The sequence below is a fragment of the Cololabis saira genome, chromosome 5 (genome assembly GCF_033807715.1).
Source record: "Cololabis saira isolate AMF1-May2022 chromosome 5, fColSai1.1, whole genome shotgun sequence".
NCBI classification, from domain to species: Eukaryota; Metazoa; Chordata; class Actinopteri; order Beloniformes; family Belonidae; genus Cololabis; species Cololabis saira.
The window spans coordinates 27467669-27528616 of record NC_084591.1 but is presented as its reverse complement, the minus strand read 5'-3'; the positions used below and the strand labels follow the sequence as shown (position 1 = coordinate 27528616).

Sequence of the window (60948 nt, the reverse complement as noted above, 5' to 3'; positions counted from 1 at the left end):
GAGTATAATTACAGTAAATAATAATAATAATAATAATAATAATAATAATAATAATAATAATAATAATAATAATAATAATAATAATAATGTTATTTAGCAGTGTGAGTACAGTGTGTGAGTATTTATAAATACGGGTTAAATGATTAGTGAATGGGGGTAGGATTAAATAAGTTTATAGTTCTTCCTACTCTTTTTTCCACATGTGGAATGAATTTTGTTTTGTTGTTGACTTTTTTGTTTTGTTGTTTTGTTTTCCTAAACTTCTCTTGAAGTGTTGTTTTTTACATGTACAAAAATAAAATAAATCAAAAATATGTTGTGTTGAAGGAAAAAACAAACAAAAACGACCCCGCGACCCGGAAACTGTCTCCAGGCGGATGCTCCTCCCTTTGTCCCTCCGTGCAGCAGCAGCAGCAGACACACACACACACGGCCATGGGGAAGAAGAGCCGCCTCGCCGGCGGAGCCGCGGCCCGCAGGACCATCCTGCAGCTGTCCCCGCCCGGGACGCGCAGCGGCCACGCCGGGGAGCGGGACGACGCGCCGTCCGGATCCGACGGTAGTCATAGAAACGCAGCAGCCTAGCCTAGCCGAGGCCCGGTGTTCCGCCGATCCCTGCTACCCGCCGAGAAATGCTCCTTTCAGGTTCTACGCATGCGTGCAGACGATTGCCACGCCCATCATTTCTTGCTCGACGTAAAATTGATTAATATGGGATGTTGAGTAATTGATCCTTTAGAAATACATTACCCATGACATGAATTGCATTACACTTTGTGAACATTATACGATAAAGAGGAAAAAAAAACAATTCTATCGCTTTATTTGATATTAATTCAGTCATTAGCCTTTATTTAGCCAGGCAGGTCATTAAGAACACATTCTAAAATTGTAGCTCTACAGAGGTAGAAAACCATTGGGGAGCATTTTTCGACAAAGCAGCAGAAATCGACAGAACACCGGCTTGATGCTCGGTGGTTGAGCCGTGAAAAACAGGGCCCGACCTCTTAAAAACATTAAATAAATACATTAATTACTAAATTAACGGGTTATTTAAGAGCAGAGGGAGTTTTCCCGTGGTTCCCTACACTCACTCACTCATTACCGGCTATTCTTAACCTGTCGAAACGGTTCATTTCAAATAGTCGGCCGTTAAGCCTGAATTATGGTCCGCGTTAAAACGACGGCGTAGGCTATGCGGCGTCGCGCACCGTACGCCGTAACCTCTGCGTTGGTGTAACGTGGAACCATAAATGAGCCTTTAGCTGTCGGCTAAAGGTGGTTATGGTGGTTATTGTTGGCCTGCCCGAAGTGCTTCATGTCAAAACACTACAGTCTAAACCTTAAATGACCTCCATCACCGATAAAGATATCTTTGATAGATGTTTTTTTTTTGTTTTTTTTTATATTTGTGTTTTTTGTTTCGTTTTTTAGGAGAAACATAAAGCCTGATTTATGGTCCGCGTTAAATCGACGCAGAGCCATAAATCAGCCTTAACTGCGCAGGTGAATAGCGGGTCGGGGTTGAGGCGACACAAAGGCTCATTAAAAACCCTAACATTTAAACTAGGTTTAAACGTACGGAGGAGTATTATATTAGTATTATTAGGGCCATGCAGGAGAAAACATATTTGAGAGGGGAAGATTTCTTTTTTATTGTGCACTTCGAGGAAAAAAAAGTCTAAATTTCGAGATTAATGTTGAAATACAATTTCAAGAATAAAGTCGAAATTTCGCCTTTTTTCTCAACATTTCGACTTTTTTCTCGAAGTACATAATGAAAAAAAAATCTTCCTCCTCTAAAATATTATTTTTATTTTTCTCCTACCTGGCCCTAATACTTTTCTGTAAAAACGTGCAACAATTTTCCACAATACAAATTTTCTAATTAATTTAGTCGATAAAATTTGAACGGCCTCGTGTTTTGAAAACCGTCAGACTAGGGCTGGGCGATATGGCAAAAAAAGTGATCACGATTTTTTTTCCCATATTGAACGATCTCGATTTTTAATCACGATTTTTTTAAATCAGAAGATCCCCCCCTCCCTTCTGGAATAAAATAGAAAGAAACCAGAGATTAGTTTTTTTTTTATTAACAAATAAAGCAAATAGCATGTTTTAACAAGAATCCAGAATGCTACCAGTGGTACCAACCGAAAAAACTAGGGATGCACCAAAATGAAAATTTGAGGCCGAAACTGAAGCGGAATAAAATTTAAAGACTTGGCTGAATACTGAGTACTGAATAGCCTACGGAATGCGGTTGTTCACAGTTTTTCATTTATTTTGCCATTTTTTTCACAATTGCATAGATAAAATTGCAATGACATTATTAAAAACAAAAACAGTAAACTAATATGATTTGAGCCACTGTCAAGCAGCTGGCGATGCGGTTGCTTAAATTGACCAACAGGTGGCTCTCTAACATCACTGTTTGTGTACTGTGCGTGACTCTGACGCTGGTTAGTAATTAAGGAGTTAAAACTCACTCGCCACTTACGGGACTCAGTAGCCAGCAGAAACGGCAGTTTTATTACATTTATTAACTGTAGTACCGCTGTTATGAGAGGTTATTTCTCACAGTATTAGCCTAAAGGGACTTAAGGCTGATTTATGGTCCCGCGTTACAACAACGCAGAGCCTACGGCGTCATCATGCTGAGCTCTGCTTGTTGCCTCCGCGCTCCGACACATTCACTCCGCTGAGCGCGCACACACGCACGCACGCACACACACACCCATGTCGGGGCCGCGGAGTTTCTGAAGTCGGCGGTGATCAGAGTAATTTGTGGTACAAGCAGAGCGAATCACAACTTTAATGAGTGCGGTTCGAATACACAATACATCCATCACGAAGGGCATTTTGTGAATCCATCACACCCTCCTCCTGTACGCTCGGAAGAAGTTGTCCGGCGAAATAAATAAATAAATAACCGCTAACCGTGAGTCCCGGTCGGCTCGAAGCTAAGCTAACGCTAGCCTGCGGTTGTTGTCTTGTAGTTTTATTCTCTCTGGTCACGCTTGCTCCCACCAGTGCAGGGGAGGCAGATGTGACTACTTTACTGCCTATGGTCATGCAACTTGCCGCGACATGTCATGCATGATCAATTAATGCAGACAGCGCGGTGCCAGGAAAGCGGGTTGTGATTGGTTGTCGTGCACTTTGCTGCAGCATGTTTTGCACGTGATCGAGAAAGTAGACCCACAGCTGATCACCGTGATCGAGCTTAATTTGATCGCGATCACAAATCGAGATCGTATAATCGCCCAGCCCTACGTCAGACACCTGATAACAGTGTGGTGCTTATTTATTTCAGTTTCATATTCTGTTAAAATCAGGCTTGGAAAGTCTGTTTGCGTTGGTCCAAGTACTAAACACTTTGATTTACAGAGTTATAAACCCTGTCAAAAGCTGTGCAACACTCCTTTAAAGCACCAACTAAATGGCTCAGATTTTTTAAGATGTATTTTAGTATTTTTACCTACCTTTTATTGGCATATGCTGACATTTTATGACATCTCGTGGTCCAACTCCCTCATCAACACATAAAGGTTTCGGGAACTGTTCTAGGCACTATTTCAGCACCGTTCATTTGTTTGTTTATTTCAGACCCTGAAAATAGTTATAATAGTGATATTCTCTCAGCTGGGTGTGAACCTGCCCAGTTGGGTGATTTCAATTGTTTCAATGTCTTTTGAAGGCAATTTTAATGTCATTGATTATGATAGATTACAGAAAGAAGTGCTGTATTTTAATGTTAAACCCCTTTTCTTTTTTAACTGCTTCTATGTAGATGAACAGGATGGTGATGGACACGCATTGATAAAGCGCACAGACATGAAGCCACCACCAGTAAAGGCCACTGGTGAGTTAAGCGTGTCTTACAAAATTTTCTTTCTAGTGTAGTGATTTCCTTTGCTTGAATAAAGCGGCTCTATTTTCCTATGTAGAGGGTTTGTCCTTGCTTGGAGCCTACGAGGACAGCGATGACGAAGATGCTGAAGACTCTTGTGGTTTAGCCTCAAATTCTCAACCCAACCAGTCGACTGACATCGATAGTACACTGGCTAATTTTATGGCTGTGAGTATATTTGTAATACTAATGTGGTTGTTTAAGTCTGTATATGTGATTTACATGTTTATATTTCAGTAACTGTATATGTATTATTTGTCATTTTAACTTTTTTAATTGAATTCTCCAAGGCTCGAATCACAGCACATGAACTTCAGTTTCTCTTTATTTTTCTTGAAGGTATTTCACCTTCCATCTGAAAATTTTTCTCAGTTCAAACACTTCAATATGAAGTTTTCAGGATCTCAGGTGAAATGTCAAAAAAAAAAAAAAAACTGAAGTCAAGTTGCTGTGTTTTGGGCCTTTCGGACGTTACCATCATCTGAATGACTGAGGCCACACCAATTCAATTTTATTTTATTTATATATTTATTTATAGCATTTATGAACTGAGCGGGATTTGCTGTCTCAGTTCTGTGATTGAAATTAGAATCAAGGAGGTCTCGGGTTTTGTGTGGCTTCCAGAAATATAACTCAAATATGCACCGTTACCTAATCAAAACAACAGAACATTATGAGTGACAGATGAGGAATTGTATGAAATAATCTGAGGTCAATATGTCAGTGGGAACTCAAAGGAAACGGTATATCTTTTATCTTGACCTTGGACTCGTAAAGGGGCATGACGATTTTAACTTTTTGACAGATTTATTCAGTCTTTTTCAAACTTGGATATTGTTTTTCATCACAAAAGTGAGTTTTCTAAAACCCAGAAGAAAATAAACCTTTTATTTTTTACTGAAAACCTGTCTTTAATCAATATAAGTTCATGTTATTATACTTTGTGCTCTAGGAAATCGATGCAATCACAACTCAGCCAAGTACAGAGGATGCAGAAATTAATGCCCCTCCTAATCCCACGCCACCTAAACCTGAAGCTCAGACACAGCCGACTGCTGCCACTGACTTTGAGTACAACACTCAGGATTCACTTGCTGGAGGTAGATATTTTTTGCTGTTTAAAGATATACCTAATGCTTTAAATTGATTTTTTCTTTTCTTCTTCTTCTTGGAGCAAAAGTATTAAAACATTAATTTCTTTTCAGGAAAAAACAACGTTAAGTATTGACTGCTAGATTACTGCTAAATAACTTTTGAATTAGGTTAATTAAATGTGTAGCACAGTGGAATCATTTTTGTCTGCATTTAAACTTTATTGATAACCTCTCTTAAAAATAGATGTTGTGATGAAGATGTCATGGAAAGTCTGCTAAAACATCTCGAATTGTTTGTATTTCTATTACAGTGGGTGTAGAAATGGGAGACTGGCAAGAAGTATGGGATGAAAACTCTGGATGTTATTACTACTGGAACACAGTGAGCAATGAGGTTTCTTGGGAGCTGCCACACTACTTGGCTGATCAGGTGCAAAGCCTCACACAGTATACCAACAGGTAGGACAAATCAATTCTGCGTATTATGACATGTTGGTGAATAATAGTTCTGTCTTAAAAGCGTAATTAATATCACATTCATATTTTTGATTCGGTTACTTCTAATGCAGAAATTCTGTTATCATTGATGTTTTGTATTATATTCTTTCTAGTACTAGTACTAATACTAGTGTCAGTGTCAATGGCAACGGCAATGGCAACGTCACAGCCCAGGCAGGTTTTTACCCAGAGGAAAATCCTGCCCCTGCTGCAGCGCCACCAGTAGCAGCAGTAGCAAAAGAGGCCAAAACAAAGGTAAGTTCCATTAAGTTTCACGTCAGCGTGAGTCATCTTGTTTCTGTGTTGTTTAGGGGTGTAACGATACTCTAATCTCACGATACGGTACGATACACGATATTGAGGTCACGATAACGATACGATACGATATTATAGCTGTATTTTTTAACAACCTTGATAGAGGAACATATGACTGGAAAAAATTGTCTTTTATTTGAAAGACACAAAATACAAAACAATGCTGTGCATTTGCCCTAATGTTACAGTTTGTAATGCTTTATAACTGTTTAAGTTTTAAAGAGAAAGCCAGGCCAACCATTTTCCACAAACTGAACTAAAAGTAAATGTCAGGTTTGCATTATGATCTTCAGTTTCATACAAGTACAAATATTTAGCCACAAACTGAATAGTTTCTCTCATGTATGATTTGACTTTTTTATTTTCCAGAAATTGAACAACTAAAATTGAATAAATAAATACAAGTAAATAAATACATACAATTTTACATCATAAAAAAGATTGATTCATGCTCACCTTATAAGTGTAAGAGGAGATTTATTTTTGTTAAGAAGGTTATTTTGTTAATTCAGGGTTCATTATTTTATAAATATATTCTTTATATTCTGTAAATCAGGGACTATAATTACAGTAGTCAGTTTATCAGTTGTTGGTATGTTTTAGATTGGGCGGAGTGATACAGCACTAGGTGTTGTGTTGATATTCTGAAATCCTACGCTGTTGAGCGGACATTGAAGTACACGCAAACTCACGCAGAAGTTTTCCCGTGTTTATCCTACTCACGACCCGAAAAAGGTTTAATTTATTAAGGTAAGGCTTAACTCTACACCAGACTTAAATAAGTAAAGGTTCAGAGCTCAAAACAGGACCGCAAAACGGGACTACTTTCTTCTGAGCGGAGTAAGATTTCGGTCCGCGCGGCTGCGGTCGGATGCGCGTTTCTAGTCAACACAATAGATTAATATTAATAACCCAATATCGCGATACAGTTTATCACCTCCACGACACGTATCGTGACGTTTTTGTATCGCGAAATTTCGTGGCACGATATATTGTTACACCCCTAGTGTTGTTAAATAAAAATGTTAATGTATGTATTTAATATTTTTGGGTACTTTGTTTGCCTAACAGGAGGTAATGGAGAGTGTTGTAGGCCTTACAAATGAAGAAGAAGAGAGTCGGGGTGTGGCTGCGTCCCTCCTCGCTCCGCTCATCCCCTCTGAAGTGAAAGAGGCTGAGGAAAAGTGGCGAAAAAGACTGCTGAAGGATTTAGATGAAACTGAGAACAGTTTAGATTCTGATGGAGAAGGTGTCCAGCCTCCTGGATCTCCCGCCACACCACTTGTGGACTCAGACTTAGGCCTCAATACCCAGAAGGATCTTTGCAACAAGAAGCAGTCAGGAGAAAATGCAGACGCTGATGAGGAGACAGAGGAGGATACGATGGAGCTGGAACTCGCTCTGGAGAGAAAGAAGGTGAGGATTTAATGCTGTTAAGTCGGAAACCTTGATCATTAGCAGGAATTACTTTGAGTGGATTTTAATCCCTTTTCAGACATGCTCTTTTTTTGATTAGTATGACTACACATGAATGTGTCAGCTTTATGTTCAGATGGGATCCCTTCAACTGGTATATTGTTTAACATCTTCCTAACAAAAGCCTCCAGTATTGGGGCAGATAACAAACGGATCACTCAAGGTCATATAAAGCAGTAGACGACATGCAGCATGGCAGACAAACAGAAAACATCTCAGCTTTAGCCCGATAAAGACTGAGCCTAAACAAGACAGTCCAACACCCCGTTGTGCCACAGAAAACCCGCATTAGCCACCACCTGCTGCATGGCTACAAACACTGGCCTGTTATACAACAGACTGCAACAGTGTAAGGATCACCACTCTGCAGAAAAAACGCGCTCAGCCAGCTGTCAAAGAGCAAAACATTTTTAAAATAAATCACTTCCTACAGCCCAATTTTGAATTCAGTCTTACCTTTCTTGTTCTGCCATCATAAATCATTTTTCAGTGAAAAACCCCATGTAATCCCAAGTCATTGTGACAAATCCAAATCATTTCTGACCTTAGAGCGCTCCCGTTAACAGCAAAACTTCAAAGAACTCCATATTACAAGATAAGTCGTGTAGTCCAAATAGCAAAACGTCTGACGCTGAAGATCTTGAAATGAGAAAGTGCTTTTGTGAAATCCTTGAGAAACATCAACGTAAAAGTACTGTATATCGATATAACAGAATGTTTCCAATGTGTTGCAGTTGCTGTGTCTCAAAAGGATTTAGTGCCGCTGTTTAAACATTTCTGGGAAGTTTGGTCCGAGTGAGCGTGCTGTAACCAAATTTTGACATCTGATTCTTAGGCAGAGCTCAGGGCCCTGGAAGAGGGTGATGGAAGTGCAGGTGGTTCCAGTCCATGTTCTGAGGCCAGCCAAGAAGCCACAGGATCTCGTGGTCTCCTAGTGAAGAAGAACCGGTGGAAGGCTGTCTTCCCATCTGCTGCCAGCCCTGACTGTAACAGTGGAGGCTCAGACCAGCAGGACAGCACAGACATTAGTGAGTTCAGATATTTACACATGCTTGATAGGAGTGGTTGGAATGATAGTCGTGTTCAGTGTGATACATTTCTGCAGCATTAAATGCCATTCTTGTCCTGTAGGTCTACCTAAAGACATAGAAGGTGTTGTGGAAGGAGAAAACAAGGACTCAAACAGTTCTGATGACAATTTGGTTACCAAACCTGCTGTCAAAGAGGAGGTGGAGACACCTGAGCTGAAGGTGAGCTCATCATATGTCCGTCTTACTGACTGCACTACAAAGGCAAAAGAAAATAAATAAATAAATAAATAAATACAACGTAATTAATAAATCCCTCCCAATACAAATTTTTTTAATCCACTTCCATGTTTTGATTGTGGCATATGTTGCCATGGCATTGCTCCTATTATTAGATTGGTCAGTGTCACATTTATCTCTGTGAAGAGCTGACCTCACCGATAAATGGTTTTCTTATATCTACATATCATTTCACTCTCAAAATGTTTTTTCTCACGTTGTGCATGTGGGAAATGCTGTTATTTCCACCATTAAACATTGCTTGGAGTTCTCCTGGTCAATTTAATCAGTTCGATTTTACCAGGCGTTTTAGGAAGAAATGTCAAAGAATCATTCATTGTTTTTTATTCTTTGACATTTCTTCTTTAAAGATTCCTTGAGCAGGGCGTTTAAGGAATGAGGAACTGATGAAATGGTGAAGGTGAAATGACTTGTTAGCTGAAACAGTATGACCACTGCAGTCATTTTCCAATAGGAGGCTCTTGTCTATTTATTCCAAGTGGTGAGCTTTTTGGCCAGGTGGTTTTCAGTAATTGTTACAATGTTTTAACACATCTTTTCTCTTCATGCTGAATAATTAAGTTTCAGATTGGAGAACTGGCTAACACCGTCACCAGCAAGATGGAATTCCTGGGAATAAACAAGAAGACGATTTCAAACTTTCATTTGCTTCTGCTGCAAACTGAGGTGGGAAAAGGTTAATTTTCTACTTCTCAGTTGCAGTTGTCCTTGTACAACTTCTAAAATATTTAACATTTCATTTTTCTTCCAACAATTTTGTGCTGCCTTACAGTGGTACTTAATATTTAAATGCGTATAATAATCCATCATAAATTGTCACCCTGGAAATTTAATTATTCTTTCCTCGTATCCATCTATCTTTCACCTCTTCTGTCTCTTTATCCTTCTTCTCTTTTTGGAATTCATCTAATCTCTCCTTTTTCATTTTGCTTTTTCTTTTTATAGACACGGATTGCTGACTGGAGGGAGGGTGCACTGAATGGGGTCTATCTTCGTCGCCGGCTGCAGGAAGCTGCCGAACACATAAAATATTACGAACTTAACGCCACCCCTAAAGGCTGGTCCTGCCACTGGGACAGGTACGCGTTCCTTACCTTTCACTACTATAACCTCCCTCGCCCCCCCAATAAATCTTTCGGTGTGACTACAACCCCACCTCAGTGCCGGGGGTACAGACTTTATAACATGACTTGGGGAGAACCTTAACCTGTCCGAGCGGATCTAAATACTTACCAGAAACAGACTCTTCAGGTTTCTGTGATGCAGTCCTTGCACATAAAAATAAGGGAGTTTTCACTGTGAGCCAGCCTGCTTCCTGTAAACATACGAGCAACAAAAGGACTCCATGTCCCTGTAACTGACTCTCGCGACCCTTGTTCTAAGGGCATATGTAGACTTGAGCACGGGTTGATTATGAGGGAAATTTGGGATGAGTTGTATGCTAGGAGGGTTGGTTTGGAGGGAAAGCTTTGCACTTTTCAGGACTACAACTCCCAGAATGCAAAGCAGACAGAGCGATGTCATGGAAGCAACGAGTGTCGCCCATCAAATAAAAGGTGAAGATGGAGCAATGCCCGGAATCCAGCAGGTCAGACCAAATCTTATATTATATGTCTTCTGTTTTTACTTTTTTCTTTCTTTCTTTCTTTCTTTCTGATGTTAAGTGAATTGATTGCGTGATGTATTCTGAACTGTGATTATTGATGATGATGCCGATGGTGTTTCCTCCATGGTGTCTTCCTGTTTCTTGGAGGAAATGGTTGTCTAAAACAGAACAAATGTGACAACCATGATGTGAGCTGCTGAAAGGTACTTTCAGGACCTAGAGATGATTTGTTTTGCGTTATTTATTCTTGAGAGCAAGGTGGGTTCCCTATCCACACCCATAACCACACTAATTAGGCCTTCGTTCTGGATAGCTGAAACTGCTGTCCATACCAACATTTTTACTCCTTATTGTGGACATTACATCAAGTCTCTTGCCCCACAGTCCCAGGGTGTCATGCTACTACGCAAGTCAAAGACAATGGTTGAGACTGTTGCTTTCTATCTCTGTTGTCCCACAGAGAGCACAGGCGGTATTTCTATGTGAGGGACCGGACTGGTGCCTCCCAGTGGGAATTTCCAACCGAGGAGGACAAGGAGGAAGAACTTCCAAAGGAACCAGGTACCGAGACACAAACTCCGAGTCAAGGGGATGCCAAGACGACATCGGGATCAACTGGTGAAGTTACAGGTCAGTTGGTGACTGCTAAGACCTTTGACCATAATTTAGGAAAAAATAATACAGGCAACCCAAGAACCACAAAACATCACGTGAGGGGGTCTGAACTGAAGAGAAGTAGTGATGAGAAGAGTTTACCAATCAATATGGCTCTCAGAAAAACAAGGAGAGCGGGGGGTTGTATACAAAAGGGGTGGTATACTTTCTTTAAAAGAAAAAACAAAGAGTTGGCAGATTTAGTTGTGGCTGTAAGTGGAAGTATGAAGCTGATCTGACCACAAGAGGCGCTGGGTCACAAGTAAAGCAGGAACACAGTATATATCAATGGAAAGGATGTGCGTTTAAAAAAAATTCCAAGACAAATTAATTGAGAAATCTCAGTCAAATGCCACGGATTGACATTCCCAAAGCATTTGTGTGGTTGTTGACTGTTTTCTTAATGGTCATCTAACAAGCTATTGAGATTCAGGGACCCCGATGGTTGACATTTGTACGTAGTCATGTTCATGGCAGTCTTCATAACTCCGCTACGCAGCCGCAACAAAACAAAATCCACCAACTCCTGTACAAGTAAATAATCACATTCACTGTAAAATATCCACTAACTCTCTCCTTGTTTTTGATCGGTGAACTCGTCTTTAACTCTTCTTCACTTCAATTTTTGAGGCGAGACCGAAATTACTCAGGTCTGCTAACCCATTGTGTCGCCCCCTCATGTGATGTTCTCACATCACATGTATGTGCGTATCTTTTTGAAGGTATGAATTTTGCAATGCTGCATTTATTACACTGTGTCCTCATTCCCCCCCTGTTTTGTGTGTTTTTTTTTTTTTTTTATTATTTCCCTTTTTTTCTTTAAAAATATATACAGAATCTTCTGCACGTAGTCCTGCTGTGCCACCACAACCTCCTCAGCCCGGTGCGTCCTCCTTCTGGTCTCCATCCCAACCACCACTTCCTGATAGCCCCCCTCCACCTCCCCCACCGCCCCCAGGGTCACCTCCTCCACCTCCTCCCCCTCCTGACAGCGATGGGGAGATCATGGAGGTGGAGATGGAGATGGATGATGATAATGACGACGAGCCTCCAGCCCCTGGAACAGAGGAAGACGGCAGTGGGAGGCCTCCTTTACCTCCTGGCTCCATGGGAATAAAGGTAGGTGTGAGTGTGTGAGACTGAATTTGTATACATTTTACTTCTTCTATATATGCAATGCTACACAGTCAAGTTTATTTTTTTCAACAGCTTATGGAGTCGAGCCCTTTGGGGAGGGGTCAAAAGCGTAAAGCTGGTCAAGTCCATAAAAACATCACTATTGGCAGCAGTCCCATTCTTTACACCCAAGCAGCTGCTACGTCAGGTAAAAACACTACAGTTTCTACATCTAAGGGGAGTCTGTTTTTCCTAAATTAAATTATTTATGAATTGTGGGCTTTATATCATAATACTTTCACAACGAGTAGTCATCTTGACAAGAAATTTTGTATTGATTTAAATATATTTCTTATTGCTCAAATTGATACTACTCTATATAATTTAGAGAAAAACAGACATTTACAAAACAACCATTGTAATGCTTTTTTTGGCTTATGAGCTGGGGTTGTTATTACAGTGGGACAAGAATGTAATGAAGATCACAACACTGAAAAATACCACAATGCCCACATACTTTCAGAATTAAGCCTGATTTAAGGTTCTGCGTTAAACCAACGCAGAGCCTACGCCGTTGCCGTGACGCCGTCGTGAACCCTTCGGACTTCTCAGTCACTCCATTTCGCCACGGTGCAGTACCCCCCCCAGAGCGCTAGTTGATACTTTGTTTATCTTCCGGCTTTTCCGGTCACAGTGAATCAAAGAGAAAAGGACAACGATTGTGCAAAAAACCAAAACAATAAAAAAAAAAAAATCACACACACACACGAAGAAAAGAGAGCTGAAAGTTAACTACTGCTTCCCACACCGGAACCGGAAATGCGTTGCTACCAAGCAAACCAATCACAGCACTCTCGGTCTGCGTTGGGTCTGCTTCGCCTCGACGCGTAGTTAAATTTTTTTGGGAGGTGCACGTCAGGCTACAGTGTAGGCTACGGAGCCTCCCGCGTAGCCGCGTATCCTCTGCGTTGATTTAACGCAGAACTGTAATTCAGCCTTTACTTCCATAATCTCAGACACGCTTGCCATTCTCTGTTCTTTCACTGTCTTCACTTGTTTTTATTATACCGACCTGTGACCTGCTATCACCGCATTGCTCACTATTCTTTACACATGTGTGTTCATATGAACCAATGCTATTATTTGAGCTGTTTCCACTATTCGAAAAGCTCACAATAAATAAAGAATTAATACATGCACAGGACGGCTGTTGATGTGAGCAAGCGACGAAGTTCTTAGCAGGTTATTAAGAGATTGTTAAAAAGTACAAAATAACCATTTCTATGGTGCTCTGAGACTCCGGTGTTGGTTTTTCCTCGTAAATCGTCTTGTGATCATATAATAGTCATTGTCAGGTTTCTGAAAAAGTTATGGCAACTGGCTCACAGAGTTTTTAAAAAGATAACACGGTTGGGACGGAAACATATTTACATTACTTTGTTTTCAGCTACAGAATCAAGAGAGGGTAGTTGTAGCTACTTTGCTAAAACAGTCTGTAGAGTTTTAATGCATTTTATATTTTAGCTTCCTTTTTAGTGGAGTTCCTCTGGGAACCAGAAAGCGGTAGGTGAACACCCAAATGTAATCAGAGTAATACTGGCAGCTTTCTCATCATTAGTGGACATTGGTTGGTCTATAGTTGTTTTCGTACTGTTTCATTTTAGCACGGTTCACGATAGACATCTCAAATTATGACTGAAGAAGTGGTGAGGATGATGCAGTGATTTATTGTCTCTCTCTTGCAATGTGGATGAAAATTTTAACGTGATGACATGAATTAAAATCATTTGCGACATTAAAATAATTAAAATGTACAAGTTTTCTCTTTGTTTGCAGCACCTCTAATGCCAGCCACTGCCTACTGGGGCATGCCAGCGGTCCTCGCCCCTCTCATCCCCTGTGAACCCCCTGCACCGCCGGCCCCGGCCCTGCCTCCCCAACCACCGCTGCCACCATCTCAGCCCCCCCCGGAGCCACCGCTACCAAAACCCCCACTTGTAGATAAGACCAAGAAACCAAAAAAAGACAAGGTTGGTGCTGCATCTATTTGTCCTTTGTGTTTTTTTTATTTGCATTTTATTTATTTATTTTTGGACCACACAGATAAGCTATTTTCCATAACCCACTACTTAAAGAAAACAATATTCCCTTTTTATCACAAGATAACACAATTCATCAGGTTGCTAAGAATAACAGGGAGTTTTTATAACTGCTAAAACCAAACTAACAAGAATATTATAGAAACATGGGCTCAATAAAACAGGCTTCACTATCGGTCCATTCGCTTCTTTTGGTGCGTAATGTTTCGATCTACTGATTTAGGTAGACAATGTTTTATCAAGGTTTGCAAATTCGCTTTTGTTGTAACAGCTTCCAATGGTATATTCAAAATTTTGTCAGGAATAAAGAGCTTTAATTTGCGTTAATCACGTTATAAGTTGATGAAATGGACAGAACTTTTTGCAGAGTTCTATTTATTTATTTATTTTCAATAATACATTGGAAGGTTTTAGCATGATTGGCTCAATTAGGTGAAGGGTTAGCTTGAAAAATCGGTGTAAAGGGACATGGTTACGATAAGTTGCATTTGAAACTATAATGGACATAAATGTTGTTTTTTTGGGGTTTTTTTTTTTTTTAAAGCTTTGAGAATTACCATGACTTGCATGACTGACCAGGAATCTTCACCAACAATGCGAGAAACCCAAATCTATGCTCAAAAACAAAACAAGAACCCAAAGTTATTTTTAATACTATTCCAAGTCGTTTCATGAAAATACATGAAAGTATTTTTTTCCACTTCATTCTTTTCTCCCCCATTTCTGTAGTCAAAGAAAAGTAAGACCAAAATGCCGTCACTGGTAAAGAAGTGGCAGAGCATTCAGAAAGAGTTGGATGAAGAGGAAAAAAGCAGCTCCAGTGATGAAGACAGGGATCAGCTCAACAAGAAGAACATCGAGGACTGGAGGCAACAGCAGCTCGTGACGTATGTGCTGTTTTTTTTTTTCATCTTAACACATTTTTGCTCCTGAGTCCTCTGTTATCGCTCCTATTTACTAATTGTTACTTTTGTTTTATTTTACAGAGGAAAAGCTTCAAAGAATGCCAACTTTGAGGCCCTTCCTACAGACTGGCGTGATCGCCTCAAGAAACGAAAGATGATGAATAGCACGTAACATTTAGTCTTGGTCAGACACTACCCAGACAGTCCTGTAAATCCACTCTTTACAAGGTTGTCTTTTCCCAGTTATAAAGTTTGTTTAATGATTTGTGTTTTTTTGTTTTTTCTTTTTTTGTTAAACCAGTTTTTTTTTTATTGATGGAGTCATTTAGAGAATACATGGCAGTTATTTTATATTGAGGGGTTTGAATGTCCTCTTCCCAGTTTTTATATACCAATTGTAAATGTGCCAAACGTCTGAGTTAATCCGTTTGTCAGCATTTCACTATTTTGTACATATCCATTGTAGATATCCACCTCATATTGTTTGACAGGATTGTCTATTTTATGGAGCATTTTTACAACTGTGTACATAAAATAAAAGGATGGGACATTTTTTGGAAGGGAATGTTATTGAACTTGTATATTTTGTAAAAAGTTATTAAAAATCTTTTTCCAGAGTCATTGATGTTTTATTATATATGTATTATGTTTTTTATAATTTTTTTTGTTATTGTGGTAATCTTGAATGTTAAACAGTCTCCATGACAACCACAGTTGTGGCACTAGATTGTATGGCAAGTCTAGGCTCTCGGGATCTGCGCATGTTGACCTCTGTGTTTCAACTCCCAAGAAAAACTTCTCAACGTTTAATGATTTTAAACATGACATGTAAGTTACAGATAAAGGCTGTCGTGTATTTGGTGTTGCCATAGATGTGGGAAATTAAAGTGAAGTTCAATTTTAACCAGACGACAGCCAGTTGCAGCGTAGGTGTGCTACAAAGTTTATTTCAACTTCAAGTGAAGCACGAGTTTCCTTGTGTTTTGCCCATTTTTTTTTTTTTCCTCTTGCTCCCTCCTGAGTCATTATGTCTTTTCAATGACTTTTGGACATGTTGAAATTTCATGTTCTGTAGCTCTGCAAGACCCTACCTGCACGCACACTCCTCTGGTCAGATGTCGAGTTTAATTGTTCCGAAACAAGTATCTCTCTCACACCTGTACTTCAACCATCACGAAATAGAAACAGGAATGCAAACAGTGTTAATGAGTTATTGATTTGACGAGTACTGCGATTTAATTAAAGATTTGAGGCTTGAAATCCAATTTCATCCAACAATAGGTGACTACTGTGGTAGATGGGTGTGTTTTAAGTTCAAAGTCAGACTAATATCAAGGAAACCTGGAAGAAAAAGGTGCAAAAAGAAATAAAATAACTCAAATTTAAATTAGTATAAGACATTGATTAGTGCTGTAAGACACCTGTCAGAATCAGAAATATATTAATAAATCTTCAATCAAAATTAAGTGAGAAGTGCATTAAGGGGAAAGGTTGAGGATGCAAGATCCAGGGCCAGATGGATAGAAGAAGGAGAGATAAACACTTAAGTAGTGTTGCACTTGCTGCACAACTGAGCCTTTGATATAAATGATGTTGAGATGACACCTCGGATCTATGGCAACAGGAGAAGGAGAGATCATGCTGAAAGGAGTTGGGAGCGCTCTGGAGATGACCGAGAAGAAAGAGGAGACTGTCTAAAAAGGTGGCATCAGTTCAAAGATGACATTTAGATTTCTAAAAATCAAGATTTTGCACATTTATCATGGTCGTGGATCAAGCTGAAGATGCTGAGCTGCAGACACATCGAGGTGGAGGGGAGTTGGCGCTCCCTGCAGGCTGCACAACAACACGACACCTGTACCAGTCTTGTAAAAGTTATCGCCCACTCTTTTAATCCTGACATTTTAAAATGCAACGTCATGTGATCAGTCAGGAGTTTTAATATTAGGTTAATACAACCTCAGATGAACAACAGTGTATAACTTTTTCACTGTTATATTACTTATTTAAAGGTATAGTCTGTGATCGTATTCAAAAACATTTATCGTTATACTGGGTGAAATGGTCCTTCCATCCTGAGAGTAGCCAGTGAATAATGTGTTCAGAAAAAGGAAAGAAAAAAATCCGACCTCTCTGACAGCTTTAATCCTGTAAAAACTCCAATCTGTTTTTTGCGCACCGAATGGCACGGATTGGTCAGAGGACCAGATGCTTGGTAGGGGGGAAAGAACCCTTCAGATGCCTTCATTTTAAGTCCCGCCCACGCCCCCCTCCATCCCATGCGCGCACTCGTCACGTCTCTCTGCTTCCAGCTGCTTCCAGCCCCCGTGTCCGCTTCCCACGGGTCCTCCTCGACTCAGAGTGTCCCAGTGTGACTGTTTGATGAGGAAACATTGTGCTCTGTTTGTTGGAAACAGATGTTGGTTTGTCTTGATTTTTCTCTCTAGACAGAAGTGGTAGTGCAACACCTTGATAAAATCCTGGCAGTGCCTGAAAGCAACAGTTAATTACTGAGGTCATCCTGCCAGCGGTGCACTACCATGTACCAAAACTGACATGAAACAAATACATCTACACCAAAAACATAGGTCATCAGTGTGAAAAGACTTGACTTAGGATGATATTGTATTGTTAAACAGAATTACAGATCAAACGTTCATTTTAGCTTATTTTGTTATAATGTCTTTTTTTAGGTTATGATAAAATGGTTGCGGACCGACAGCGGCACCCAGAGCCGGTATCAAGCAGAATCTGTGCTCCTAGAGGCCATTCAATCGTAATGATGAATCATCATTCATGCTTTACAATCATTATGCTTCCTTTGTTTCATTGCCATTCTGCATCGAGACGACTTATGTATGTTCTGACCGCTTTTGCATGCAATAGCTTAATTATATCTACTGAAATCTGGATCATCTCTCAAGTCTTATTCTTGGTAAAGACACTCAGTTTCTGTCCAGTTATTCATAGTTGGAAAGAACACATTTAAAAGCTTTAATAGGTTTTTCCACAACAATGTAATTCACAAGTTAGAGAAGAGGAACATTCACCATTATGGACAGAAAAAGGTTGTCAGGTTTGACATGAATTAATCAAGGACCTGTGATGCCAGCAGTTTGTTCCACTTTGAAAAGTCAGGAAGTGTGCTTCAGCTGTATGAATGCAAAACCTTTCAATTCAACCACTAAATTAACAATGAAACACTTTTATCTTTGTTCTTCTGAAAAAATGTTGACAATTTTGTAAAGTGGCATTTTTTGACAACTTGTCCCTGGGCTGGCTGTCGTAGAGATCAGTCATATAAAACATCTGTCTGGAGATGTTTTACTCAAAATCACTCAAATTCATCAGGATAACTTTGAAGGTGATTCTTGGACTTAAGGAAAACTTAAGGAAACTGCAAGAAATCCTCTACTTTCAAAAAATATAGCCGTCATCAAATTGTAGCCAAGTGATTAAGAAAATTATTTTAAAGTTCAACAATGAAATCAGGTAGATTCTTGACCTAAAGATCAGACGGATGACGTAGAAATGCATCTGTAGAAATACTCATACTTGTTAGTGATTACATAGATCACTGTAATTATTACTGAAGTTTTGCTCCTACAGAAACTGAACTGTGAATTATATTGGAAATATTGATTCAAATGTACAATTAAAGTACCAGTGGTCAGGATTTATAGGAGTAAATTAATCTCAGAAACGTTATATATTATTTCCATATAAATATACTGTTAAAGAGGATTAAATTATGAAGCAAAAATGCAGAAAACGCATTTGAATAAAGTTACTTAACTACTTTATAGCACCACTCCTTTCCCTTCCTTCTATAACCAGTAGATTTAAGCTGCATCAAGTCACAAGCCACCACTCTTCACAAACATGTGTTACATGTGTGTAAAATGATGTTTATCTCCTCGAGTGGAGAGAGAGGGAGAGATATGCAGCGTGTGTGTGTGTGTGTGTGTGTGTGTGTGTGTGTGTGTGTGTGTGTGTGTGTGTGTGTGTGTGTGTGTGTGTGTGTGTGTGTGTGTGTGTGTGTGTGTGTGTGTGTGTGTTGTAGGGGGGTACGGCCACAGTGCAGTCTCAACACTCAGATGTCAGTGTCATGTTTAGCAGCGCCGTGGCAGAGGAGGTGTTACAAAAGGGTAAGGTATTGCATTTCTTTAGTTTGACTGATCAGACTGAAAGTTATTGATACTTTGCTTAAATATTAAGTGTTTATGTTTCTGGAGAAGATTGAGGGATGGAGGCCCACCGTGAGAAAGAAGGCATTTCAAATGAATTTTATACGAGAAACAAAACTTCTTCTCAAGTTCTGTTAATGTCTTCAGTTCTCTGATGTAGAAACCCTGGAACACCAGTAAATGTGGTGTCTGATGTCGCCATCCTTCATTTAGATACTCGTGTGTCTGGATTAAGCACAAATTAACTATTTAGGCTTCAATAATATGATTTCTGGCTGTCACAGAAGCCTGTAACTTCTCTGAGCCTTTTGAAGTTTTAATGATTAGATCTTGCATATTTGTCAAAAGATGACTAACATCATCTAAGATTTTATTATATTATAAAATGTGAACGTGGCACTATAACAGTGTATGACATGTGATGGATTGCTACAGTTTAACTGCGTTAACCACGCAGTTTTTTTAAATCGTTTTAAGCCACAGATGACATGCATTTCAATTTCTTAAACTACAAATGAAAAAAAGATTTTGTAGACTATATTTTGATAAATTCTCATGTAACTTCTGTGGTTTGTGAAAAAAGCCAGACATGCTATACAATCCGTGTCTTTTCACTAGGTAACTGTGGCTATTTAGCAGTTGGCCATCTTCTGGGAATTTTGAAATATATGCCGTTTAAGGCAGACAACGCAGCCTCAGTGCTGTTAATGGGAAAGAGGCTTGAGGAATGATAATGTGGGCAATCCGTGCCATCAGGTGACTCTGAAACTGCTACAACGGTGCTTTCTGAAACCATGTGTGCACATTTTTTGGGGGGGCGAAAATGGACACAAATGGACATACATACACACACACACACTTTAAAACTGATTGAACATTGCATTCAAAAGAAGTGTGGAAAGATGATTCTTTGCTACTGTATTGTGTTATCTCTTCTTCAGGGAGCTACAGCCATTATTTTATTTTATAAATGATGATGGTTTTAGTCTCTGTTTTGTGTGTGTGTGTGTGTGAGAGAGAGAGAGTGTGTGCAGACCCTGAGAAAGAATATGTGAAGAGCAGTTTCCATGATCCTGAATGTGAAATCCTTTTTCTCTACTTCACGCTTTATATACATTTTAATCTGCTCAAAAGCTCACAGTGTAATTCTCACTTTTTTCCCCCATAATTCATCAAGTATGTGTGTTGTGTCTGTGCTGCCTTGAGACCAGTCCAACACCCGGGGTCTTGATGAAGAGCCACGCTGTTGTAATGTGTGCAGAATATGGTTTGGCATCATCTTGTTTATCTAAGCTTCAATGAAAAAAAAATCCAGATGGTGAAATGCATTTGTCTGATATCTGTATGTAGTGTTTATTGTTAATGATGCCTTTGCAGATGTTTTTGACCCGTGCATAGGTAACAAGCTGGACATCCCCTATTTTCTTTAGCATGACCTGAACATAGTTGCCATAATTAGAAGAAAGCCTTTCAAAGGTTTTTGCTGGAGGTTTTTCTTGCCCTTTTCACCAGTTTTTCCCACTATTGCCTCAAGCTTGCTCACGATGGTCGGTTTTAATAAATCAGATATTCAAAACAATCTGTTGGGTCTCTTAGTAAGGCTGTTTTTCAAAATGAATTAGCATAAAATTTTGGATTTAACTGGATTATGAATTGAATTGTGCATGAATCACAATGAATTGTACTGAGTTGATTCAGAGCGAGTAACTTTGTAGCTTTTGAGTGCTTTGAAATGACTTTGTCGTAAATTGGCGCTATACAAGTAAAGTGAATTGGATCGAGTACTTGAAGAAGCTATAAAACCTTCCCCATTTAAACTGATAAAAGAATTAGTCAATTTAGTATTCTATTTTTAAATATCTTTTTACTGACTTGTTGCTGTTTTATTTTTGCCTCTTTTTAGGTTCATTATTGGTGATCAATAGTTTAAGATCCGGAGCAGTGGCAGCATCATCCTACTGAACCAAGTTTTTACATCATGGTTATTCCTAAATCAGCAGATGATCCCTCTTCCCAAAATGACTGTTTGGGAACATGCAGTTGCCAACAGCACAGTTCAAACCTGTTCTCTGAGTTTTCTGAAAGAGTAAGACATCTTAGCTTCAATGGAAATATATCACTGGTCGACACCGGTCCCCAGTACGAGTCTCAGGAGTACGATGAGATGGACCCTCTGCTCCCCAATGAGCTCTACGGTGGGTCCGGTACGTCCACGAGAGCAAAGCATTCACAAGGAGGACCTGCAGAGTCAGCGTGCTCCATGGTGCTGCAGGTCCTGGTGCCATTTCTGCTGGCAGGGCTTGGAACGGTCTCAGCTGGGATGCTGCTCGATGTAGTTCAGGTAAGAGACAGATGAAAACAGATCTATCAAGTCTTCTAAGGATAAACACGTGTATGACAAGTCCTGAAAGATTATGTCACAAGATCAGAAAAATGACAATTGTAATCTAGACAGAAAGTAAGTATCTGACATCATTTTGAAACATGAGGAAATCTGTTCATTTGAGTCATGTTGTTGCTGAGGATGTGGTTGACCAGCCTGCAAAATAGAAACTGTGGAGTTAAGTTTCTTCTTGTGGTGTTGGCAGCCTCTATAATTCGTTCACCACGGTGTGTTGTTGTGGCAGAGCTGGGATGTGTTCCAGGAAGTCACGGAGATCTTCATCCTGGTCCCTGCAGTTTTAGGCATGAAGGGAAACTTGGAAATGACGTTGGCTTCGAGACTCTGCACAGCCGTAAGCACAAGAAAGTTGTTTGATAACACACTCTTGTGAACACGTGTACAAGCAATCACTTATCAAGATAAAATTTACAACTATTCATTTGCAATATTTTACTAGAACAGCACAAATTATTGACATTTGTACAAGACACTGTACTTTAAGAGTTCAGAGAAATAACATTTAAAAAAGGACATTAGGATAACAGCCTAATAGTAATGCTACAACTGACCGATTGACAAGTCCTTTCTCAGAATTACATTTTGCTCTCCTCTGTCATCGGTGGGAAAGTCCTCACTGATTTGTGAAGACCACAACAGCTGGCCATCCAGGACAAACGAGAGTCAGTTGAAAAGATTGTGCTTTTGAGGAATTAAGAAAAGCATAGAGGGAAAACCCCTCTACACCTTTATTATTGTAGATATTTGTTTAAATGGCTGCATTTAGGTTTGGCACACAATTCTAAAAAGTGTATGAAAGTATCTGGACAAACCCTCTATGATGTAACCCAGATCTTACGATCAATAGCCATGCAAGTCATTTGTCATTTTTGAAGCTCTGGTAGTTTTCCATCTTGAAAAGGCCGGATTGGTTAGGTTATAAGGGGGAAAATGGATCGAAAAAACAATCCTGAAGCCGGATGGAGCTCATCCACTCCATTATCACAAGCAAGCTTTTAGTAAGCACCGGTTAAGATGACTGTTGACATGGTTGACAAATCTACCGATGAAGGCACAAGCCATTGTTTTTCAGGCTGTGAGTACTTCTGCTGTAAAGTTGAGGATGTTGCAGATCCAGCCCCTAGTGGTCTTTCAAGGATCTGCACCTCTGCCCTGGCTCCAAAACGGGAAACCAGGGGTTGTCCCTTGGTTGTTAATCAGTGACTTGGCAGTTGTTTTCCAAAATCTTTCTTATTTAGAACAATAAAGACTAGGTTTAGTTAATTGAAGAAAATAATTACAAAAGAATATAAATTACAAAAGAAAGAAAGAAAGAAAGAAAGAAAGAAAATGACCTGTGTTGAGGCATTTTGCTCTTCTTTTCTAAGCTAAATACATTTGTGCAATTCATAAAAACAAAACAAAAAACAACTTAAATCATATCTTTGAGTTTAAATATTTTTTATGTGATGTTGTCAGGTGAATGCAGGAAAAATGGAACCTGCAAGAGAAAAGTGGATGCTGATTGTTGGAAACCTGGCACTTAAGCAGGTATGGTGTTTTTCTTTTCTTTTCTTTTGAGGGAAATAAACATAAGATTAAACTGCATTTGATTTTCCAATAATGTCTTATAATTGTGATGATAATAAGCAATATTAGGATTTATTATTATTATTATTATTTATGTTTTACAGCTACAAGCTACAGTTCTGGGTCTGTTGGCGTCTCTCATGGCGATTCTGCTGGGTTGGATGGCAGAAGGAAAAATGCCCTTAAATCACATAGTGCTGCTGTGTTCAACCAGTGTTTCCACTGCCTTTCTGGCATCTCTCTTGCAGGGTAAAATACAATATAAACTCTGCCTCGTCCATAATGCTGCATGACCTCTTCTACCTCAGCTTCAGAATTGCTCCTTTTTTTCCGAATGTTGTCACTTGCCACAGTCTCTGGAATTATTTGGAAAATGTTTTTTTTTCTTGAAGAGGTGATATGAACTGAATGACTTTTAAATCGCCTTTCCGATTCATTTTTCATGGCATTTTGTATTTTTGTTGTAGAATATCTTCTGATCTAACCAAATTTTAAAGAGATAAACTATTTTAATAGCCTATTCCCATATAAACATGTTAAAATCGTGGCTGTGTGCACAGACAGGACCTTTTGACCTTGATTTAGCCTATTTTTCGGTTGAACATTGAATATATTCTTCAAAATTGAAACACAGATTTACTCACTTGAAGAGTTTTGCAGATTTCTCTCCACATTTTTGTTTAACTGGAAGTTACATTTTTCAATGACTTTACAATGACATGAACACCCACACTTCATCTTGTCCTAAACTATCTGCAGGTATTATTATGGTGGGAGTGATAATTGGCTCCAAGCGGGTGGGGATGAACCCTGACAACGTGGCCACACCCATGGCAGCCGGCTTGGGTGATCTCATCACTCTCGCCTTGTTGGCCTGCTTCAGTCAGTGGTTCTACTCCTTTATGGGTGAGATAAATTAGGACATTAACATGATTTAAATGAGAACGAAGCAGTGCATTTTAATTCCTGGCCAGCAGATGGCGCTTGAGGACCTTCATCAATATCCAGAAACTCTGACAAAATCAGTTTATTATGATGTCCAAATAAGAAAAAGGAAGGTATGCATAATCAGCTTTTCTTTTGACAGACTTCTATCCCTATGTGTTGTACCTGGTCAATCTATTCTATTTATGCTTGATACCTGCCTGGGTGGCCGTCTCCTCCAAGCACCCAGCCAGTCACATCCTGCTCCGTTCAGGCTGGGAACCGATCATTACTGCGATGGTCATCAGCAGGTACTCGTCTCAGTCTTGTCTCTGGCTTGCATTCAGTAAACAACATCTTTTTCATATATATCTGTATGAAGATGCAATAATTTATATAATTTATACATAATAACCATGGGAGGAGTTACATTTTTAAACTCCCAAGGTTTACAGTTTAGAAAATAACACACTCTTTACCAGTTTCATTCATTCATTCATTCATTCATTCATTCATTCATTCATTCATTCATTCATTCATTCATTCATTCATTTTAATATAAAATTCATATTAGATTCAGTAATTAATATACACATGTGTTTTGGGATCAGTGATTTGTGGATTAATGCGTTCGTGATGTCTCTCAGTATAGGAGGACTCATTCTGGACAAGACCTTGTCAGATCCCAACATGGCAGGAATCATACTGTTTGCTCCAGTCATAAATGGTAAGTTATCGACACTACTTTTGTAAATCCAACTCAGCGGAGTAATCTTTAGTCATAAAGTCCCTCTCATTTTAGTTATCATCAAGTATGTCTAAATTTGTATTGGCCTGAATAATTTCATAGCGTTTTTAAATACAGGAACATGATCAAGGAAAAAACATAGAATGAAATAAACAAAAGATCTTCAGTATTTAGATGAGGCTAAAGGACCCCCCACTCCCCTTTTTTCGTTTGCTAATCTTCCAGCCATCCCGACTCCCTGGGTTTATATAGGTGCTAACAGAACCCTTGCTGTGATCTTCTGAGCCTTTGATGATAGTCATACCCTTATTTTGTTATCACATCAATAGCCAGCCCCTGGCATGTGGCCTCCAGCTAAATGCCCTCTATGTTTTAACATAGAGAACACACACAACTGTATTTTTTGAATGGTAGCTTATGGTGCTTTTCCACTAGCACCTACTCAGCCCGACTCTCCTCGGGATGGCTAGTCTCGCCTCCACCCGCTTTGTCCTCGTTTGTTTTTCCACACCCAGGTGAGAAGTGGGCGGGTTGGGGTGAAGCTGCTGTGACGTACTTGATTGCGCAACCCCTTTGTTTGTGTCGGCGCAGATGAGAAATCAGCTGGAGCTGCGAGCGGCTGAGAGTAAAACAGAGCGCCTGTGGATCTGATCGTTCCTTATCGCCCGTTTACATCCCTTTTTTAATTCTCTCCTCAGCCACCAGGTTTATGAACATCTGCACCTCAGAGTTGGATCACCAAACAGACGTTTGCGCTGTATAATAAACAGTGTTGGGTGTAACGCGTTACTGTAACGAGATTACATTTGCCAGTAACGCAGTAATGTAACGCGTTACAGTTGTAATTTGGGTAATCCCGTTATAGTTACTCTAAGACAAGAAAAATACGTTACTTTAGTTACTTTAAGCTTTTCAACTACATGTAGAACGGGAAAACAGAAAAGAAAATCAGACTTGCCTTTCATGCGTCTTCACGCGTTGCGCTGCAACACTTGTCTGACTTGAGGCTGATTTATGGTTCCGCGTTAAATCGACGCAGTGCCTATGGCGTAGGGTACGCGGCGACACACACCGTACGGTGCGCGTCCGCGTACCCTACGCCGTACGTTCTGCGTTGGTGTAACGCAGTACCATAAATCAGCCTTTAACGTGATCTTACGGGATTTTATGGGATTTTACGGGACTTCCGGTGCTGATCTGGGCACTGCAGTAATAAAGTTCCAACTACAGGACTGTCTCAGAAAATTTGAATATTGTGATAAAGTTCTTTATTTTCTGTTATGCAATTAAAAAAAACAAAAATGTCATACATTCTGGATTCATTACAAATCAACTGAAATATTTCAAGCCTTTTATTATTTTAATATTGCTGATTTTGGCTTACAGTTTAAGATTAAGATTCCCAGAATATTCTAATTTTTTGAGATAGGATATTTGAGTTTTCTTAAGTTGTAAACCATGATCAGCAATATTAAAATAATAAAAGGCTTGCAATATTTCAGTTGATTTGTAATGAATCCAGAATGTATGACATTTTTGTTTTTGTAATTGCATTACAGAAAATCACAATATTCTAATTTTCTGAGACAGTCCTGTACATGTTGTTCATTGGCAATCGAATTATGGTGCAGCTCAGGTGATATTGCGGAGTAATCCAAAAGTAATGTAACTAGTAATGTAACTAGTTACTTTCAGCAACCAGTAACTAAGTAGTTTAAGGGATTACTTTTTTTTAAAGTAACTAGTAATATGTAATGGATTACTTTTTTTGAGTAACTACCCTAACACTGATAATAAAATCGCAGCCAGTCGCTCTCGCGCTGACTCCCCGCTTCCTGATTCAAACGTCTGACGGCCCCGCCCCCCGACCAATCAGTGGCGCGGAGGGTGGTGACGTCAGAAATAGTGCTCAGCCCGGTTAGAACCTCGACAGAATGGTTACAGAAAAAGTATCTGCTTGGCGCGACTCGGCCCGCCTTGGCCCGTAGTGGAAAAGCGCAAGACGGGGGCGTGGCGGCCGGGTAGAAGCGAGCTGAGCAGATACTAGTGGAAAAGGGTCATTACAGTCAGCCTGACCATCACTCGTTGACGCAGTCGGCTCCAGTTTAAATCCTATAGGGGGGCATTGTGGTAACAATGGGGGCGCATAAACGATTGAAAAACATGACCTAATATAAATGCAATAGGCCTACTCTTAAATAGATCACTATGTCAGCAGCATACTCTTAAATTAAGCAGTTTTGCTGTCCTTAAAATACAAATTCCAACAACTCATTCTGCATCCGTTCAAATTATAAAAATATTAGTCTTTTATTTTTCCCAAGCTGACAAATGCTGCAAAAAAGCGTCCCAGGGTCACAGCCACTACACCTATGAAGGAGTGGAGCCTTTCCTATCTTTAACTTGGGAAAAGGCAGGGGCCACTGGGATAAACGAGAAAATGTGACTACACACTTCTTTCAAGTCACTAATTAACGTGCATGTATGTTTTTTGTGAGAAGAAGCGACCAGAGCATGCAAACACAGTCCGACTGGAAACAGCGGTTTTCATCAGCCCACCACTGTTGATAAGGGAAATAAATATAATATTTAAAAAAATATATAGCAAGATATTTAGATAAAAATAATGTCTCAAAACTGCTTTTGACACTCTTTTCTGTGCGCAGTCAAGCTGTTTCGAGAGTAAAAGTGCAGTGTAACGGTGTGGTGCAGGACTAAAATGCAGGAAATGGAGGGTAGGTGGATGGGTTAAAAACAAAAAAGTCAGGCAAGCAAAAACACAGGTCAAGGAACTAGAACATGTAATAAACATAAGCCAGGAACAGAGATAAGGAAAAAGACTCAACCCCAGAGACTGAGAAAATCTCAGTCATGTAAACTCATGTACACAAAAGATTACTTTGAGATTTAATTTTTTATTGTTCTTCTAACAAAATAAACTGATAGGATTCACTTTCATCTTCAGCACCCCGGGAATGAAAAACATGTATAGAGCAGGCTTTAATCCTCTCATACTCAATTATTGTTTATCTATTCAATATTTTAAAGGCCATTTCAGCTCCCTTGAATTTGCAGAGATCATTAAAGATCATTCAATACGTTTTTTCCAACGAGGTGAATAACTGGACAGAAACTGAGTGTCTAAGTTACCAAGAATAAGACTTGAGAAATGATACAGATTTCAGTGGATTTATTTAAACAGTTGGATGCAAAAGTGTCAGAACATACATCAGGTGTCCCGATGCAGAATGACAATGAAACAAGCTCAGTGCTATCAGATGAAAAGAAAAAAGAAAGAGAAAAAAACACATCAAAAGCTTCCTGGCTGATTGCTGACTTCACCAGTCTGTTTCCCAGCTTCTTCGCTTCACAACTTTCCAACTCAAAGAGATGACAGAACTGATTTAAAAGACAAAACTAAGGCATTATATTTGTCTTTGTATTAAATATGAATTATTCTAAGGTTTAATTTAGATTCAAGTTAAGCTGTCGTGTGAATTTGAGAACAGGACGGAGTTAAAGAAGAAAAAAAACTTTGAAAGAGAATCCCGTCTGATTTCATACTGATATATTTCCCAGTGATCTGCCTGTTGTTGCTGAAACAGATTGTGACTTGGAGGATCCGAAGTCCGGCTGCCTAAAGGGGTGCCGGGGACTTTCCATATTGGTATTTTTTCTTTTTCAGTTGTCTGTCAGGGAAGCTTCACCGACCTAGTCCCAAGATGCCTGACCTTAACTGTTTCTGGGATCTTGGGATCTTGGGATCTTCAGTGGTTTTGAAACATCACACTCTGTTAGGTTGAGTCTCCTTTGTAGGCTAGACTTCCCCCAAACACCAATGGATTGGCCTCCTTAGGACTTGTCCATCCATTCCCTGCCAGACAACCCAAATACCTTTTTGCAATGTGACAGATTGTTGAGGTCAACCTATTGGCACCTCACGAGTTTAGATCACAGAAGGGCAAGACAAGATATAGTTTGCATGCAGTTTTTTTTAGCAAAATATTCTGGAGATCGCTACAGCAGGGAATACCAGAGCGATTTGAACTGTTTGCAGGGGGCAACGTCTTTTATATTGTTTGGCTCCGTCTGCAGTCAGGCACTGTCTCAGTTTCCTGTTTACCAGTAGTTGTTCACTCAGCAGTTTCACATCTGCTGGTTGCACGCACCTAGTCTAGCCATCTCACCCAGTTCTGCTTCTGAACAGTTCAGTCCTAGGTCAAAATGCCGGAAGCTCCAGCCGGCGGAGTTAAGCCTGAATTATGGTTCTGCGTTAAATCGACGCAGACCCTACACCGTAGGGTACACCGTAGGGTACGCCGTAGGGTACGGCGTACCCTACGCTGTAGGCTCTGTGTTGGTGTAACGTGGAACCATAAATCAGCCTTTACACTGTGTCATGCATGCGATGCAAGCGAACGTCAGCGACAAAATCAATTCCATTGCTTTATTTTCTATTGGACTGTCCTAACTGGCCGCAATGCGGCGCAGTGTTTAGAGCTGAACATTTGTCGGATGCCCTGCTTCTATTTTCTTCCTGTCGCTCGCGTTGAAAGCCCGTTGAAAGCGCTGTAGGAAACAGTCATGGATGAGGGAACGGTTGATCCAGTTAGTTGAAATGAGAAGTTATCTCTATGATACCTCCTCATTTCGCTACAGAAACCTCAATAAGTGGCAGCTGGCTGGAGGGAGATGGACAGAGAGCGTCCGATGTCACGCAGTGCGAGGCGATAGTCGGACGCTCGCATGCAGTTACACGGTTTTATAGTTGTGGGCGTGGTTTGCATTTTGGTTACGTAACGAAAATGCGCCGAATCTGAACGGCTCGTAGAAGTCACATCACACTGGATGGCTCATCCGGGCGGCTGTACAGACACTGCAGAATTTGGTTGCTTTCTTCCTTCTCTGAGTTGGCAGGCTGAGGGGAGACCACATTATATATGTTAAAGCAAGAGAAAACGTGTTTTTCATAATGGGTCCCCTTTAAAACAAGAATCAAAAACTACAAAAACCAGGGGAGAAAACACGGAGGAACAAACAGTACGGACCAGCAGGGAGCAAGGGAAAGACGAGACCAGATATACACAAGGGTAAACGAGACACAGATGCAGACAATCAGGGCAGATGGGGAAAAAAGAACGTCAAACCAGAACTTAAACTTAAAAAGACACGGGCTTCAAGATAAAACAGGAAGTGTCAAACCCTGACACCTACCTATGTGGTTTGAGAGAGGTGTACCTCCGGCCGGAAAATATTGTGCACTATATATTAAAGATTGTATTAACATTTGATTTTGTTCACTGGTTTTCTGATGGTGCACCAGACAAATGAACATGTGAATCTTTCACTATATGTTTTCATAAATTTGAAAGAAGGTATCTGTAAATGATGACAGCCAATACAAAACGTATATTCTGATGGCACCAACAAGACAAACATGATCTCAGCTCAGGAAATACTTCTTCTCTTGTCCAGGTCCTGTACTTCCTACACCGGCTGTATCTTTCTGGTTTAGTTTTGGAAACAGGCTGTTTGTGTTACTTTCACAAAGTCTGTCTCTCTGTTTTGACTTGAAATCCCTATAAATAGGCCCTGGTGATCAATTCTTATTTGTCTCAGCTCTCTTTCTTACAATAGTGCAATTTCCACCTCCAATTTGTACTTTCACAAAGAATAACAGTGGATATAGTCACTTCTAGACCCTTTTGCTTTGAGGTTGTGAATATAAATGATTTATCCAAGAAAAATGCAAACTCTTGAAACATATTGAAGAAAACGTGTTTGTAGTTATTCATGAATAGCACACAGAGTAAATGTAAACAATAGGAATATTTTTTCTCTCTCTTCTGTCTCTCCTTTACAGGTGTTGGAGGAAACCTCGTCTCCGTACAGTCTAGCCGCATTTCAACTAATTTGCATTTAAATTACTCCCCTGGTGAGGTTCCCGAGGGCCGTGAAAGCTGCTTCAACCCCTTTCACACTTTCGTTGGTTCAGGTACAAAGCCAACAATCAAATCATTGAAAAAGGTGTCAACTTTATCACCAATTTCACAAAAACCACATATGTGGTCTAATGATCGGCTTTTTCATGGCAGGAGCAAACCACAGATCTGCTCAGATTCTGCTCCTTTTGGTCCTACCTGGTCAACTAATCTTCTTATACACCATTTACCTGATGAAGGGAGGGCTAACTTTTCCCAGCCTTTTCTTCACAGTGTTCTTCTTGTCTGCTTCTCTGATTCAAGTGAGTTGACCATGCTATGACATCTTCCTTGCAGACTTCAGCAATGCTCTGGTCCCCATAACTCTGCTGTCTCTTCTCTCAGGTCCTCGTCCTGCTGTGCATAGCTGACTGTATGGTCCACTGTCTGTGGAGGAAGGGTAAAGATCCCGACAGCTACTCCATCCCCTACCTCACAGCCCTCGGAGACCTCCTGGGGACTGCTCTTCTCTCTCTTGCCTTTCTCCTACTGTGGTGCATCGGTGACTCAGGCAGGATATGAATTCAAAATAAGAAAAGACTGAGAAAGAAGAAGTACTATAGTACATTGCCTAGTGTGCTGTGTTTTAATGCGCTGAATGTCTCTCTGCCACACATTTTGCCCATTTGTTGCACTGATTTCAGTTTTATAATAAATGTGTAAGCACTTTATCAGATTGTGTAGAATTAGGATTTATATTTAAATTACATGATAAATGACATGATTTCTTAAATAATGTCACCTTTTATTAGGGTCCGAGCACTTACAGTGCGAAAGCATTGTATCTGTAAGAATTTTTTTCCGACGAAATGAGGGCCTTTTTGCCCCCCTAAACGTGCCGCAAAAGTCACTAAATTTTGCACGCAAGCCAGGCCTGGCGAAAAAATTCAATATTTAATGGTTTGCATTAATGGGCGTGGCTTAATGGCTCAACAGCGCCCCCTAGAAAACTTCGTGCCTCAAGCCCCACAATACGGTTTGACGTACATGCACGAAAATCGGTACACACCTGTATCATGTCGCAACTTAAAGAGTTAAAGAGGCCATGAGTGCGAGGGCCCGTTCATCGCTGCTTGCAGCTTTAATTTTATTCAGAGATTGAAGTGGTTCATCACATTAGTTTTAAGTTTTGGCACTGTTTTGTAAAATGCATTGTAAATAAATGTTGTTTTAAGATATTAAAAAGAATTGGGAAAATTATCGTAAAAATGTGCTCATAGTGCTTCATCTTGCATGGGACGATGCTGTTGTAAACAGAACTCAAACAGCATGACTACTAATTTTGAATCTTAATGCAAGATACAGATAAAAAAGTAATAAAAAGATTTGAAAGGACTTTAAAGTGTGGTGTCTTTAATTTTTTTTCTCACTCCCACGTCCACATGTTGTAGAATCATCTCAGTGTCAGCAGCTTGCTTGTTGGATGTCTTCGATATCACGCACTAATTCAGCAACGTAAACTCCCCTCATCAAGGGTCGGCAGGGCGTCACCTCCATCAATCCCACATTGAACTGCCAATGTGAACTCCAACTTGAACACATCTGTTTTCAACTTAGCAGCACGGAGACAAACCTGCCGCTAGCATCGCTGGCAAAAATGCTTCAAAATATCATGACGAGTAATATGAGCCAAGCTGCCAAGTCTTGGAGCAGTGGTTGACTGAGACAAGTGCCGGTCTGGAGTCCCACACGGCTGTTTTTAAGTATTCAAACTTCAAGGTAAACCAGCACTGAGTTTAGCAAAAACACATTCCAAAACCCAAAACACAGGTCTAAAAACTAAGCAACTGATGTTACAGAGCTGGGGCCTCATTTCTAAAACTTGCTTGCGCACAAAACAGGGCTTGAAAGATGGGCAAGCCACCTTCTACGCAAAGGTTGGGATTTAAAAAGAAAAAACTAACCGAAAAATCTGCGAATCTCTACGGCAACCTTGACCCTCCCGTAGGAACATACTTAAGATATGGGGAACTGGCGACGCAGGCGGTGAGATGGTGAAATGAAGCCAGATTCATGTCATACTCTTAATAACGTCATCACATATCAGACTTATAATATAATAGCGCTGATCGTGTTCCTCTGTGTGTGAAGCACAGCGTCAGTCAGGACTCTGCTGCTGCAGCCGCAGTGCCAGGACACGCCAGGAACCTCCTCGTCACCCACTGCGACATTCGGCTTAATGAAAGTTCCTATACATTATTATCATTCTTTTTATCAAACGTATTGTGTTGTAACAAGAAGTGTAACGGCCTGTGAAAAGATGAGAAGGTTGGAAACCCTTGGCTCCATGCCACGAGACACACACACACACACACACACACACACACACACACACACACACACACACACACACACACACACACACACACACACACTCTGCACATCAAAGATTTATCAAACTATGTGGAAATACAATGCAGCGAGTCAGAGGAGGAATGAGGGAGGCAGATTAGATGAGTTGTTTCTCAGGATGTTGTAGAGGTTGGTCGAAGGAGGGAAGATAAACAAACCAAGAGGCTGGGACCAGCCTGTACTCCCACAAAGGGAGAGCCGGCTCTAAACCATCCCCACTCCCCATCTTTTGAACCAGTTATTATATGCGATGCAAATATGTATCATGCTGTAAATCCTATCTACACTGAGAATCTTTCATCCACTTCTGGGAGGCTCGTCCTTACGGAGGATGAAAATTGACATAATTAAAAATAAAAGCAGAAATATATATTTCTGTTTTTTTCTGTTCTTTATATGTGCATTTTTTCAAAGAAATGTATATATTTATATATAAACGGGGATGATCCTGCTTCTTACTGTTTTTTGACCAATAGTAGAGGAGCTGGACCCAGAAGGGCAGCCCTCCTCATTTGCATAATGAGGCGGAAATGCATAAGGTAAAGTAAAAAGAGGAGACGAGGGAATTTAAAAACAAGGAACAAGGAAAAGGAAAAACAATATATATATGTCTGCTTTTATGTTTAATTACGTCAGTTTTGGTCCTCCTGTTGTGACTTTTTCTAGATGTCCAATTACTTAATAAACTTATACTTTTAAAATAAGTCTAATGCCTATATCAATTAGTTGAAGATGAGAAGACACGAAGAATCAATGATGAGAGCTGGTTCACGGTCCAATGATGGTTTATTGCAGTTACAATATCACCATACATAAGAAGTAGCCCGGGCTAAGTCTGAAGTCTTCACTGAAAGTTTCCACCTTTTATACAGTTCGGGGCCTGAGGTTGCTCCTCCCCAGGCCCCTCCTATCATGTGACGTATTTTCCCCAACATTCCACAGTTATGTATTACCTATTATTTTTACCAGAGGTTGGACACGTTGTCCTACATTTTTTTAAAAGCCAAACATCCATGAGAAATGCCCTCCTTCAACCAGATGGGACTTCCCTTACAATCAGACCGCTTGAGCGACCGTAAATAGCCTGAAGGCCATACATCGATATCCCAACAGCATGTTTAAGATTACCATAAATGAATCATTAGCCCCTTTCACACAGCCAGTTCGAGGCGGGAACGTTGCGCCTTTAAGCCGCCTCGCTGTTCTGTGTGAAAGTCACGGAGGCGGAATGGGGGGGCCAAGTGGCCCCACCAATAAGCCGGCAGCGGAGGTAGTCACAGAGCCGTCACAGAGACGAAACGGGGTCTGTGTGAATGACACAGCCGGCATGCCGCTGACATGACGGTCGGACTGACGCTGTCGTCACGCCTCTGATTGCGGAACGCCGGCGTGCTGTGTGAATTTACAGACGGGAGCGGCGTTATGCCGGCGTTGTATGGTTCTGTGTGAACCAACAAAGGCGGCGTATTGGCAGGACTTCTTTACACCAATATTGCGGAATCTCTGTGTGAAAGGGGCTATTGCTTTAGTGAGGTGGTTACTGGACCGATAGTCTGAGGTTACCTATGCATTCAGACTTGAGAACATTACTATGTAAATAGCATTAACTTCAGTGATTATTGGACAACCGGTCACTACACTCCATACATCCTATCAAAACTGGTCCTTGAACAAGTTTGGTTTGAAACTCAAAATAAATCTCCTTAAACGAGAGAAGTTGTTTGTCCTCTTTCAAGGTCTATATTACAGAGGAACGTATTTTGTCTGTTTTCCAGATAAACGAACAAGTTGGAATCAAAATATTTTTTTTCCATGTTCAGACCTATTATCCCTGTTTTGTCTCCGATGACTTATAGACAAAAGGAAAAACAGTCGAAAAAATAACTTGGTTCTGATTATTAAGATAGTTTTAGAAATATCTCACCTAAATATTTGTCATGATCGTGCGCACACACACACACACACACACACACACACACACACACACACACACACACACACACACACACACACACACACACACACACACACACACACACAGACTTCAGTGTCGAACAGATGTGAGGATTGTTGAAATCTGGAAGGGTTAACGAGGTCAGGAGGCCCAGAGCCGATGACACACAGACATATTTTGGACTGGTGAGTTTCCATGTTTGCAGTAAATGTGGAGTGTGTGTTTGTCCTCTTTGTGCACGTGGGGGCTTTTGGTCATCAAATGATTTTCACATGAAGTTGCGCTGCTCATAGTTTGAGCAGCTGATAGTTCTCTGCATATGTTGTCCTGCAAGACTTCTTTTCAAAACAACGAAAAAAGAAAATCTCAACCTTGAAGAGAATTGACTAAAACATCTTTAGTCTTTGATAAATTATTGCGATTGCTGCTACAGCTGTTGAGAAAATAGCCAGATGACGAAGGCAGCGAATGATCAATCCAGTTCAGAGGCAGAGCTGTTATGTAACATATAATGCTAAAGGCTAAAGGCCCTTCCACTGCATTTTTGACCAATGAGTCTGCCTTAGACCGGGTCCTGGACAAAAACTGCAACACGTACACTGCTCAGACTCGGCTTGCATTCAACATTAGGAAATAATCTCTAAAACACAGTTTTGTGCTTCATGACACCTTTATTATTTGTAAAAATACAAAACTAGGACAATTCCAATGTGTTCATATAATATAAGAAGGGATACACATTGATCAGTTTCATTGATTGTTTGCACCTGCGCCCGCTCAGCCTCGCATTGCAGAGTTGCACGCGGAGCGGCACGCGGAGATTCCACGCGGAGACTTTGCTTGGGTTGAGCTCGGGTGGAGCCGCGGACGTCCAGGACTTTCCTCGGGTTCCCGGTCCGACTCTCCCTGGGGCCTTTTCCCCCCCTGACTGACGCCTTGGGTGGGTGTGGAGCTTTGGTCGTCCCGCTGCAGTGGAGCAACGCTGGTGGGACGCTGAAGAGGAGCGAAGCTGGTGCTGCGGAGCTGGTGCTGCGGAGCTGGTGCTGAGGAGATGGTGCTGAGGAGCTGGGCTGAGGAGCAGAGCTGGTGCTGCGGAGCTGGTGCTGCGGAGCTGGTGGTGCGGAGCTGGTGGTGCGGAGCTGGTGCTGAGGAGCTGGGCTGAGGAGCAGAGCTGGTGCTGCGGAGCTGGTGCTGCGGAGCTGGTGCTGCGGAGCTGGTGCTGAGGAGCTGGGCTGAGGAGCTGGGCTGAGGAGCTGGGCTGAGGAGCTGGGCTGAGGAGCTGGGCTGAGGAGCGGAGCTGGTGGTGCGGAGCTGGTGGTGCGGAGCTGGTGGTGCGGAGCTGGTGCTGAGGAGCGGGCCTGCGGCTGGTGAAGAAGGAATGCCGAACAGAAGAAACAGTACGCGGGGCAAAGACATGACAACTGCAGATGACATGGAAGAGATTAAAAGATCTCTAAACTTTATGTCAGGTGAGCTGACAAAACTAACATCACAGCAGGAACGACTAATTGGACTAGTGGAGGAGGTGAAAACACTGAAAGCCATGGTAATAGAGAAAGACAGAAAGATAATTGTGCTGGAGCAGAGGGTGGATGAACTGGAACAATACACAAAAAGAGACAATTTAGTATTAACAGGTCTGGAAACTCGACACCGCACATATGCTCGAGCTACTGCAAACTTGGAGACTACAGAAGACGCCCCACAGGAAGAACTGCTGACATTAGAGCAACAAGTGGTGGGCTTTCTGCACAGTAAGCACATACACATTCAAAATGATGCTATTTCTGTTTGTCACACATTACCAAGAAAGACAGAGAAGGCAAAACCTGCTATCATCATAAGATTCATCAGTAGAAAGCAGAGGAATGATTTATTAATGCAAGCAAAGAAGCTGAAAGGTACAAATGTATACTTAAACGAACATCTAACAAAAAAGAATGGGGACATCGCACGAGAAGCAAGGATGTTAAGAAAACAGAAAAAAATAATAGCAACATGGACCCGAAATGGCAACGTATGGATAAGAGAACAAGAAGGTTCACAGGCTAGGATGATAAGAGACCTCAAAGAACTAGAAAAATTTAGAACAGGATAATGTAGCATGGCTGATGTAACTGATATCAAATATAAGATAATGGATTGAAGAATGGATACAGAATGTATGGATATACTGGAGCATGGATGATTATACAAACTTAGATGCAGATTTAGAGAGTAAAATATATGATGTAGATAAGGGTACAAACAAAAACATATTAATTCCTGTTCAAAACAAGTGTGAGTATTACACGGAGGAGCAATTTAATGATAAAATAGTCATGAATGAAACACTGTCTATCATCCATTTCAACAGTAGAAGTATAAATTGTAACTTATCAAAAATAAAAGATTACATAAAGCAGTTCAGAAATAGTTTTAGTATAATTGCAGTATCAGAAACATGGTTGAAGGATGGGGATATGGATGAATTTCAGATAGATGGATATGAGTTATATTATGTAAATAGAAGGATTAAAAAAGGTGGAGGAGTAGCTTTGTACATCAACACTAGTTTGAAATGTAATGTCATTAGCAATATGACAACTGTTGTTGACAGTATTATGGAAATTATCACAGTGGAAATTATCAATGAAAAAGCTAAAAATGCTATAATCAGTTGTGTCTATAGATCACCAGGTTCCTGCGTAGAGACATTTACAGACAAAATAATGGAGCTGTTTGACAGAAGCCAAAATAAGATTGTGTTTTTATGTGGAGACTTTAATATTGATCTTGAAAATCCAAATTCAATGAACACAACAAGTGAATTTATAAATTCAATGTATACCTTGAGTCTCTTTCCAGTGATAACTAAACCAACGAGAATTACATCAAAGAGTGCAACTGTCATTGACAACATTTTTACAAACGCAGTTGATGGAAAAGTAGAGAGTGGGATCTTGATAACTGATGTAAGTGATCATTTACCTGTTTTCACAGTTTATAAAAATTATCAATGTAAAACAACGGGAATCACCTCAGAAAAATTAATAAGAAACAGATCTAACGAAGCATTGGAGGCGCTGAAAGAAGACCTAAAAAAACAGATAGTACAGATAATAAGAAGACATAAAAAGGAATACTATGGTGATTTACTAAATAAAAATAGAAACAATATAAAGGCTACATGGGGAATAATAAATGGTGTAATAAAAAATGATCAAATAAAATCAGCTCTTCCAAATTATTTTGTGAAAGATAACTATGACATTAATGACAAAACTGAAATAGTAAGCGAGTTTAATGATTTTTTTGTAAACATAGGCCCTAGTCTTGCAGCAAACATACCAACAATAAAAGACAATACAAATGAAAACACAATAATGGATAATGTGAATAGCATTTTTCTTGGGAAGGTAGAAAAAGAAGAAATACTGAATATTGTAAAAAGTTGTGCAAGTAAAGGATCTACTGACTGTGCAGATATGGACATGATATTAGTAAAGAATATAATTGAATTGGTTATTGAACCATTTACATATATATGCAATCTATCATTTTCAACTGGGATATTTCCTGATAATATGAAAACAGCAAAAGTAATTCCACTCTATAAAAATGGAGATAAACATGTTTTTTCCAACTACAGACCAGTATCCTTGCTTCCACAATTTTCAAAAATATTAGAGAAATTATTTGTAGTTAGGTTAGATACATTTATAGACAGATACAATGTTTTAAACAATGGTCAGTATGGATTTAGAACCAATCACTCCACATCAATGGCACTTATGGAATTAACTGAAGAAATTTGCACTGCAATTGATAAGAGACATTTTTTTGTAAGTATTTTTGTTGACCTCAAAAAAGCCTTTGATACCATAAATCATACCATACTTCTAAAAAAATTGAGCAAATACGGTATCAGAGGGGTGGCACATCAATGGGTCTCAAGCTACTTAGAGAATAGAAAGCAGTATGTGCAGATAAATAATGTCAAATCTGAATCACAATTTATTAAGTGTGGCGTACCTCAGGGGTCGGTTCTTGGGCCAAAACTGTTTATTTTGTATATTAATGATTTTGTTTATGTTTCCAAACTGCTCAAATGTATTTTGTTTGCAGACGACACTACTTTATGTTATTCTGGGGAAGATTTAACATATGTGTTGAATGTGGTTAAAAAGGAATTTAAAAAAATAAAAACATGGTTTGAGGTAAATAAATTATCAGTGAATCTTGAAAAAACAAACTTCATGATATTTAGTAACAGAAAGAGAGAAACGGACTCTTCAATTAATATAGATGGTATTGAAATTAATAGAGTAAGAGAAACCAAGTTTTTGGGTGTCATGCTGGATGAGAATTTGAATTGGAAATCACATATCAATTATACAAAGATAAAAATATCAAAAACAATTGCTCTGTTACACAAAGTTAAGGATTTATTGGACAACAAAGCAATGTACATTTTATATAACACTCTGATTGTTCCATATCTGACCTACTGTGTTGAAGTTTGGGGAAATGCCTGTAAAACATATATTCAATCAATTTTCATTCTGCAAAAAAGAGCCATAAGGATAATTAGTAGAAAACGATATAGAGATCCAACAAATCCATTATTCCTTCAGTTAAATTTGTTGAAATTTCATGAATTAGTAGACTATAGCATTCTGCAAATTATGTTTAAAGCTCATAAAAAAACTTTACCAATCAACATTCAGAAAAGATTTGAAAAAAGAAAAAGCAAGTATAACTTAAAAGGAACAGAGATTTTTATAAAACCAAGATGCAGGACAAAATTGATGGAACGTTGTGTTTCTGTGAAAGGAATCAATTTATGGAACAATCTGAACAGAGAAAACAAAGAATCCAAATCAAACATTACATTTAAAAGAACAATTAAAACCTGTATGTTAAGGAAATATAACGAAAAATGTTGAGTTTGATTGACATACCCGTAGGCGGTGGTAATTTTATTTTAATGTTATTTTAATTTTATTTTAGTTGTTTTTATTCACTTAGTTTTTTGTTTTTTTAATTATTATTAATTTATGTTATTTGTGAAAGGGGCAGATCAGATAAGATTCTTCTTCTTTCTGCTCCTTTTCATTCATAAGTTAGGAACATTTGTATTTGTGTTTGTATTAAATTGTTTTGTTTTTTTGAATGAAATAAAGAATAAAATGAAATGAAATGAAATGAAATCAGAAAATAACTGTGATGTTTTTGTCAGTAATTTCACAATTTAACTTCATGTCTATACTGAGGTAGTAGCCCTGCTGGTTGGTGGTGTTTAGGTGACTTGGATTTACTTCGTTACACAAAAGCCCATTATTTAGTACAGGGTGTTTAAGAAATGCTGGTTAATAATCTCAGTTAAACCAACCCGAATAGTGCAGGAATAAATGATACAGCAATACACACACAATATAATAACTGTTGCACACATTTGTGCATCGGGAGAATCCCCATGAAAAAAAAAGACACTGTAATGTTTCAAATGAAGGTGTCAGTTGACTTTAGGTTTCAGCGCTTTATCCTGATAAGGCACATCTGGAGAAGGAGGGAAAGAGTCCAGGGACATCTCTGTCATACATTTTTACAACAGTCTTATCTGACAAGGAAAGGGGGGGGATTTTAGCCAGTTGATAGTCTTCACCTCTGTAAATTCCCTCCTCTGGTTTGCACAGTATTTAAGATAAGATAAGATAAGATAAACCTTTAATAGTCCCACAGAGGGGAAATTTGCAGTTTACAGCAGCAAAGGGGATAGTGCAAAAATAAGAGGCATCAATACAAAAATAATAACACAGTAATAATAATAACACACTATAAACAGTAAACTGGTATACAATAATAATAATAAGAAGAAAGATAAATAATAAGAAATACTAGTATATAAAAAGATAACAGACGGATATTTACAGATGGATATTTACATAATTGCACGTTGCAGTGAGTGAAAGATATTGCACATTATTTCCCTTATGTATATTTATTGTCAGGTTGTATGTGGTCTACTGTGAGCAGTGCTGGTTGTGTAGTCTCACAGCTGCAGGGAGGATGTAAATAGGGATGTTAACAACAGGACCATCCATCCATCCATCATCCATCCATCCATCCATCCATCCATCCATCCATTCCTTTTTCTATACATTTCTATCCCGTGATCCTGTACAGGGTCACGGGACAACAGGACGAGCTGAAAACATTTCATGGTCCCGGGTTTCCTGGCAGACTCTCATCTGTTCTTCAGTATTCCAAAAAGGCAGTTGTTTATTTGTCCTGAACAATTCATTTCTTTAATCCAGCGAAGAACTCCACATCCCAAACACTGACGATGATTTCAGTTGGGCCATGAATACATGCAGTAGCTCAAGTGTTAAGAGCAACCGGTGTTAAGAAAGGCCTGAAGCCTTGAAGTGTGCCAGGATAACAACATGGTGCAGCGGGTGGTCCAACACCTCTGAGTTGCTGGGAAGGTGTGAAAGATGCAATGCAAAAAAGGAGACCAAGCGATTCTTAGGACTGCCTTACTCTTCTTTAAACATTACAGGGCTGGAGCAGATCTTATACATTGCTGCATAGATGATGATGATGATGATGATGATGATGAACTGATGTTATGAATATTTATTTCGCAGGACTTTTTGCACTCCACTTGGTGTTACAGACTGTCATGCAGAATGCCTCAGGATGGAATATCCCAGCTGAACCTACCCACATTTTAGGTTAGGAATGTGTCCGTCTGAATGCTGTCAATCACTGCTTAGATGATACATATGCTCACCAATCATCAATCAATCTAATCTCACCAATGAGATTAAATATCACATGCACATCTTGTAAAACTATTTGTTCTGGTGCAGTTTTAGTAGTTACTATATTTAACCTTTTGTTTAGTTTCTGTTGGAGTTGTTCACTTCAAATGTTTTGATGTTATTTTCCTTGGTGTCACGCATTAACGTCAGCTCTTGAGAAAGATGCAAATACCTGTCTGACGGTGCGTATGATGTCTTGTTTATGAAATGACACAGTAAGTGACAGTAAGTAAATCGGCTGACTGACTGGTATTGAAACATTGATCTTAGTAATAAACCACTTTAAAACCAGACTATACCACTGTGACAAGATAACAGACCCGGGGCTGTGAGAAACAGCTTTCTGTACGCACACATAATGCAGAAGAGATGAAAGCCAATATAACAAGCAAAAGCCTGGGTATTGGACAACTTGTCAAAATATATCTCAGGATCATCGTCACCCTTTTCTGAAGGAGTTGTCAGGCAAGCCGAACTATAAGCTGGAAAAGAGGATAACACAGAAGAGGCTGGACAGCAGAATCCCCGCTACTGTACATCACGCCGTTGCACAACTGAAGTTGTTAAAAAATAACTAAATTCAGCAATATAACTGCAAAAAAACAAATAAAGAAAAAACATACCAACAACTCCATCGATATGCTGAGAGTAAAGAATTTACTAAGCAAAATATTTGCATTTTAATTTTTTTGTATTTTGATTTTACAAGAGTGGACTGCCCCATGACCCTGTAAAGGATAAAAAATGGATGGATGGATGGAAGACTGGAGTGTGTGTGATGGAAATATTAGTCTTAACCATCTACAACCTTCCTTATGAGAACAGCTTGTGCAGACTCGTGTTTTGTCTCTGAGAGTTTTGGCTCGGCTGTCACAGCTGCAAGGACCTTTAATCACAAACATTTTTGTTTGGTCTTAATCATGTAAAGCAATGTAAAACAACTGTAATCACATTAAAAAGATATGAACATTCCATCAACAATAATAATGCACATGCATTTAAAACAGATAAACTGGTAAATGTGTGTAGATGTCTGCTATATGCTTGCTGACATCCAGGCCTGACCTCCTGATCTCAACATGACATTTGCAACTTAAGGGCTAAATCCATATGATTAGGCCACACAAAGTATGATGCATAGGATACGCTGTATGTATCTTTACAGAAGACAAAAGCTAATAATGTAGTAAAGAAGGTCCTTTTTGCATTTAGATATAATGTCAGGAGACTTGGAGAGAAAATTAGGGTCCGAAATGATATTGTTGTAGCCAATTTAGAGTTCTGCTATGTGTGTGTGTATGTGTGGGTGGAGGTTGTCATGCGCACCTGTGGGCATGGGAGGTGATTGGCAATCAGAGGTTAAGTAAGGGAGACACAGGTGATCAGATGGGGAATTAGGAGCTGGAAGCCACACAGTTTTTCAACCGTGCACAGAGTTTGTGTGGGTCCGTATTGTTGTGCTATCACCAGCAGCTTAGTTGTTTTTGATATTACACCGGCTCGTCAGCACCCAGGTTTTTGTAGGTGTTTTTTTGAGGCTTCACATGCAAATAAAGTGTTGAACGCAGCTCCCTGTCGGACCACTTCTTTCAAGATCAGCATGAGTTGGAAATGGCTTCAAAATCCCTCATATGGCATTTTTTGTGGATAGATTGCCATAACAGATATTGTTGGTGAACACAAGTAGTAATTTCAAAGAAACATCTCCTGGATGCACTGGGGCGCATCTTCAGTGATGTATCCTAGGGTCATCGGGTGTTTCGGGTCTCGCAACATCAGACACCCTCTCCTAGGTGACCCAGCCGGGGGTGATCAGCTCCCGGCTTGCGTCCCAGTAGGAACCCACGGATCTGCCCTCTTTAGCCACAACCACCTGGCCCTCTTTTTTGCTGCTCCTGTAACACCCAAGCGAGCTAGGGCTTTGCAGAGTGAGCGTTCTGCGAAGCCTTGACAGCCGACTTCTATGGGCTCATAGAATATTCTCCAGCCCCTGTCCCTACATTCCTCCACCAACTCCTGGTATTTGGCACGTTTCCTCTCGTTGGCTTCCTCGATCCGCTCTTCTCAGGGCACTGATGCTGAGCGGGCTGCCTTGACAACCTCTTCAACTTCCTTTAGGCTAGGCTCCGTCAGCTTGAACTCTGATGTTGGTAGGGCAGGGCTGATGAGAGCTTTGTTGGGTCCCAGATCTTCTTCTCTCAGTGGGTCGCTCAAGGTGTTTTCGAGGAAGCGATTCACTTCCTCCCTTGAGCACTTGAGTCTGCCGCTGCGCTCGTCCCCGAGCAGTTGTTTTGTGAACCGGAAGGGGTTGGCAATGAAGGCCGCTCGCTTCCTCGCTCTCTCTCTTCCCCACCTCCTGTGCCACTCTGCTCTGCGGAGGGTTGTCAGCTTCTTCCGCAGGATGATAGCGGCCATCGGCCAGGGTCGTTGGACAGCTGCTGAGGAGGTGTTCTAGGGAGCCTCTTCTGGGCAGGAAGGTATCTCGCTCTTCCCCCACACATGGAGATTTGCTTGACTTGGGACAGCATCGTAGACTGCCTGCACGAGGAACCAAACCCAATGGAAGTCTGGCTGCATGATGTTTGACCAGGTTTGACCTTTGCGCTGTAACATGCTCTCCCACCTTGTCCATGCTCCCTGCTGCCGGAGTCCCACCGCCCTGCTCACTCGCTCTTCCTCCACACCTGCTCGGACCTCTTCCTGGAGTAGATGGTGTCTCTTCTTGCCTCGGGCCTGGCTGACTTGGGTCTTTGGGAAGTATCCTAAGCTTGCTCTTCCTGTTGCCAAGACCCCCACTAGTGCCTTCTGCCTTAGGCGAGACTCTGCCACCTCCACTGCCTTATCAGCCCTCCACTTCCTACCCGTCCTCACTTCCCAGCTGATGCTACCTTGCAGTCCCTGGAATCCCTGTACTGTAGGGCTTCTCTGGTGCGTGCTACCTTGAATTCCTCAGTGAGCCCACTGAAAGGTAGCTGCAGGGTGTTACTAAACCCGTACAGGGCAGCGCTGTTGAGGCTGCGTGGAAGGCCTAGCCACTTCCGGAGAAAGCTGCTGATCTTCCTTTCAAGGGATTCCACAGTTGATACTGGGACTGCATAGACGAGGAGAGGCCACAAGACTCTTGGCAGGATGGAATGCTGGTAGTGTGTTTATACTTGTCTGTTTCAAACCTTATTGTATTCAGCAAGGCAGGAGCATGAAATTAAACATTTGTCATGTTTTAAAAATTGCAGCGTTACGTGGTTTCATAGCCAGCCCTGACTCTTTGGAAAACACTCACTTGAGGAGCATCCTACGTATTTGCTGAATTCACACACACAATGTTTCTTCTAACGGTAAGACTTTTTAAAAATATATTACCTTGTATAGCTGGGATAGGCTCCAGCAGACCCCCGTTACCCTGCAAAGGATAAAACGGGTATAGAAAATGGATTGATCGGTATTACCTCATATTTAAAATCATTAATGAATTTTGACCATATAGGTCAAACTGAAGCAGAAAGGTGCACTCTTCAGGAGAGTGACTCTAAAGGTATGTTGTTTTTTTTTGCTGCTGTAGCTGCTGCGAGCGTGTACGTGATTTTGCTAAGAAGATGGAGAGATTTGCAACACATTTTTGTTATAGTGCCTCAGTTAGAGAGGAAAATAGTATTTTTGTCATTGAACAGAACGTTTGTAAATGTTTGTTTGAAGTGTGAGGTAAAATGAATGTCTGTGTACTGCAGCTCTTACCATGCCTAAAAAAGGTTTTTCTTATCCTGATCTGTAAAGATTTGATCAAATGGCTTAAATTTGTTCTTGAAGATTAAACAATTCAAGTGCTCACTCTTAGGGCAGGACCTCTTCCTGTCCGAGCTGCTTTGCAGAGTCTTCCTTTTTAAGAAAACATTCAACAGGAACAGAGAACCCAAAACTGACATGCTAGGTGTCTGACTCAGATAGATAGGGCTGAAGACCCCCACTCATAGAAAAACAAGAACTCCTCCTTTTTGGTGATAAAAAGACTGTAGTCACTATAGGATCTTGTTGCATGTAAGATGCATGCAAAGTTTTCTTCTTCTTCTTCTTCTTCTTCTGCTACCGTGTTGTTGACTGTTGTTATTCCCACTTCCGCAGTTTTGTCACTTTCAGAAGATTTAGAACATTATCTGGCTCTAACAGCTTGATTTCAAGAACTCCAGTTCGGTTCGACTGGAGCCCGACTAAGATGTACATGGCTTTCAAAACTTCAATATCAGTTGGACTAAGGCAATAATTCGACTTTCTCTTAGTGCATGTAAACGTATTGACTGTCTTTTACACTTTGGTTATTACACAATGATTTCACATCCCTGCCTTCCTGAATGCAATACCAAATGTGCTCATAAAACAGAACTGTCCAGGCCAGGCCTTTAAAGTTTAAAAAGCATGTACTTCAAAATGACCTACACTCAAATTTGTATGATTGTGACGTTTCAACTCATCATTGGCGTTATACAAAAACATGCATCCCTAATATGTACATCCTTTCCTGTGGCGTCACAACATGCACATACATGCACACGCATTTTCACATGCACGCACAGGGTGCCTTATATTATTATTTTGTTTTATTTTTTATTTATTAATGACCACACAGCCAGGCTGGTGGAATTTGTTTCTCTGCATTTAACCCATCTCTAATTAGACTAGAGAGCAGTGGGCTGCCATATAAACTCCAAATAATTATACTAATCAATTAATTAGTACATTACATAGATGCAGCTTTGTTAGAAGGATCTGCGTCAGTTTCTGCGTCAGTTTCTGCATCAGTTTCTGCTTTCCCTTGAATTACTAAAAGATATTCTTATATACTTTTTAAAATGACATAAGAAAATAAAGAAAAAGAAATGAAGGCCTCCCTTCAGCTGACACATATGTGCTAGTTCTCTTAGATAAAGGCATACAGTGCAAAGTAGATGACATCAACACCTTTTTATCTGCATCCACATCCCCCGTATCCCCCCACTATCAGTTCCCTCTCGCAGCTGACCCCCGTTGGTAATTGCATTAAAATAGCTCTTGATCTTTTGTTAGAAAAATACTATGTTTGAATTTTTCCATGACATGTGCAACCAGGCTAAGTGCATTTATGAAGGCTGCAAACTAAAAATGTATATCATTCCTACCCTTTCCTCCCTTCTACCAACTAACATCAAGACATGAGGCAATGAAGCCTATAAAGCTGAGCAGGATTATTATACACATTGTTGTCAGTAGTGCAGATAAGCAATCAGGGGGTATCCACTTGGAGGAAGAGAAAAGAATGAGGGCAACAAAAATAAGGCAGGCTATGGATGAGATAAATGAAATAACATAACTAAAGCAGTTGGCAGTTGGCAGTTGGCTAACAGCATTAGGCACAACTGTATTTAGATAATGAGCATTGTGAAGGCGGGGGCCTCTTATCTATCTAGTTTGTTCAAAGTGGGAGAGTTCAAATTCCTTCTCAAAAGCCAGAATGCAGTGTTTGATACTGTGTCAAGTTAGATGACTCCTGAATGCCAGTGTCAGCCTGACATTGTGATGGAACATTTTTATCTGAGTTTATTGTGATATCCTCATTTTATACCAGTGTTGTCTATGCTTTGGGGTTAGCTGTCTTATGCAGCATGTTATTTTGTCTAAAACCAGCCTGATCTGTCCTGGAAAAAACATCTCAACTAGTGATGAAGTCACTCCTGCATTATCCTCAGATGTACATTTGGGCTCTTTTGCATGTAGATTATTAAAAGGTCACTAAATTGAGCCAATGCCAAGTTTTTATTTTAGAATTTTATATTGTTTCAGTCTTACTGGAATATTGCAGTCACCTAGTGTGGTGGAAAAACAACTGCATTTGTAGGACCCAAATGCAGGAGACTGAGGAGGCAGGAGATCCAACACAAGTAAAGTATCTTATCTAAACTAAAAGTGCTGCTGAACATGATACAAAAAGAATCAAATAGAGAATCCAGGAAGAAACTAGACAGAACCAGGGACAAACCATAATTGGGGAACAAATAGTACGGACCAGCAGGGAGGAAGGGAAAGACATAGCAACTCACAGGACTTGAAGAGACACAGGTACAAACAATCAGGGCAGATGGGCAGGGGAAGTCAAACTAATAACTGAACAAAAGGACACAGACTTTCAAAATAAAACAGGAACAAAACAAATAAAAAAACTGTGACAAATGTGAAATCATCAAATGAACTCCAGTTGAATATTAGCAAAAGAAAGACCTTTATTTTACTTGCAGGGGGAGCAGTTCATACACACACTCTGAGGGCTGTTTCACAAAAGTAGAATTCAAAAATCCACGATAAGTGATAAGACTTGACATAGCGCCATCATTTCATCCTGGCCTCATCTGTTTCACAAAGGCCAAACCAGGCTCAGGAGGTGCGGCTTTGACAAGCCAGATGTAATTAATCCAGGTAAATACGTCCAAAGATTTCTTCAAAAGACCATGAAATTGATCACAGATTCACTAATTCTACAACGGATAAATTGCGTGTGCAATACTCCTCACCAAATGTGCAACATCTTTTGATGGAGGATTATGAAGAAATAAAAAGAATGTTACTCTTTTTTGTTCCACATATTATCAATACTTTTACAGTACAAACATGACTGGCCCAAAGAAAACTTGGCAACAGGTCAAGATTTAATATATGAACATTTTGCATTTTGACTACAATTTACAAATGACTTGTACTGAATTAGAAGCTACCTGCTCACAGATTTCATCCCTGTATTTATTTTAGCCGTTAAAACAAAAGGCTCAAGTGTCTGGCACAGGGGGTGGCCCAGCTCGCCCTTCATATGAATAAACGAGGACCTGTTTTAGAGGTGATTGTGGGAATATAATGGGACTATAATCATAAACAATTATTGCAAAGCTTAAACAATTATTGCAAAGGTTAGAGCAGAGTGCAAACTACTGCAGGGCAGAGCGAGTGCGCGAATATGTGTGCGCGGCATGAATAGGTGTGTGCAAAGTTCGAGTATCGAGGTGTGACGAAGATCAGCTGGTGAAAAGTGCAGCACACGCAAATAATAAAGGGTACGCTAAGGGCACGCTAAGCAAAAGATGAACCGCAACTCCATATTAGGAGTAGAGACCTGTTTCAACAGGAAAAGCAGAAGCGAGGTCGGACAATACAGTAGTGTGAAAAAGAGGAACTAATGAAACCATGTCTGTGCTTATGCAGGTTAAGTGACCAATGTAATCACGCCTGTGCGCTTCAATAAATACAGCCTGCTTACAACAGAGTGGCAGAGTTCAGCAGATCGGAGGCAGACCGTGGGGTCTGTAAGCTGGGCTCTCCCTTTGCAAAGGCGAAAATAAGAAATTGTCTCGAGCATTATTGATTTTAGAAAACATCTCATCCAAGGTCCTCAGCAGTCCGGGTGGTTTGATACCACAACATGATCCAGGGGGGATAATACTCCATTGAGTGTTATTTAAAGTCATATAACGTATTGGTACCTGTCCACACTAGGTGAACATGAGTTTGGTTAATGGTGGAATGAAAAAAAATCATTGTGGTTATGAAGATTTGCATATATTCTTTGAATGCCAAATATATATATGTATATATATATATATATATATATATATATATGTATATATATATATATATATATATATATATATATATATATATATATATATATATATGTACACACACACACACACACACACACACACACACACACACACACACACACACACACACAGTATGTTTGTCAAGCTTTGTGCCCTCATCCAGACTCATAAATAGCTGATTTACCTATTTATTTTTTGTACCTGCTTTTAAACATACTTTTTAAAATCATTGTATTTATTATGCACTTAATGGGGGACTTATTTTTATCTCTTTGTTCTCTCTTATTTTATCTATGCTATGGTTTACAGCATTTAAATCTAAGCAGTACTTGTGATTGCCCAATGGATGTTGCTTTACATTGATTGTGTGGTTTGTTTTTGTATTGTCCTGTTACACATGTTAACAGTACACGCACTGATGCTTTTACACAAACGAATGTCCGAACGGATAAATACAGATATATATATATATATATATATATATATATATATCGCTGTTGTTGAGGAATAATATAAAATCCAGTTCAGAAATCGGCTGTGGTGTAGTGAGTTTTATTCAGTAGCCTGCGGTGAGCGGACCAAACTCAGTGCATGACTGGGTTGGTGTGCTGACCACGAATGGTTTGACAACAGGACTTTTATACAGTAAGTTCAAAGCACAAACGGCAAGAATCAACAAACCAAAGGTGAAAGACAAAAGCAAGTAACGGGTATTTAAAGTCAGATGTGATCATTCAGTTGGAAACTACCCCATAGTCAGTCAGGAACTCCATCATATGGCATTCCCGTGGTTCAAGTCTTTGTTGAAGCTACTTCCAAGGTGTCGCCTCTGCAGGGGGTAGGAAACTGACATTTCAGGTCAGCCATGGTGTCACAATGCCTCATTGTTGAAGCTACTTCCAAGGTGTCGCCTCTGCAGGGGGTAGGAAGTTGGAACTTCACGTGACAATGGTGTTGCAGTGTCTCAACACTGTCAAGAATGTTGTTGTGAGGACCCAGATGCAGGAGAGCAGGAGGCAGGAGTTCTCAAAAACTGTGATTTCTTAACTACCAAAAACCAAAAACACTGCTGAGCAGGATCAAAAAACAGAACATGAACATGAATCCAAAAATTACAAAAACCTGACTGTGGAAACATGGAGGGAGGAAAAAGACGGACCAGCAAGGAGCAGGGGAAAGACAAGACTAGATATACACAAGGGTTAACGAGACACAGGTGAAGATGATCAGGGCAGATGGGAACAAGAAGGTCAGACAAGAACTTAAGCTGAATCCCAATCTCAACCCTAAACCCTCAAGCCCTGAACCCTCACATACTTTCAGTGACGTCAGCGTCACGTGATCAAGTGTGAGAGGGTGTGAGGGCTCCAAATGGTATAAATAGGAATGGGACACCACTTAGCAGAAACCGGAAACACGTCAGATCAAAATGTTCTTTTTTTTGTTGTTTTTTTTATAAACTTTATTTAACATTTCAATTTACAAAATTCCTAGCCAAAATGTTACGTACCGGTATTATAAGTTTGGGAATGATCATCCTACGGATGTTTGAAAAAAAAGTGGTAGCCAATATAAAGGAGCATACAATTCCACAAAGAACACAATTTAAATATGCGCACAGTACAATATGTATTTCCTTGTTAATGTAGTGTCTTTCTTTCAATCTACCCATACCAGCGGATCTAGTATGCCAGGCTCAATCGCCGAGTAATTTCATTTTTGTAAGAGTGTATAAATTGATGGTAACCTGAGCTAAATATTTCAGTTTTATTATCATTATTTACTGCAACGTTTTTGTTCAACTTGCTGAAATTGTTTAAATTTTGTGGTCATAAATAAATGAATAACCAAATTACTGCCTGACTTGTTTATGTTGGATCTAAAACTATCTTGCTAGTATTTCGATGTATGCATTTCTGTTAACATAGGGAATCTTAATCAAACACTGTACTCAGATTAAAGAAAAGCAAGTCTTGTTTATTCAACACCAGGTCAACTGAGGATTTTTCTAATATAAAATGAAAACAAAAGAAATTGAACCTCAAATTATGAATGAAAAGTTGATGAAGAAAACTACATTTTCAAAGTTTATTTAGACGGGACAATGCATATTCATGAACACTACATTAAGCAGTGTAAATACACCGGGTTTAGCAGAAATGCTAGTTTCCACCCGCAGTCCCCACAAACAACCAGACACACTCACACTCACACCTACGGGCAATTTAGATCAATTAACCTAGCATGCATGTTTTTGGACTGTGGACTGTTTGTCCACCATCTTCCCAAAAATGTCAATTAACTTAGATAACTGGTCATCCCTCTTCTTTTCCCTCTCCTCCTCCTTTTCATCCAGCTCCCTCAGTCTCTTTTCTTGTCTTTAGTCTTGAAGAAAGTCCAAAACTTCATTTGTCCTTTTTTTGGTTTTCTTCCCTCCGTTTGTTGGTCGCTCCCTGTTTGTAAAGGAAATAATAGGGTCGTTGAAAAATCATCACGGGACAACAGTTTCTGAATTTAAATCACTAGTGGGTTATGTATTTATACTTACAGGTGAACTTCTTTCGTCTCGCAGTCGCACAGGGTTCCTTTTCCTCCGCCCCCTGTTTTGTTTACATTCTCCCTGGTAACCTCCTTTTATATCACAACACAATGAACTGTGGGTAATTCCCTTTCCAAAAGTCTGCGGAGATGCAGACTTACGGGAAGTGAGCAGTAAGGGCTCAAAATGTCTGGCGGGAGGCCTCGCGCACTTAACGACTTTAGGAATGGGACAGCCCTGAACCCTTACGCAAGTTCCGGGAGCGCGCACGTAAGTCTGTGAGTCTGTGAGGGTGGAGATTGGGATTCAGCATTAAACACAAGGACAGCTTCAAAATAAAACAGGAAATGTCAACATGAAATGTCAAACCCTGACATATCGCCATGGTAGCGTATGTGCTACTGCTTTTGTGAAACTGAATCAAGGCATAATTCAGCCAGGATATCTGGAAAATCCCGGCTTAATCTGTTATCCTTGAGAAACCGCCCTCTGGTACGTCTGAAGTGTTTGTATTTTTACAACAGCCTCAATATAGTTGCAGACCTTTATTACTTGTGACCTGGTTCACAAGTTATTACCCCATTTATGACATGGGCCTGCAACGGAAACAACTAAGCTCCCCTGAGTCAGCATTTTCTAAAGGGAAGACACACAATCCCATGAAAGAGAGGGATTCTTTAACACAAAAAAACATTCTACAACAAGAATAACATATATTTTACACCTAGTGATTAAAATGTGTTTATACAGAGGTATAAGATATACCACATGATATACTATATCTGAGATCTGTGTCACTGCAAACTGCCAGTTAATTAGTGACTGAATGTAATTACCTGAAACATGGGTACTGCATCACACATACCTTTTAAGCAGACAGAGATAATGGAGGTACATACACACACACAGCTTCTCTTGCCTGCAATCTGCAATAAAACTCTTTCCCCCAGCTCTCATAACACATTGTATGCTGAAGCTGCTCTGTGTGCTAGATCAGAAGAAGCTCCTGGCGTTGATAAGGAATCTGCACGGCTTGTTGTAACAACAAAGGAGAATGAAGGTCTTGTGAATTAGTTATGATGGAACAGGTTTCAGGTCAAAAACAAGACTCCGAGCAAGTTAGCACACCTTCGCTCTACACTTTCTTAGTCTGTAATTTAGGATTTTTTTTCAATAATCATTATCTTTTCCAGTTATCAAAATATGGTTTAGAGATTGCAGAGAGAAAAGAGTGTTAACAGACAAACCAGCTGTTTGGATGACTGAGCACTGAGAAAGCTGCATGCACTTATGACAAGATGATCGTATGATCGTGTCTTTTAAGATGTAGTTTTTCTGTATAAAGGGATTGTTGTTTGTGGGAAGGAAACAAAAAAAAAAACAACCCTAGCACTTGCATGGCAGCACCTGTGTCCAACTGGACTCTCAGCAGTCTGCACTTATCCATGCTGTACACTCTGTTCTCTCCGATCTAAGTCGCTTTGGATAAAAGCCTCTGCTAAATGACAGTAGTAGTAGTAGTAGTAGTAGTAGTAACTAGTAGTTATAATACGAACCAAATTGCTGAAGACTGAGACCCCAACATAGACTGAGGTATGCAAAAGCTGTCAAGGTTGACATTCCCCCCAGTTTTCAGTTTCTGTTTTGCCCCGCCTGTGTCCCACCTGCCCTGATTGTGTCTTCACCTGTGTCTCGTCATGTCTCGTTATCCCCTCAGTATACGCCCCGGACCCGGGTACCCCCGCAGCCAGCGCCTCGGACCCGGGTGCCCCCGCAAGTCAAGTCCCCGTCGAGCCAAGTCAAGTCCCCGTCGAGCCAAGTCAAGTCCCCGTCGAGCCAAGCCTGCCAAGACTCGAGCCAAGCCTGCCAAGACCCACGACAAGCCTGCCAAGCTGTTTCTTCGTTTCTGTTTTGGAACCTGTTTTGTTGGAATAAATCCTTTTTGTTTTTTGAGAACTCCTGCCTCCGGCCTCTCTCTCTCTCCTGCGTTTGGGTCCACACCTTACCCTCAGACGGGACAAAAGCAAAACAAAAGCCTTCTCAGGTGGTAAGGGTTTAAGGTTCATCATCCATCAAGCGTGAGACAACCAGGCAGCCATGGTTGCCTCATGGTAACATTTCCCTGTTTGTCTTTCAAAGAGGAAAATTACCTCATGCTTCTCCTTCAATACATCAACCCACACAGTTGTGAAAGTATAAGACATGTATTTAAATTGGAATTTTTTATTAATATTTATTCATCTTCATTTTTTAGTAATCAGGAAATGTTCACATATCAATGTCTAGTATTATTTTCATCTCTGGAAAAGAAAGGGATTAATTTTCTTTGTTTTGAAGAGACATCTCAAAGGATGAGATACAGAGAGTTATGGAGAAATGGAGACAGGATCGTTATACCTGCGTTGGATCGTTATCCAAAGACGTGAAACTCCTATCCTTTTGAGTCAAGCATCAGTTTCGCTCCCACTGAACAGGAATAAATGTAAGAAACCCGAGCTACAGGAAACAATTTTAATTACTCTTTGGTCCCACCTATGCAGAGGCAGACACTTCCTCCTTTTGTATCAGTAGGTACCATGTGTTGCACAAGGACGTTAACTCTTAGAGACAAGTGCATTATTGGGTGCTGTGTACAGTATCTTATCTGTCGTGCAAGCTGCATCACAAAAGCCCAAACTAAATATTATAGTAATAGCAGTTATGGCTGATGTGCCTTAAGTACGCATGTTATGTGACTAATACACACAAACAAGACAACTTCTATAAAATTACAGTTTTGACTCAGCCATTTCTTACTATGGCTACCAATGTTGAAGAAAAATGTATGGTCCTCAGGGCAACTCTTGTCACGGCTCAGACAGGACAGAGAACCCACATGCACAACACCAGGCAGAATCAGAGTCCAAGAGGCTTTATTCGGGTCCAAGGCAGGCAGGGGTCAAAACCGGGCAGACAGGCAGATCAGGCAAACAAGTCCAAGGGGGCAGGCAAAAATCCAAAACCGGGAGTCATACAGGGTTACAGGCAGGCAGGCAGGAACAGGACAGAAATCAGGAAGGCTGGAAAGCGGAGCAAAAGCACACGACAATCTGGCAACAGGTATGAGGGAATGGGCCGGTTTATGAAGGGGAAACTGATGAGGGAAACCAGGTGTGGAGCTGGGCCAGGGAAGCACAGGTGAAGGGAATGAGGCTGATGAGGGTGGCAGGATCCAGATGACAGGAGAGTCAGTAACACAGCAAAAAAAACCATGAACTGTGATCATGACAGAACCCCCCCCTCAAGGGACAGATTCCAGATGTCCCAAAACCCCCCCACCCAGGGTGGGCGGAGGGGGTCCGGAGGAGAGCCCCGGCCAACAAATGGCCAAAGCTCCGGGGGCCGTCCTCGGTGCCGGGCAGACCAGCGAGGCAGGTCTTCCGGGGGTCGGTCTGGGGACTTGGCAGGCGGATCCGGGGTTCGGTCTGGGGGCTTGGCAGGCGGTTCCGGGGGTGGGTCTGGGGGTTTGGCAGGCTGGTCAGGGGGTCGGTCTGGGACTGCGGCAGGCTGGTCAGGGGGTCGGTCTGGGACTGCGGCAGGCTGGTCAGGGGGTCGGTCTGGGACTGCGGCAGGCTGGTCAGGGGGTCGGTCTGGGACTGCGGCAGGCTGGTCAGGGGGTCGGTCTGGGACTGCGGCAGGCTGGTCAGGGGGTCGGTCTGGGACTGCGGCAGGCTGGTCAGGGGGTCGGTCTGGGACTGCGGCAGGCTGGTCAGGGGGTCGGTCTGGGACTGCGGCAGGCTGGTCAGGGGGTCGGTCTGGGACTGCGGCAGGCTGGTCAGGGGGTCGGTCTGGGACTGCGGCAGGCTGGTCAGGGGGTCGGTCTGGGACTGCGGCAGGCTGGTCAGGGGGTCGGTCTGGGACTGCGGCAGGCTGGTCAGGGGGTCGGTCTGGGACTGCGGCAGGCTGGTCAGGGGGTCGGTCTGGGACTGCGGCAGGCTGGTCAGGGGGTCGGTCTGGGACTGCGGCAGGCTGGTCAGGGGGTCGGTCTGGGACTGCGGCAGGCTGGTCAGGGGGTCGGTCTGGGACTGCGGCAGGCTGGTCAGGGGGTCGGTCTGGGACTGCGGCAGACTGGTCAGGGGGTCGGTCTGGGACTGCGCCAGGCTGGTCAGGGGGTCGGTCTGGGACTGCGGCAGGCTGGTCAGGGGGTCGGTCTGGGACTGCGGCAGGCTGGTCAGGGGGTCGGTCTGGGACTGCGGCAGGCTGGTCAGGGGGTCGGTCTGGGACTGCGGCAGATCCATCCAGGATCGCCTCAGGAAGGGGAACAGAGACCACCTCCAGAACAGAGACCGGCGGGACCGCCTCAGGAACCGAGGGCTGCGGGACCGCCTGAGGAACAAGAGTCGGGGCAGACAGGAGGCGGGGAGCCGGAGTCGGGGCAGACAGGAGGTGGGGGGCCGGAACCGGGGCAGACAGGAGGCGGGGGGCCGGAACCGGGGCAGACAGGAGGCGGGGGGCCGGAACCGGGGCAGACAGGATGCGGGGGGCCGGAACCGGGGCAGACAGGATGCGGGGGGCCGGAACCGGGGCAGACAGGATGCGGGGGGCCGGAACCGGGGCAGACAGGATGCGGGGGGCCGGAACAGGGGCAGACAGGATGCGGGGGGCCGGAACAGGGGCAGACAGGATGCGGGGGGCCGGAACAGGAGCAGACAGGATGCGGGGGGCCGGAACAGGAGCAGACAGGATGCGGGGGCCGGAACAGGAGCAGACAGGATGCGGGGGGCCGGAACAGGAGCAGACAGGATGCGGGGGGCCGGAACAGGAGCCAGAGCTGGAGCTGGAGCAGGAACAGGAGCCGGAGCAGGAGCTGGAGCTGGAGCAGCAGCTGGAGCAGGAGCCGGAGCTGGAGCCGGAACAAGCTGGGGCTGGCGCTGACGCCGTCGTCGTTGCCTGCCCTGAAGGCTCCTGGGCCCACCCAGAGCCAGGCGTGTTCCCCAAAAGGGGTCCCAATACTCCTCCTCCTTGGCCCAGCGCATGTTATCAGCCGATTCTCTGGGAGCAGGAACAAGCTGGGGCCGACGCCGTCGTTGTCTCCCCTGAGCCTGCAGGCTCCTGGGCCCACCCAGAGCCAGGCGTGTTCCCCAGAAAGGGGGAAGGGACTGGGGTGGGTCTGAGACCACCTCGGGAACAGCAACAGGCCGGAACTGGGGGCATGTCCCCGTCCGCTTCACCGTACGGTGGTAGAACGCCACTTGGTCCCCATAAAAAAAATCCCACAAATCCTCTTCCTTACGTGGTAGGTCCATGTTGGCTGGGTTCAGTCTTGGCCAGATTGTACTGTCACGGCTCAGACAGGACAGAGAACCCACATGCACAACACCAGGCAGAATCAGAGTCCAAGAGGCTTTATTCGGGTCCAAGGCAGGCAGGGGTCAAAACCGGGCAGACAGCAGATCAGGCAAACAAGTCCAAGGGGGCAGGCAAAAATCCAAAACCGGGAGTCATACCGGGAGTCATGCAGGGTTACAGGCAGGCAGGCAGGAACAGGACAGAAATCAGGAAGGCTGGAAAGCGGAGCAAAAGCACACGACAATCTGGCAACAGGTATGAGGGAATGGGCCGGTTTATGAAGGAGAAACTGATGAGGGAAACCAGGTGTGGAGCTGGGCCAGGGAAGCACAGGTGAAGGGAATGAGGCTGATGAGGGTGGCAGGATCCAGATGACAGGAGAGTCAGTAACACAGCAAAAAAAAACCATGAACTGTGATCATGAAAACTCTAGAGTAAAAAGGTGAGGACCTATTTCTTAACATTAAGTCTTTTCCTGGCTTAACTATAGAGTCTACAAAAACCTGATTTAAAGAAAGAATACACTGGAGTTTAGAAAAAAACTGGAGATTAAAGCAGCACTATGTAACTTTTCCACCTTAATATCATATTTCCAGAGTCATTGTGATGGTACATCAACTTACAACAGGTTTAATGACACCTCTGTCATGGTCTGAGGGGTCTGTATCACCTTCACTGGCACTATGTAACTTTGAGGAGCATGGTAGGAACCCTGCCACACTAAAAAACTACAAATTTTTACAGCTTTGACTGCTTTACGGCATACGTCACTTCCCCCTCCTTCCCGATTCATAGTCGAGACGAAAGCTGGGCGGGACGTGGAGCGCGGAGCTCAGCAGGAGCAGAAGAAAATAAAAGTTTTATCGGAGGAGGCAAAAAAAAGAAAGCGGGAGAGTAACAAGCTAAATGCCCGAACAAAAATAAATTAAAAAAAATAAATTAAAAAAATGCCCGGACAAGAATTTTGCTGATCTGCTGTCATGCCCACACCTCCCACACTACCACGGTCAGCATCACCAGCATCCTGACACTACAAATCCCAGCATTCCTCAGTTCTCCTGATAATGGACTGCACCTGTGCCCTCATCATCACCCTCATCCTTTTCACCTGTTATCCTGCCTACTAATACCCTGCACTGTTTTCATTATTAAACCCTACTTTAGCCCTGTCTGTGCTTGTGTCCACCAGCTGCTTTAAAACCTGACGGGCCTACAGAAGACTGCTAGAAAGCATTCTCAACAGTGTGGTATGGAAACACCAACCTGGCTGAGAAGAGGAAGCTGCAGCGAGGCTTCAAAGCTGCAGAGAGGGTCATCGGCTCTGACCTCCCCTTCCATGAACATTATCTTCACTCAGCGTACCAGGAGAAAAGCACAGAGCATCCTCAGGGACCGATACGGTCCAGCCCATGCTCTGTTGCATTGGGTGGACTCCAACTACAACCTAAGATACAGCAGGCCTGAGAGTATCAGCACCCGAAGGGCCCGTCTCCATAACAGCCTTTACCCCCCCCCCCCCCGTACGAGATAGTGTATGTGCAATAACTACACCTTAAGCTACCATGTGCAATATTTATGTAACCATTTTCAGGCCAAATCCAGTTCTGTGTCTACATATACTGTCTTCATTACTGCCTTTAATTCATTAATGATGTTTTGTTGTTCTATTCATAATCTGTCCTGTTAATCCATAATGTTTACCTTATGCGCCTTGCACCCTGACTCAAATGCACTGTTTATTTATCTGTTTAATTTACTGTGGTGTAGTGGTGACGGTTTAACTTCTCAGATTTATTTTTCACCCAGGAGCCAACAATTCAGCACCCTTTTTGACCACTTCATCTTCTGTTCCCCCAAAATCTAAACCCTGCCACTTATCCACACAAGTCACCATCATAATTAGACTCATTCTAAACCATCCTCTACAAAACAGGTCAAATTACACAACACTTTAACCAAACTAATCAAATATATTTGCTCAAATGAATTTACAAGTTCATATGTGTATTAGTTACCTAAAGAGTAGAAAATATTCTTAAATTGTCTCAAAAGAAATATTGAGAGAAAATCCCCCTGCTTGGTTTCACCCAAAAATCCAATCAAAGATATAAATGATGTCATAAAAGACAGGACATGCCGGGTCAGCCCCTCCCAAACACTATACCTGAATGATGAGTCAGATAAAGGAAACAAATGGTGAGTATAGTCTATACAATATCCAGCTAGACTAACTAAATAAATACACTTTAAACAGTTTTAATTCTATCATAAACAAACCCTGAATAGTTAGTGAAGCAATTCCAAACAATAACAAATTAAAGAACTGGACAACTAAAGATTTAATGTGAGGGATGAAGTGTCAATTGGTGAGTAAAATAGATCACACTTTGTCACATTTACTTACAGTATTTGTTATATGACTGTGATATGTACAAGAATTCCTATGTACCTTTTTTTTAACTTGTATAAATGGCAATAAGCTGTTCGGTCCACTTTAAATGGAGTAGAGTTAATTTCCTCAGAAGATCTGATTCGTTCCCCTTCTTAACCTGAGGCGTGATCAGGCCGCTTCTGAGCTCAGTGCGGGGCCTTCCCGGGGTTGGCAGAGAATAGCAATGCCCAGGACTGACTTAGGTAGGAGCACGGGGTGATAAAAATGGGAAAAATGGGAAAAAATCGGGGATAAAAATATATATATATATATATAAAAAAAAAAAAAAAGATCTGATTCGTTTGGCCAGGAATGGAAGCTCATCTGCATTATGGTATCGAACAAACAAGCAAACTCTTGTCCGCCTGAAAACTCTGTTTGTTAGTGCTGTTCACTTACGATGAGAATACAAGTGGACCGTCCAGCGAACCAGAAAGGAAGTGATAAGATGAGATAAGACTTTATTCATCTCACAAGGGGAAATTTGGGCGTTACCACAACTCAAGAACAAAAAAAGAGAAAATTAAGTGCCATAGGTTGCAGAACACTGCCTTGAGTTGGTGTATGATAATGCAACCACACTAGTTAATGGGTTTTTTGGGGGGTTGTATTGCTGTGTCCTGTTAGGCGACGAGCAAGATTTGTTGTTCATTATTGTGTGCTGTGGAAGTTTGGACTAGGCGACCATGTGATCAAGACTATATACGAGGACAGGTTGCTGCAGACGGACACACTTGAATCTCATTGCATCAGTGATTGCAATCACCTGGTCGTTCTGCTCCTTATAATCCGGAGCGAGTGTTGGGTCCCTAAATCAACATTTACATAAATTCGTAATGAGGAAAGACACAGAGGCTACATTGGAATGATCTTTAACGCACTTCTGCACAAGGGGGAGAGAGTAAAGGAGCTGCAGGGGAACGTGACCCTCATTCCAGAACTGCTCAGCTCTTCTCCCAAGATGCTCTTCCTGCATGATGCTTTTTTTGAGAAACTGTGACAGGAAATGACCATATACGGTAGACAATGGACAATTGGAAGAAAACAGAAACAGACATTGGGGTTACAAAGCCACACATGTGATATTTCACTTAAAGAGGAACTAATC

General features: G+C 41.4%; 2 protein-coding genes across 2 annotated transcripts; both read left to right on the top strand.

The window, feature by feature from the left end:
- Nucleotides 1-382: 382 nt before the first annotated feature.
- Nucleotides 383-15621, top strand: fnbp4 (formin binding protein 4). Its single transcript, XM_061721423.1, has 17 exons — nucleotides 383-559; nucleotides 3794-3865; nucleotides 3951-4081; nucleotides 4866-5013; nucleotides 5319-5466; nucleotides 5619-5760; nucleotides 6892-7236; nucleotides 8132-8324; nucleotides 8428-8546; nucleotides 9186-9290; nucleotides 9570-9703; nucleotides 10691-10860; nucleotides 11720-12003; nucleotides 12094-12208; nucleotides 13837-14030; nucleotides 14829-14986; nucleotides 15086-15621. Exons 1-17 carry the CDS (start codon nucleotides 436-438, stop codon nucleotides 15174-15176), a joined length of 2673 nt encoding a protein of 890 aa, XP_061577407.1. The 5' UTR covers nucleotides 383-435; the 3' UTR covers nucleotides 15177-15621.
- Nucleotides 15622-19120: 3499 nt separating this feature from the next.
- Nucleotides 19121-32122, top strand: slc41a2a (solute carrier family 41 member 2a). Its single transcript, XM_061721430.1, has 11 exons — nucleotides 19121-19152; nucleotides 21095-21532; nucleotides 21819-21926; nucleotides 23051-23122; nucleotides 23266-23410; nucleotides 23921-24067; nucleotides 24249-24396; nucleotides 24733-24812; nucleotides 30697-30828; nucleotides 30929-31077; nucleotides 31160-32122. The coding sequence occupies exons 2-11, from the start codon at nucleotides 21170-21172 to the stop codon at nucleotides 31334-31336; spliced, it is 1521 nt and encodes a 506-aa protein (XP_061577414.1). The 5' UTR covers nucleotides 19121-19152; nucleotides 21095-21169; the 3' UTR covers nucleotides 31337-32122.
- The last annotated feature ends 28826 nt before the right edge of the window (nucleotides 32123-60948 follow it).

Excerpts from the sequence above, each read along its gene's own strand:
- fnbp4 (XM_061721423.1), top strand. The coding sequence starts at position 436 with ATGGGGAAGAAGAGCCGCCTCGCCGGCGGAGCCGCGGCCCGCAGGACC. Across the intron at positions 4,082-4,865 it reads CACTGGCTAATTTTATGGCT|GAAATCGATGCAATCACAAC; the intron begins GTGAGTATATTT and ends TTTGTGCTCTAG. Across the intron at positions 5,467-5,618 it reads CTCACACAGTATACCAACAG|TACTAGTACTAATACTAGTG; the intron begins GTAGGACAAATC and ends TATTCTTTCTAG.
- slc41a2a (XM_061721430.1), top strand. The coding sequence starts at position 21,170 with ATGGTTATTCCTAAATCAGCAGATGATCCCTCTTCCCAAAATGACTGT. Across the intron at positions 21,927-23,050 it reads CTTCGAGACTCTGCACAGCC|GTGAATGCAGGAAAAATGGA; the intron begins GTAAGCACAAGA and ends TGATGTTGTCAG. Across the intron at positions 31,078-31,159 it reads TGTCTGCTTCTCTGATTCAA|GTCCTCGTCCTGCTGTGCAT; the intron begins GTGAGTTGACCA and ends CTCTTCTCTCAG.